The sequence below is a fragment of the Oncorhynchus mykiss genome, chromosome 21 (assembly GCF_013265735.2).
Source record: "Oncorhynchus mykiss isolate Arlee chromosome 21, USDA_OmykA_1.1, whole genome shotgun sequence".
NCBI classification, from domain to species: domain Eukaryota; kingdom Metazoa; phylum Chordata; class Actinopteri; order Salmoniformes; family Salmonidae; genus Oncorhynchus; species Oncorhynchus mykiss.
The window spans coordinates 19,503,327-19,575,415 of record NC_048585.1 but is presented as its reverse complement, the minus strand read 5'-3'; the positions used below and the strand labels follow the sequence as shown (position 1 = coordinate 19,575,415).

Genomic DNA, 72,089 nt, shown 5'->3' with positions numbered 1-72,089 from the left:
CATCTGACAACGTTTTTATTGATCAAGTCACTGGTGCTTCCTGCTTTAATTTTAGCTTGTACGCAGGAATCAGGAGGATAGAATTATGGTCAGATTTGCCAAAAGGAGGGCGAGGGAGGGTTTTGCATGCGTCTCTGTATGCGGAGTAAAGATGGTCCAGAGATCTTTTTCCCCTTGTTGCACATTTAACAGGAGAGGTCTAGATACTACAATGTTAACAGATTAACAGGAGAGGTCTAGATACTACAATGTTAACAGATTAACAGGAGAGGTCTAGATACTACAATGTTAACAGGTTAACAGGAGAGGTCTAGATAGTACGTTACCAGATTAACAGGAGATGTCTAGATACTACAATGTTAACAGGTTAACAGGAGAGGTCTACATACTACAATGTTAACAGAAGAGGTCTAGATACTACAATGTTAACAGGTTAACAGGAGAGGACTAGATACTACAATGTTAACAGATTAACAGGAGAAGTCTACATACTACAATGTTAAAAGGTTAACAGATGAGGTCTAGATACTACAATGTTAACAGGTTAACAGGAGAGGTCTACATACTACAATGTTAACAGAAGAGGTCTAGATACTACAATGTTAACAGGTTAACAGATGAGGTCTAGATACTACAATGTTAACAGGTTAACAGATGAGGTCTAGATACTACAATGTTAACAGATTAACAGGAGAGGTCTAGATACTACAATATTAACAGGAGAGGTCTAGATACTACAATGTTAACAGATTAACAGGAGAGGTCTAGATACTACAATGTTAACAGGTTAACAGGAGAGGTCTAGATAGTACGTTACCAGATTAACAGGAGATGTCTAGATACTACAATGTTAACAGGTTAACAGGAGAGGTCTACATACTACAATGTTAACAGAAGAGGTCTAGATACTACAATGTTAACAGGTTAACAAGAGAGGACTAGATACTACAATGTTAACAGATTAACAGGAGAAGTCTACATACTACAATGTTAAAAGGTTAACAGATGAGGTCTAGATACTACAATGTTAACAGGTTAACAGATGAGGTCTAGATACTACAATGTTAACAGATTAACAGGAGAGGTCTAGATACTACAATATTAACAGGAGAGGTCTAGATACTACAATGTTAACAGATTAACAGGAGAGGTCTACATACTACAATATTAACAGATTAACAGGAGAGGTCTAGATACTACAATGTTAACAGATTTACAGGAGAGGTCTAGATACTACAATGTTAACAGATTAACAGGAGAGGTCTAGATACTACAATGTTAACAGATTGACTGGAGAGGTCTATAGATACTACAATGTTAACATGTTAACAGATTAACAGGAGAGGTCTAGATACTACAATGTTAACAGATTGACAGGAGAGGTCTATAGATACTACAATGTTAACAGATTAACAGGAGAGGTCTAGATACTACAATGTTAACAGATTAACAGGAGAGGTCTAGATACTACAATGTTAACAGATTAACAGGAGAGGTCTAGATAATACAATGTTAACAGATTAACAGGAGAGGTCTAGATACTACAATGTTAACAGGTTGACAGATGAGGTCTAGATACTACAATGTTAACAGATTAACAGGAGAGGTCTAGATACTACAATGTTAACAGATTAACAGGAGAGGTCTAGATAATACAATGTTAACAGATTAACAGGAGAGGTCTAGATACTACAATGTTAACAGGTTGACAGATGAGGTCTAGATACTACAATGTTAACAGATTAACAGGAGAGGTCTAGATACTACAATGTTAACAGATTAACAGGAGAGGTCTAGATACTACAATGTTAACAGATTAACAGGAGAGGTCTAGATACTACAATGTTAACAGATTAACAGGAGAGGTCTAGATACTACAATGTTAACAGATTAACAGGAGAGGTCTAGATACTACAATGTTAACAGATTAACAGGAGAGGTCTAGATACTACAATGTTAACAGATTAACAGGAGAGGTCTAGATACTACTGTTACGGTGCGTGAATGAGGACCCAAAAGCGAATCAACTTAAACAGAGCTTCTTTAATTACCAAACATAGGTAGGCTCAGATGGACCGGCAGATTCCGACAGGACAGGACAAGGTTACAGCAAACATGACGGCAGTCTGGTTCAGGCATGAATGACACAAACAAACAAGAATCCGACAAGGACAGGAGCAGAAACAGAGAGAGATATAGGGACCTAATCAGAGGGAAAAAGGGAACAGGTGGGGAACGGGGTGAATGGGTAGTTAGAGGAGACAAGGGACAGCTGGGGGAAAGCGGGGGAGAAAAGGTAACCTAACACGACCAGCAGAGGGAGACAGGGTGAAGGGAAAGGACAGAGACAAGACAACATGACAGTACATGACAGTACCCCCCCACTCACCGAGCGCCTCCTGGCGCACTCGAGGAGGAAACCTGGCGGCAACGGAGGAAATCATCAATCAGCGCACGGTCCAGCACGTCCCGAGAGGGAACCCAACTCCTCTCCTCAGGACCGTACCCCTCCCAGTCAACTAGGTACTGATGACCACGGCCCCGAGGACGCATGTCCAAGATTTTACGGACCCTGTAGATAGGTGCGCCCTCGACAAGGATGGGGGGGGGGGGGGGGGGGGGGGAAGACGAGCGGGGGCGCGAAGAACGGGCTTAACACAGGAGACATGGAAGACCGGGTGGACGCGACGAAGATATCGCGGAAGAAGAAGTCGCACTGCGACAGGATTAATGACCTGAGAGATACGGAATGGACCAATGAACCGCGGGGTCAACTTGCGAGAAGCCGTCTTAAGGGGAAGGTTCTGAGTGGAGAGCCAAACTCTCTGACCGCGACAATATCTAGGGCTCTTCGTTCTACGCTTATTAGCAGCTCTCACAGTCTGCGCCCTATAACGGCAAAGTGCAGACCTGATCCTCTTCCAGGTGCGCTCGCAACGTTGGACAAAAGCCTGAGCGGAGGGGACGCTGGACTCGGCGAACTGAGATGAGAACAACGGAGGCTGGTACCCGAGGCTACTCTGAAAAGGAGATAGCCCGGTCGCAGACGAAGGAAGCGAGTTGTGGGCGTATTCTGCCCAGGGGAGCTGTTCTGACCAAGACGCAGGGTTGCGAAAAGAAAGACTGCGTAAGATGCGACCAATAGTCTGATTGGCCCGTTCTGCTTGACCGTTAGACTGGGGGTGAAAGCCGGAAGAGAGACTGACGGAAGCCCCAATCAAACGGCAAAACTCCCTCCAAAATTGAGACGTGAATTGCGGACCTCTGTCCGAAACGACGTCTGACGGAAGGCCATGAATTCTGAAAACATTCTCGATGATGATTTGTGCCGTCTCTTTAGCAGAAGGAAGCTTAGCAAGGGGAATGAAATGAGCCGCCTTAGAGAACCTATCGACAACCGTAAGAATAACAGTCTTCCCCGCTGACGAAGGCAGTCCGGTGACAAAATCTAAGGCGATGTGAGACCACGGTCGAGAGGGAATAGGAAGCGGCCTGAGACGGCCGGCAGGAGGAGAGTTACCGGACTTAGTCTGCGCGCAGACCGAACAAGCAGCCACGAAACGACGCGTGTCATGCTCCCGGGTGGGCCACCAGAAACGCTGGCGAATGGAAGCAAGCGTACCCCGAACGCCAGGGTGGCCGGCTAACTTGGCAGAGTGAGCCCACTGAAGAACGGCCAGACGAGTAGGAACGGGAACGAAAAGAAGGTTCCTAGGACAAGCGCGCGGCGACGGAGTTTGAGTGAGTGCTTGCTTTACCTGCCTCTCAATTCCCCAGACAGTCAACCCGACAACACGCCCCTCAGGGAGAATCCCCTCGGGGTCAGTGGAGGCTACTGAAGAACTGAAGAGACGAGACAAAGCATCAGGCTTGGTGTTCTTAGAGCCCGGACGATAAGAAATCACGAACTCGAAACGAGCGAAAAACAGCGCCCAACGCGCCTGACGCGCATTAAGTCGTTTGGCAGAACGGATGTACTCAAGGTTCCTATGGTCAGTCCAAACGACAAAAGGAACGGTCGCCCCCTCCAACCACTGTCGCCATTCGCCTAGGGCTAACCGGATGGCGAGCAGTTCGCGGTTACCCACATCATAGTTACGTTCCGACGGCGACAGGCGATGAGAAAAATACGCGCATGGGTGGACCTTGTCGTCAGAGAGGGAGCGCTGAGAAAGGATGGCTCCCACTCCCACCTCTGACGCGTCAACCTCGACAACGAACTGTCTAGAGACGTCAGGTGTAACAAGGATAGGAGCGGATGTAAAACGATTCTTGAGGAGATCAAAAGCTCCCTGGGCGGAAACGGACCACTTAAAGCACGTCTTGACAGAAGTAAGGGCTGTGAGAGGAGCTGCCACCTGACCGAAATTACGGATGAAACGACGATAGAAGTTCGCGAAGCCGAGAAAGCGCTGCAGCTCGACGCGTGACTTAGGGACGGGCCAATCAATGACAGCTTGGACCTTAGCGGGATCCATCTTAATGCCTTCAGCGGAAATAACAGAACCGAGAAATGTGACGGAGGAGGCATGAAAAGTGCACTTCTCAGCCTTCACAAAAAGACAATTCTCTAAAAGGCGCTGGAGGACACGTCGAACGTGCTGAACATGAATCTGGAGTGACGGTGAAAAAATCAGGATATCGTCAAGGTAAACGAAAACAAAGATGTTCAGCATGTCTCTCAGGACATCATTGACTAATGCCTGAAAGACAGCTGGAGCGTTAGCGAGGCCGAAAGGAAGAACCCGGTATTCAAAGTGCCCTAACGGAGTGTTAAACGCCGTCTTCCACTCGTCCCCCTCCCTGATGCGCACGAGATGGTAAGCGTTACGAAGGTCCAACTTAGTGAAAAACCTGGCTCCCTGCAGGATCTCGAAGGCTGAAGACATAAGAGGAAGCGGATAACGATTCTTCACTGTTATGTCATTCAGCCCTCGATAATCTATGCAGGGGCGCAGAGACCCGTCCTTCTTCTTGACAAAAAAAAACCCCGCTCCGGCGGGAGAGGAGGAGGGGACTATGGTACCGGCGTCAAGAGCTACAGACAAATAATCTTCGAGAGCCTTACGTTCGGGAGCCGACAGAGAGTATAGTCTACCCCGGGGGGGGGTGGTTCCCGGAAGGAGATCAATACTACAATCATACGACCGGTGTGGAGGAAGAGAGGTGGCCCTGGACCGACTGAACACCGTGCGCAGATCGTGATATTCCTCCGGCACCCCTGTCAAATCACCAGGCTCCTCCTGTGAAGAAGAGACAGAGGAAACAGGAGGGATAGCAGACATTAAACATTTCACATGACAAGAGACGTTCCAGGAGAGGATAGAATTACTAGACCAATTAATGGAAGGATTATGACAAACTAGCCAGGGATGGCCCAAAACAACAGGTGTAAAAGGTGAACGAAAAATTAAAAAAGAAATGGTTTCACTATGATTACCAGAAACAGTGAGGGTTAAAGGTAGCGTCTCACGCTGCATCCTGGGGAGAGGACTACCATCCAGGGCGAACAAGGCCGTGGGCTCCTTTAACTGTCTGAGAGGAATGTCATGTTCCCGAGCCCAGGTCTCGTCCATAAAACAGCCCTCCGCCCCAGAGTCTATTAAGGCACTGCAGGAAGCTGACGAACCGGTCCAGCGTAGATGGACCGACAAGGTAGTGCAGGATCTTGAAGGAGAGACAGGAGTAGTAGCGCTCACCAGTAGCCCTCCGCTTACTGACGAGCTCTGGCCTTTTACTGGACATGAAGTGACAAAATGACCAGCGGAACCGCAATAGAGACAGAGGCGGTTGGTGATTCTCCGTTCCCTCTCCTTAGTCGAGATGCGGATACCTCCCAGCTGCATGGGCTCAGCACCCGAGCCGGCAGAGGAAGATGGTAGTGATGCGGAGAGGGAGGCGACGGAGAGCGCGAGCTCCTTTCCACGAGCTCGGTGACGAAGATCAACCCGTCGCTCAATGCGAATAGCGAGTTCAATCAAGGAATCCACGCTGGAAGGAACCTCCCGGGAGAGAATCTCATCCTTTACCTCTGCGCGGAAACCCTCCAGAAGACGAGCGAGCAAGGCCGGCTCGTTCCAGCCACTGGAGACAGCAAGAGTGCGAAACTCAATAGAGTAGTCTGTTATGGATCGATTGCCTTGACATAGGGAAGACAGGGCCCTGGAAGCCTCCTCCCCAAAAACAGATCGATCAAAAACCCGTATCATCTCCTCCTTAAAGTCTTGATACTGGTTAGTACACTCAGCCCTTGCCTCCCAGACTGCCGTGCCCCACTCACGAGCCCGTCCAGTAAGGAGAGATATGACGTAGGCGACACGAGCAGTGCTCCTGGAGTAAGTGTTGGGCTGGAGAGAAAACACAATATCACACTGGGTGAGGAACGAGCGGCATTCAGTGGGCTCCCCAGAGTAACACGGCGGGTTATTGATTCTGGGCTCCGGAGATTCGAAAGCCCTGGAAGTGGCCGGTGGATCGAGGCGGAGATGGTGAACCTGTTCTGTGAGGTTGGAGACTTGGGTGGCCAGGGTCTCAACGGCATGTCGAGCAGCAGACAATTCCTGCTTGTGTCTGCCTAGCATCGCTCCCTGGATCTCGACGGCTGAGTGGAGAGGATCCGAAGTCGCTGGGTCCATTCTTGGTCGGATTCTTCTGTTACGGTGCGTGAATGAGGACCCAAAAGCGAATCAACTTAAACAGAGCTTCTTTAATTACCAAACATAGGTAGGCTCAGATGGACCGGCAGATTCCGACAGGACAGGACAAGGTTACAGCAAACATGACGGCAGTCTGGTTCAGGCATGAATGACACAAACAAACAAGAATCCGACAAGGACAGGAGCAGAAACAGAGAGAGATATAGGGACCTAATCAGAGGGAAAAAGGGAACAGGTGGGGAACGGGGTGAATGGGTAGTTAGAGGAGACAAGGGACAGCTGGGGGAAAGCGGGGGAGAAAAGGTAACCTAACACGACCAGCAGAGGGAGACAGGGTGAAGGGAAAGGACAGAGACAAGACAACATGACAGTACATGACAACTACAATGTTAACAGGTTGACAGATGAGGTCTAGATACTACAATGTTAACAGATTAACAGGAGAGGTCTAGATACTACAATGTTAACAGATTAACAGGAGAGGTCTAGACACACGCAGTAGATGGTACTCCTTATTAATTTTTCTTGGACTGTTTTTTACCTGCTTGATTTATAGACTCATAAAGACAGTAAACTAATGTTATTGAACATTTGATCAATATCTTGGACTCTCAACAATGTGATCACACCTACATTAAGCTAAATTTGTTTTACAAGATCCACATAATATAACCAGTATCACAGCTTCACGATAGTCATAGTCTTCTCTATCTCCAACCCTCTGGGGACAGTGTGAACATCTGGTAACAGTGCTGCTCTATTCTGGGACAAGCATAACCACCCAGCCCATGTAAATATCAGTTTCACTCCCACAGCTACCAGTCTAGTAGTTAGACTGGGACAGATATGAGTGACTGGTTTTAACCTCTATGGTGGATTCAGGTTAGTTACAATTACAGATATTATGACAGATCAAATGTATATTATTCAAACATATTTCATGTTTGATCCCAGCATCATGTCTCATTCACAGATGTAACAGACCTGCTCATCAAGATAGTTCATATATTGCTCGATGATCACATCACATGTTTGGTTGTGAGGTTCATATGGGGATTTGATTTATGGGGCTGATGCTGATGTAACATCACCATTGTTCATTTTTTACATCTTTGGATCTGACTCTGATTATGAACAGGTAATGTGTGTTTTAAAACTTCATATAACTTTTATAAGTGAACTTCACGACCATGACAATAAACATTCACAAGTGTGATGAGGATGATGGGGAACTTGTGATCTGAATGATGCTTTGTAAACATACTCAAAGTTGACCTCCTCTACTGATCAGTGTTCCATGTCACTGACTCATCCTCCTCAGCACCTGCAGTAGGTCCCAGCAGTATCAGTACAGTCACTGTGCAGTCTGACTGAGGGAGGTTTTAGTACGACTCTGTATCACTGTGTGAACCACCGAGTGCTACCTGGATAGTGGAAACTCTGACAGTAGTAATCTCCTGCATCTTCAGCCTGGACTCCACTGATGGTCAGAGTGAAGTCACTCCCAGATCCACTGCCACTGAATCTAGATGGAGTCCCAGACTGAAGTCTTGTAGCATAGTAAATAAGGAGTTTAGGAGCTCCTCCAGGTTTCTGTTGGTACCAGGCTAGATAGTTATTAGAATACACATTACTGCTGATTATACAGTTCATAGAGAATGTCTGTTCTGGGACAACAGCTTTCACTACCGGAGTCTGTGTCACAACGTACTGTCCTCTGGATTCTGAAAAATATAGTAAAAACATTTATATTAATTAAATATTACATATAATAATTAATAGTTCTGAATAGAAATATTAACATTGATATAATGTACATGTAAACACTGTAGATTTAATTAATGTTCAACAATACATTTCAAAAACTGTAACCTTGAAAGCAGAAAACAAGTGTCCAGATGAATATGGTGATAAAAGTCATGGTTGTTGTGGGTTCTGTTGTCATGAAGAACAGCTCTCAGTCATGAAGTGTTAAACTCACAGGGCTATAAACACTCTCAGAGCACTGAAGCATGTGCTGTCAATGCAAAGTGTTCTCTCTATGCAAACAGACTATTGGTCCCTCAGGGAAACTGTAGTTGAAGAGCTCTTCTTCTTTGGGATTGGGTTAGAGGATCCCATCTAATTTAAAGGTGTACACACCACCCCCTACTGTACTAAATTGTAAGGCCAGTCACTGCCTACCATATCAACATTAAATTATCTTTATTATTCCTGTTCCTAAAAGGACAAACTTGCCCCACCAACTAACCCTACATACCACTATTTCATACAAATAAAATCACCCCATTAACTGTTCTAGTGTATCACCTCATACACCAGGTACTTCTCTTCAGCTACCACCTACCCATTAAAACCCACTACCCCATTTCCACTACTTTGACCCTATCGACTCCTGCACCATGCCAACGACCTGGCAGGACGGGACACCACCACTCAACACACCCTGCAACTCTTCTTAAGTGAAATCTCATATACCCAAATACTTCTCTGCAGCTGCCACCACAACAGCTATTTCCAAAAATGTACATTCCATTTCTATGGTACAGTTGATAATGAATGCTATGAACGCTAAGACAACCTTACTGAAGCATAATTCACTCACTGCCCTATCCCCCTGTGCTGGCACAAATCTACTACTCACTGGGATCCCTCACCCTTCACCCATGCTCTTCCACTTCCTTCATTGCCTCAGCATACGACATCCTCTGCACTACTCTGACTCTGGTCATGTCAACCTGCCTCTCTCGCACCTGACACTTACGATCTCCAACAACATCAGCACCCCTACTGTTGACACAACTTTATCCAGCAAAACTACACAATCCTCTGTCCCATGCCCTCCTGCACACTTCCCACATCTTGGAATCTCCCTCCTACACACTGCTGCAACATGACCATGAACGTTGCACCTGAAACAGTACAGTGGATTCTGCACAAAAGCTCTAACATGATAACTAATATAGACTCAAAACTCAAAAGGACTGACAATGACTCCTCTGTTTCACCACCGGATCTACGACGCACCAAACGGTGGGCATCACAAACACCAGGTATTTAAACTTCAATTGCTCCACCTCCACACTTATCACTAGCCCAGAATTCACCCCTTTCAATGGTGCCCTGTGTCATGTAAAAATCTTCCCAGTGTGAAATAGTCCAACCGTTCTGATTGTTTTCTGATTGTACATCATGCTGTAAACTCTCTCCCAGTGTGAAAATGTTCAATACAATAATTGCATGCGCATCTCTTTATGTAACCTGTGTCCCCTGACCTCGACAAACGGTTCTGTGGGCACGCACATTTGCTTCACACATCTGCCAATCAATGGTGGCCAGGGTTATTGACTCTGACCAATCAGAAGCTTGTTGAGGTGTGAGGTCAGCATATAAACACCCGGACTTGCTCGTCAAAGTGCTGAGGGTTGATGTGAGGAGAGAATTAACAGCGATGGCAAAGACTTGGATGCTACATTTTCGATTGACAGTGCATATATTTGAAACATCTGTAGGAGCTCAGCCATCCACAGACACGCGTGCAACTGACTAGGAACATTTTCACACTGAAACGTTTTACATGACTTCACAATCACAACAATTAAGAACTACTTCACACTGGGAAGATTTTTACATTACATCCTGTTGCTAAAAGCAAAGCAAGGAACAGATCATGACCCAAGTTGAGTGACACAGAGAACCCGCTCCCTCTAATCAGAAGAAACACAAAACATCACAAGTCCACTACAGGTTACCTTCACTGATTCAACTGCACCCAACTCCTTTCTGCCCCAACCTGAAATCAGAAATGGATCAGCCAAAAGGCAAGGGTCCTCATCATCAGAAATGTCACTCCTATTGGTCCAGATTTTTCTTTATCATGTCTGACACCATTCTTCCTCAACACACATCTTCCCAATTCCCACATCTTCTCCTTCTTCCTCGCTGTCCACAATCACATCTATCTGTTCACCAAGCTCTTGCCACTCCATCAGCTACATTGCTTACAGAGCACTGATGGTGTTTCTCCAAGACCCAACTTCTGTTCCTGACCTCTCCATGCTTCCTTCACCTTCCCACAACCTCCATTCATTGGAGAGATCTGTGTGAGCAGCAGCATTTTAAAGGTTTGGATTGTTCAGACAATTAGGGTCTTAAGTGGTTAACAAGCCTCAGATCGGCTCAATTAAAGGCCTGGGAACGTGCTGAAAGGATCTAGCAAGGTGTGACAGGAGAGGCGTTTTGCCTTGACATAACCACAGGACGTTTTAGGGGGTTATAATAATGTTAGATAATCTCAATAAATATTGTTGAATCTTTGCTTGAAATTCACTACCTGACTGAGGTACTTCAGGGAGGGAGACACAACAGATATGCCTCCATGTAATTAATGATAGATAATACTGTATGTCTGTTTGAGCCCAGCAGCTTGTTTCATTCACAGATCCAGCATCATTTCTCAATCACAGATGTAACAGCCTGCTGTAACCTGCTCATTAAAATAGTTAATATAATGCTAGATGATCACATCACATGTTTGGTTGTGAGGTTCATATGGGGATTTGATTTAGGGGGCTGATGCTGATGTAACACCACCTTCTTTTTATTTACGTCTCTACATCTTGTTTTGCATATTGGACTGGTATTGTGGGTATTTCAGAACTTCAAATAACTTTTGAAGGTGCACTACATTGATGATGATGATGATGATGATGATGGGTAACATGTGATTAGAATGATGCTTTCTAAACATATTCAAAGTTGACTTCACTAACCAGTGTTCCATGTCACTGTCTCTTGTATGACAGAACCTCAGGTTGTTATTATGGGTCATAATCATGTTATATGATCTCAGTAAATATAGTTCAATCTTAACTTGAAATGCACTACCCAATACAGGGGCCTAACAGAGACTGGGATACTTATTCTGAAATTATGTGAGACATTATTACTTCACATAGATGGAGTCTATTCAATTTATTGTCTGAAATGTTAATAAAAGGTTTGTTAGCCACAGCAAAAGGGAAGGCATATTTATGTAGTCTGGACATATGGCTGTTGTCAGTTCAGGAATGATTTAACATGAAGGTGGATAAGTTGACATTATAGTCAGCATCACTGATATATTTATCTCAGTGTATTTTAGTTCAGTCAGAGTTCCATGTCACTGTCTCTTCCACCTCAGCACCTGCAGTCACACTCAACTAGTGCAGTTACTGTGAGATCTGAGAGAGGTTTTTGTACGGCTCTATATCACTGTGTGAACACCCAGACACTGTTGGAGTAGTGTGCACTCTGACAGTAGTAATCTCCTGCATCTTCAGCCTGGACTCCACTGATGGTCAGAGTGAAGTCACTCCCAGATCCACTGCCACTGAATCTAGATGGAGTCCCAGACTGAAGTGTTGTAGCAAGGTAAATAAGGAGTTGAGGAGCTCCTCCAGGTTTCTGTTGGTACCAGGCTAGACAGTTATTAGAATACACATTACTGCTGGTTTTACAGTTCAGAGAGACTGTCTGTTCTGGGAGAACAGCTTTCACTGCCGGAGTCTGTGTCACAACGTACTGTCCTCTGGATTCTGAAAAATATAGTAAAAACATTTATATGAATTAAATATTACATATAATAATGAATAGTTCTGAATATAAATATTAACATTGATATACCGTACATGTAAAAACTGTAGATTTAATTAAAATTGTAACCTTGGAAGCAGAAAGCAAGTGTCCAGATGAATATGGTGATAAAAGTCATGGTTGTTGTGGGTTCTGTTGTCATGAAGGACAGATCTCAGTCATGAAGTTTCTCTTAAACTCACAGGGCTATAAACACTCCCAGACCACTGAAGCATGTGCTGCCAATGCAAAGTGTCCTCTCTATGCAAACTTACTTTCTTTGGTGCTACTAGGAAATTGTAGTTATTTTTATTATTATTTAGTTTTTTTTTTTTTGACTACAACCCCCCCCCCCCCCCCCCCCCCCCAAAAAAAGGTGTATTACTGCACTCAATTTATGTCGAAAAAAGGGAAAGGGGAGAAAAATGTTCCTAAAATAAAATCAACTAATATTTATGTACTCCATAGGTCAAAGTCACCTATCTAATCAGGTCCCTACACAGTCTCAGGGGGCTGGCAGGGAGAAACATCTTCAGACAGTAGTCCCTGCAATGCTTCGGCTGTTAATTCCTGAAGACCCAAAAACCTTTCAGCTGCAGATACAATTATGTCCAGTTTCTTGGATTTCTTGTTCGTTTGGGCAGTACAATGTATCACCTGCACAATAAATGCCTCAAAATCCACCTTCTCAGGATCAGTGTATCAGGATCCTTCAAGGACATTCTCAGGCTCTGGGGCATCCACTGCCATAGGTTCCCCAGCTCAACTCCTACAACTATTTCCACCTCCTCCGTGTAAGAGACCTGTTGAAGAGGTTTGTGTGAGCAGCAGCATTTTAAAGGTTGGGCTGATTGTCCAGGCAATCATGGCCCTGATTGGTAAACTAGGTTTAACTGGGCTAAATTAGAGTCTGTCAAGGTGCTGGAAGGTTCTAGCAGGAGAGTGGTCTTGCTCTTGACCGAACCTCACGTTGTTTTAGGGGCTTATAACTTTGTTATACCATCTCAATAAACATGGTTGAATCTTTGCTTGAAATTCACTTCCTGACAGAGGGATCTTACAGAGACTGGGGTTTTTGTTCTGAAATTATGTGAGACACTTGTTGCACAGAGTCCATTCAACGTATTATGTGACATGTAAAGGCAATGTTTACATATGAACTACAGCAACATAAGAGGAATACTAATGCAATCTGGACATATGGGTGTTATCACTTAAGGAATTATTTAAAATGAAGGTGGATGAGTTGACATTATTGTCAGCATCACTGATATATTTATCTCAGTGTATTTTAGTTCAGTCAGAGTTCCATGTCACTGTCTCTTCCCCCTCAGCACCTCCAGTCACACTCAACTAGTGCAGTTACTGTGAAATCTGAGAGAGGTTTTTGTACGGCTCTATATCACTGTGTGAACACATTCCCACAGTGGTAACTGACAGTAGTAATCTCCTGCATCTTCAGCCTGGATCCACTGCCACTGAATCTAGATGGAGTCCCAGAAATAAGAGTACTTCCTCGATAAATAAGGAGACCATCTGTCCTGGGAGAACAGTTTCCACTGAAGGAGTCTGAGTCACAGTGATCTGTCCTCTGGATTCTGAATAGAATAAAAACATTTCTATCCAATAAATATTACATATACTAATCAATAGTTATGAAAACAAATATTAACATGAATATACTGTATGTTATACCTTCATGTAGATTCAAATATTTTTCAACAATACATTCTGATAATGTTAACTTTGAAAGCAAAAGGCAAGTGTCCAGATGAAGATGGTGATAAAAGTCATGGTTGTTGTGGGTTCTGTTGTCATGAAGAACAGCTCTCAGTCATCAAGTGTTAAACTCACAGGAATATAAATACTATTAGAGCACTGAAGCATGTGCTGCTGTATTTGAAGAGCTCTTCTTCTTTCTGGATTGGGTTGGAGGATTGCATTCAATTTAAGGGTGTATAAACTGCCACCTTCTGTACTAAATTGTGAGGCCATCTTCATTAGATTACCTTTATTATTCCTATCCCTAAAAGGAAAAACTTACACACCAACTAACCCTACACCTACATACCACTATTTCATAAAAACACTGTCCCATGAACTCTTCTGCAGTAATATCTCGTACACTCAGGTACTTCCCTTCAGCTACCACCTACATATTAAAACCCACTACCATTTTCCACTACTTTGACCCTATCTGCTCCTGCACCATGCCAATGGCCTGGCATGACGGGACACCACCCCTCAACACACTCTGTAACTCTTCTGAAGTGGGCATCCTGAGTGGCACAGCGGTCTAAGACACTGCATCACAGGTTTCTGAGGCACTGCATCGCAGCTGTCTACGGCACTGCATCACAGTGCTTGAGGTGTCACTTCAGACCTGGGTTTGATCCCAGGCTGTGTCACAGCTGGCCGTGACTGTGAGACCCATGAGGCGGCGCACAATTGGACCACTGTCGTCCGGGTTAGGGGAGGGTTTGGCCAGCCGGGATTTCCTTGATTTAGAATGTATTTATATAGAATGTATTTATTTAGAATGTATTTATATAGAATGTATTTATATAGAATGTATTTATTTAGAATGTATTTATATAGAATGTATTTATTTAGAATGTATTTATTTAGAATGTATTTATATAGAATGTATTTATTTAGAATGTATTTATATAGAATGTATTTATTTAGAATGTATTTATATAGAATGTTTATATAGAATGTATTTATTTATAATGTATTTATTTAGAATGTATTTATATAGAATGTATTTATTTATAATGTATTTATATAGAATGTTTATATAGAATGTATTTATTTAGAATGTATTTATTTAGAATGTATTTATTTAGAATGTATTTATATAGAATGTATTTATATAGAATGTATTTATTTAGAATGTATTTATATAGAATGTATTTATTTAGAATGTATTTATATAGAATGTATTTATATAGAATGTATTTATATAGAATGTATTTATATAGAATGTATTTATATAGAATGTATTTATTTAGAATGTATTTATATAGAATGTATTTATTTAGAATGTATTTATATAGAATGTTTATATAGAATGTCTTTATTTATAATGTATTTATTTAGAATGTATTTATATAGAATGTATTTATTTATAATGTATTTATATAGAATGTTTATATAGAATGTATTTATTTAGAATGTATTTATTTAGAATGTATTTATTTAGAATGTATTTATATAGAATGTATTTATATAGAATGTATTTATTTAGAATGTATTTATATAGAATGTATTTATTTAGAATGTATTTATATAGAATGTATTTATATAGAATGTATTTATATAGAATGTATTTATATAGAATGTATTTATATAGAATGTATTTATTTAGAATGTATTTATATAGAATGTATTTATATAGAATGTATTTATATAGAATGTATTTATATAGAATGTATTTATTTAGAATGTATTTATTTAGAAGTCCTTTAATATTTATTTAGTCCTATCGTGTGCTGTGTTTTGCTTTCTTTCTTATTTACTTATTTGATTGACTTCCTTTGAATTGGTTAATGCCTTTTGAGTGCTCTTCTCCTTGAGTGAATGAGGGAAGTAGTGTGTTAGTTAGGGACCTGAACCACAACCCCCACACCTGAGGAGTATTGTGGTTAATGAGCTGCCCTGCACAAAGGCAGCTCAGACAATGTTCAGGACATTCAAGCCAGCAACGGGAGAGGATAGGTGCCCCAGACTGTGGCTACATCACTGCTGTGTCTGGAGAGAATAAACCAGATGAGTGTGACACTGCTCGGGAAGAGCCGAACAGAACGTGATGACACATTGGTGTGGCTAGCTTCAGGGTTAAGCGAACAGTGTGTCAAGAAGTGGTGTGGCTTCGCAGGGTTGTGTTTTGGAGGACGCATGGCTCTCAACCTTTGACTGTCCCGAGTCCATAGGGGAGTTGCAGCGATCGGACAAGACTGTAACTACCAATTGGATATCACAAAATTAGGGACAACAAATATAATAGTAACTCTTCTGAAGTTTACTCTCGTATACCCAAGTACTTCTCTGCAGCTGCCACCACAAAATCTTTTCTCTGTGGTTTACGTTCCATTTCTGCGGTATAGTTGACAACCATTGCTATGAACGCTAAGAAGACAACCTTACTAAAGCATAACTCACATGTTTCCTTATCCCTCTGTGCTGGCACACATCCTCTATTCTCAGGATACCTCACCTGTTGTATTATACTAGTAATGCAGTACTATGAGTCCCTACTGCATTATACTAGTAATTCAGTACTATGATTCCCTTCTGCATTACACTAGTAGTTCAGTTCTATCAGTCCCTGTGGGTGTGGTCATCTATGAACATTTGAACATCTTGGCCATGTTCTGTTATAATCTCCACCCGGCACAGCTAGAAGAGGTCTGGCCACCCCTCATAGCCTGGTTCCTCTTTAGGTTTCTTCCTAGGTTCTGGCCTTTCTAGGGAGTTTGTCCTAGCCACCGTGCTTCTACACATGCATTGCTTGCTGTTTGGGGTTTTAGGCTGGGTTTCTGTACAGCACTTTGAGATATCAGCTGATGTAAGAAGGGCTTTATTAATACATTTGATTTGATTTGTTACCTAATAAATGTTTGACTCTCCGTACCTGCTTCTCCTGTCCGGCGTCAGTCCTTACAGTTTGCAACTGTTGGACGAATGATTACACGCTAGGTCAGCAAGATGCAGGCAAGAGTGTGCAAGGCGGTATTGAATGTGTCACTGTCTGTCCATGTGTCACTGTCACCTCAAATCTTTCTCTCGAGCTGTGTGCACCTATATTGAATTCATAGGCTAGGTGGTTGGGAACCTCATGATGGGTATAGGGAAAATGCAAGTAATATTTAGTAGCCTAAACCAATCTATGTTAAACTGGGTGAATGGAATATCAATGACAGTCATCCAATATGCTGTAATAGAAATAAGGCCATGCTCATAATAAAACATAATCATCCTCCCTCATCTTAAATGGCACCGAACGCCACTGTTTAGTTCAGTCAGTGGTCCATGTCACTGTCTCTTCCCCCTGGCTGAACATCTGTTGACAGTGCTGGTCTATTCTGGGACAAGCAGAACCACCCAGCCCTGTCTATGTAAATCTCAGTTTCACTCCTACAGCTCCCAGTCTACCAGTTGACCAGTTTCACTCCCTGATATACCCTGGACTTGGACTGATGTGAGGGAGGTGACTGATTTGATCCTCTATGGCGGATTCAGGGAGGGACACATAACAGATAAGGCACCAAGTAATTAATGACAGATAAAAAATAATTATACTTCACGATGATAGTGTGTAGTGTATGTCTCTATGTAAATGTGTCTCATGTTTGAGCCCAGCATCCTGTCTCATTCACAGATCTAACAGCTCATGAAAAGGGTTAATACATGCTAGTTGATCACATCAATAGCTGCTTGTGAAGTGCATGTAGGGATTTGGTTTGAGGGGCTGATGATGATTTAACATCACTTTTCTTTTACTTCTGTAGATCTTACTCTGCATATGGACTGGTAATGTGTTTCAAAACGTCTAATAACTTTCATACACACTTTCAGTCCATTACCAATATAACAAGATACAACCATGATGATGATATTAATGATGATGATGATGAGGACGATATTGAGGACGTTGGAGAATGTGTGATTTGTATCATGCGTTCTAACCATTTTCAAAGTTGACCTGATCAGTGTTCCATGTCACTGTCTCTTCCCCCTCAGCACCTGCAGTAGGTCCCAGCTGTATCAGTACAGTCACTGTGCAGTCTGACTGAGGGAGGTTTTAGTACGTCTCTGTATCACTGTGTGAACCACCGAGTGCTATCAGGCCAGTGTAAACTCTGACAGTAGTAATCTCCTGCATCTTCAGCCTGGACTCCACTGATGGTCAGAGTGAAGTCACTCCCAGATCCACTGCCACTGAATCTAGATGGAGTCCCAGACTGAAGTGTTGTAGCAAGGTAAATAAGGAGTTTAGGAGCTCCTCCAGGTTTCTGTTGGTACCAGGCTAGACGATCATTACCAAAAACATTACTGCTGGTTTTACAGTTCAGAGAGACTGTCTGTTCTGGGAGAACAGCTTTCACTACCGGAGTCTGTGTCACAACATACTGTCCTCTGGATTCTGAAAAATAAAATGAAAACATGTATATGAAATAAATATTACATATAGTAATGAGCAGTTCTGAATAGAAATATTAACATTGATATACAATTCAATGGAGTTGATTTAATTAATTTTCAACAATAAATTCAGAAAATGTGATTTCTTATTTTTACCTTGAAAGCAGAAAGCAAGTGTCCAGATGAAGATGGTGATAAAAGTCATGGTTGTTGTGGGTTCTGTTGTCATGAAGAACAGGTCTCAGTCATGAAGTGTTAAACTCACAGGGATATAAATGCTCTTAGAGCAGCAGGACAGATGCACTATGCAAATTAATGTTTCAAATCTATTTCAGTTTCCAAGTAGGTTCCCATCATTAGAATATATTTTGTCCTGCATGAGCTTGCTTTTATAATAATAGTAAATTAGGTGGGTGCTTATATTTGTCCTTAAATTTGTCATAGAAAGTACAGGTAACCCCCAAAATGATTTAAGTAGTACTTTAAAGTTTTTTTACTTACAGTGTATTCGAAAAGTATTCAGACCCCTTGACTTTTTCCACAGTTAGCTACGTTACAGCCTTATTCTAAAAATGTACTTCATTGATTTTCCCATTAATCTACACACAATATCCCATAATGACAAAGCAAAAACAGTTTTTGCAATTTTTGCAAATGCAAAATCCAAATACAAAAAACGTATTCAGACCCTTTACTGAGTACTTTGTTGAAGCACCTTCGGCAGCGATTACAGCATCAAGCCTTCTTCGGTATGACGCTACAAGCTTAGCACACCTGTATTTGGGGAGTTTCTCCCATTCTTCTCTGCAGATCCTCTAAAACTCTGTCAGGTTGGATGGGGAGCATCGCTGCACAACTATTTTCAGGTCTCTCCAGAGATGTTCAATTTGAATCAAGTCCGGGGTCTGACTGGCCACTCAAGGACATTCAGAGACTTGTCCCGAAGCCACTCCTGTGTTGTCTTGTCTGTGTGTTTAGGGTCGTTGTCCTGTAGGAAGTGGAAACTTGGCCCCAGTCTGAGGTCCTGAGCAATCTGGAGCAGGATTTCATCAATGGTCTCTGTACTTTGCTCTGTTCATCTTTCCCTCGATCCTGACTAGTCTCCCAATCCCTGCCGCTGAAAAACATCCCCTCAGCATGATGCTGCCACCACCATGCTTCTCCAGACGTGACGTTTGGCATTCAGGCCAAAGAGTTCAATCTTGGTTTCATCAGACCAGAGAATATTGTTTCTCATGGTCTGAGAGTCTTTAAGTGCATTTGGGCAAACTCCAAGCGGGCTTTCATGTACCTTTTACTGAGGAGTGGATTCCGTCTGGCTACTCTACCATAAAGGCGTGATTGGTGGAGTGCTGCAGAGATGGATGTCCTTCTGAAAGGTTCCCCCATCATGGCAGAGAACTCCGGAGCTCTGTCAGAGTGACCATGGGGTTCTTGGTCACCTCCCTGACCAAGGCCTTTTTCCCCCGATGCTCAGTTTGGCCGGGTCGCCAGCTCTAGGAAGAGTTTTAGTGGTTCCAAACTTCTTCTATTTATGAATGATGGAGGCCACTGTCTTCTTGGGGACATTCAATGCTGCAGAAATGTTTTGGTACCCTTCTCCAGATCTGTGCCTCAACACAATCCTGTGTCAGAGCTCTACGGACAATTCCTTCGACCTCGTGGCTTGGTTTTTACTCAGAAATGCACGGTCAACTGTGGGACCTTATATAGACAGGTATGTGCCTTTCCAAATCATGTCCAATCAATTGAATTTATGACAGGTAGACTCCAATCAAGTTGTAGAAACATCTCACGGATGATCAATGGAAACACAATGCACCGGAGCTCAATTTCGAGTCACAAAGAAAAGGGTCTGACTACTTACGTAAATAAGGAATTTCATTGTTTTTTAATATATATATATATATATAAATATGCCAACATTTCTAAAAAAATGTTTCGCTTTGTCATTATGGGGTGTAGATTTTTTTTTTATCAATTTGAGAATAAGGCTGTAATGTAACAAAATGTGGAAATAGTCAATGGGTCTGAATACTTTCCGAATGCAACAAGGGCTTCCCCTCAGACAGGATCATGAGCTGGAAAGTGGATGGGACCAGCAAGAAGCAGGAGGCCAGTCCCATAAATCGCAGACTCCAGTCACCAAGACCATGAGGAAGGCTGACTGACTGTTCTGGGTAGGAACCCTCAGTCACACACCCCTGCAGAGAGAGGCTGCTGGTTTCTCTGCTTTGACTCTGTTCTGAGATCAGATGTTCTCTGTCTTATTGATCACTGACATGTAGACTAACAGGGGGCTTTGCTTGAGTTCATGTGTCAGTCCTCTCTGTAGACTGAGATTGAATCGGTATTAGATTTGATGTGTTCTGTTTTATTACTATTAGATACTGTAGGAATGTTTGCTTTGATGCTTTGATGAATAAATTAAAATAAAGATTTACCTTAAGAACAAATATTTTTGTTGTCTCTTTCAATAAACCAAAGTAGACTTTAATCTTAAATGTTGTTGAATGATATAGAAATATACAGTGCCTTGCGAAAGTATTCGGCCCCCTTGAACTTTGTGACCTTTTGCCACATTTCAGGCTTCAAACATAAAGATATAAAACTGTATTTTTTTGTGAAGAATCAACAACAAGTGGGACACAATCATGAAGTGGAACGACATTTATTGGATATTTCAAACTTTTTTAACAAATCAAAAACTGAAAAATTGGGCGTGCAAAATTATTCAGCCCCCTTAAGTTAATACTTTGTAGCGCCACCTTTTGCTGCGATTACAGCTGTAAGTCGCTTGGGGTATGTCTCTCAGTTTTGCACATCGAGAGACTGACATTTTTTCCCATTCCTCCTTGCAAAACAGCTCGAGCTCAGTGAGGTTGGATGGAGAGCATTTGTGAACAGCAGTTTTCAGTTCTTTCCACAGATTCTCGATTGGATTCAGGTCTGGACTTTGACTTGGCCATTCTAACACCTGGATATGTTTATTTTTGAACCATTCCATTGTAGATTTTGCTTTATGTTTTGGATCATTGTCTTGTTGGAAGACAAATCTCCGTCCCAGTCTCAGGTCTTTTGCAGACTCCATCAGGTTTTCTTCCAGAATGGTCCTGTATTTGGCTCCATCCATCTTCCCATCAATTTTAACCATCTTCCCTGTCCCTGCTGAAGAAAAGCAGGCCCAAACCATGATGCTGCCACCACCATGTTTGACAGTGGGGATGGTGTGTTCAGCTGTGTTGCTTTTACGACAAACATAACGTTTTGCATTGTTGCCAAAAAGTTCAATTTTGGTTTCATCTGACCAGAGCACCTTCTTCCACATGTTTGGTGTGTCTCCCAGGTGGCTTGTGGCAAACTTTAAACAACACTTTTTATGGATATCTTTAAGAAATGGCTTTCTTCTTGCCACTCTTCCATAAAGGCCAGATTTGTGCAATATACGACTGATTGTTGTCCTATGGACAGAGTCTCCCACCTCAGCTGTAGATCTCTGCAGTTCATCCAGAGTGATCATGGGCCTCTTGGCTGCATCTCTGATCAGTCTTCTCCTTGTATGAGCTGAAAGTTTAGAGAGACGGCCAGGTCTTGGTAGATTTGCAGTGGTCTGATACTCCTTCCATTTCAATATTATCGCTTGCACAGTGCTCCTTGGGATGTTTAAAGCTTGGGAAATCTTTTTGTATCCAAATCCGGCTTTAAACTTCTTCACAACAGTATCTCGGACCTGCCTGGTGTGTTCCTTGTTCTTCATGATGCTCTCTGCGCTTTTAACGGACCTCTGAGACTATCACAGTGCAGGTGCATTTATACGGAGACTTGATTACATACAGGTGGATTGTATTTATCATCATTAGTCATTTAGGTCAACATTGGATCATTCAGAGATCCTCACTGAACTTCTGGAGAGAGTTTGCTGCACTGAAAGTAAAGGGGCTGAATAATTTTGCACGCCCAATTTTTCAGTTTTTGATTTGTTAAAAAAGTTTGAAATATCCAATAAATGTCGTTCCACTTCATGATTGTGTCCCACTTGTTGTTGATTCTTCACAAAAAAATACAGTTTTATATCTTTATGTTTGAATCCTGAAATGTGGCAAAAGGTCGCAAAGTTCAAGGGGGCCGAATACTTTCGCAAGGCACTGTATTTTGTCCCGCATGAGCTTTCTTTTAGAATAACTAGGCGGTGCTTATATTTGTCCTATTTCACGCATGTGTAAATGAAAAATGTTTATGTTTTTATATCCCAACTCCCCCTGAGACAGCCTCAGAGAGTGGGGTCACAGCCCAGATCTGCCATTATCAACTGCGACCCTGGAGCAATTAGGGTTAAGTGCCTTGCTAAAGGGAACATCGACAGATGTTTCACCGTGTCGGCCTGGGGATTTGAACGAGCAACCTTTCAGTTACTGGCCCAACACTCTAACCGCTAGCTACCTGCTGCCCCTTTTACAACATCAAACAGCAACTGTTTTATCTGATAACTAATGTATGGTAACTTTTATGTCACACCACCATTATATTATTATTCTGATGATGATCAGATATAATGAACTGTCTGTTCACTCATGCTCGGTCTCTCATGTAAGTTCCTCTAATCAGTTAGTGAACACTTCTCTAAACTAAAGCTGGTGGGATTCCTCTGGTAGTGTTATCTGTCCTCTGTGACTTTACCACCACTGTTAAATCTGAGATCAACATGTTTAATAAAGGAATATACAACATGGATCACTATCACTACTGCTGCTGCTGTTGTCTTTCATATGGACAATATGGAGGAATACTAGCAACACTGATCTAATGCTGGACTGTATCTACAGACTAGGAGAACCTGATACACAGAGGAAGGAAAAATACTACTATCTGGATTTAAGATACAATTCATATTTGTATTATCTAGAAACAGCTTATATGAAGTGTTTGTTCTACCTGGAAGATGTTAAAGTGTATTAGTGTTGATTATGATTCTGTATGAGTGATCTTCACTGTAACAGCTGCAGCATCACAACACAGAGAGGTTTTTGTACCAGCAGTAATAGTGATTGTATCACTGTGGAGGACTTTTGGTAGCGGTACCAGACTTGATGTTGGAAGTAAGTAAAGAACAAATTATTTATTCCAAACTATTTATTCAACTTTTGATGTCGTGTTTCAATTTCTCTATACATTTTGCCTTGATATTGAGGATTTTTCAAATTGACTTTTTTAGATGATTTAAACAAAATGCACAAGGCCTACACATACTATGGCCAATTTGAATATGAATGTTATTACATCTAATCAAATCTGACCTGCCTTTAAACTATGAAAGTGATTAGCCTACATTTGAGATTAGTTGTATGAATAAACATGCTGCACCTACAGTAGTAGGAGATGTACAAGAAAAAGTCAGGTTTGGTCCATGTTAAGGAAATCAACATGAAAAACACTTTATTTCTAATTGAGTAGAATAATTCATTTCTGAAATGTATTCATACTATAGTAGAGTTAATTATTTGAACCACAGTCTAATGAAATGAAGAGTGCCAAACATGCAGGAGGTTGTTGTACCAGCAGTAATAGGGATTGTATCACTGTGGTACACTTTTGGTAGCGGCACCAGACTAGATGTTGGAAGTAAGTAACACGCTCTTTGATATTTCTTTCTGATTCTTTTTGGGGGTATTTTACTCTGTGAAACTTCGTCTATATGAATATATTGCGATTTTTCATATTTTCCTTCCTAAAAAAATATATTTTTTGTATTACTTTTGACAAAGCCTTCTTTCAAATGAAATGTTATTTAAATAACATGTTCAAATGTAGGTGTTTAGTTAAATGTGTGGTTTGATGGATTGCAGAGGAGAGTTCCAGTATGATAACTATTTAATAATACGGAATATAGTTGTTGCATTGTGTATTACTGTTTGTGTGCCATTCTTTATTTATATTTTTATTATCTTTAACTCAAATATTTTTGGTTAAATGTAGATTTTGAATGAGCCTTCTTTCAAATAAATATTTATTGACTCAAAATGATAAATTGTAGGTTTATTTGAATGTCTGATTTGTAAAATTGCATAATATTACACCTAATTGTGGTATAAAAACGAATAGTATTGTATATAGTATTCATCATTGTTGCGTTGTATTGATGGTAGACTTCACTGTTAGTGTGAAGACAAAGACAAAGAATATAAGTAGGTTGTTCTGATCAGATCCATTCCTAAACAATATCTGTATAACATGTATAACTGACACCATATGACTAGTAACTCTAGTTATTTAACCACTTTATACTTGTTTGGTTCATAAATCTGCTTTGTATCAATTACTTTAGTGTTTTTTCCAAATCTTTTCAACAATCCAACTTCTACATTCATATTTAGATGGCATTTCCAATTACCTTTATTTGGTTGTGGACCTTAATGGAGATGATCTCTTAGTGTTGTTGTACTTGATGTAGTTACTTAGTTGATGTGTTCTGTTTGTTTACAGGTAACAGTGCCCCCACCCTCACCGTCCTGCCCCCCTCTAGTGAGGAGCTGTCCAGTACAACAACAGCCACACTGACGTGTCTGGCCAACAAGGGCTTCCCCTCAGACTGGACCTTGAGCTGGAAAGTGGACGGGACCAGCAACAACCAGAAGACCAGTCCCGGGGTCCTGGAGAAGGATGGCCTGTACAGCTGGAGCAGCACCCTGACTCTCACTGGCCTGGAGTGGACCAAGGCAGGAGAGGTGACCTGTGAAGCCCAGCAGAAATCCCAGACTCCAGTCACCAAGACCCTGAGGAAGGCTGACTGTTCTGGGTAGGACCCCTCAGTCACACACCCCTGTGGAGGGAGGCTGCTGGTTCCTCTGATTTGATTCTGTTCTGAGATCAGATATTCTATGTCTTGTTCATCACTGACATGTAGACTAACAGGGGGCTTTGCTTGAGTTAATGTGTCAATCCACTCTGTAGACTGAGGTTGTATCAGTGTTAGATGTGATGTGTTCTGTTTTATTAATATTAGATACTGTAGGAATGTTTGCTTTGATAAAAATAAAGATTTCCCTTTGGAACAAATATTGCCCTTGTCTCTTTCAATAAACCCAAATAGACTTGAATCTTAAATATTGTTGAATGATATAGCAACATATTCATAAAGCCGGATTCACAGTTTCTATGAAACTATCAGATCTAAACCTCATTGATTAGTTATTTATGTTCTAACCAAATCGTCATCAACCAGTAGTTCATACTAACACAATATACTACTATTTTCACAGGAGAGGTCTAGATACTACAATGTTAACAGGAGAGGTCTAGATAATGCAATGTTAACAGGAGAGGTCTAGATAATACAATGTTAACAGGAGAGCTCTAGATAATACAATGTTAACAATAGAGGTCTGTCTACATACTACAATGCTAACATATTAACAGGAGAGGTCTACATACTACAATGTTAACAGATTAACAGGAGAGGTCTAGATAATACAATGTTAACAGATTAACAGGAGAGGTCTAGATACTACAATGTTAACAGATTAACAGGAGAGTTCTAGATAATACAATGTTAACAGATTAACAGGAGAGTTCTAGATAATACAGTGTTAACAGATTAACAGGAGAGTTCTAGATAATACAATGTTAACAGATTAACAGGAGAGTTCTAGACAATACAATGTTAACAGATTAACAGGAGAGTTCTAGATAATACAATGTTAACAGATTAACAGGAGAGTTCTAGATACTACAATGTTAACAGATTAACAGGAGAGTTCTAGATAATACAATGTTAACAGATTAACAGGAGAGGTCTAGATAATACAATGTTAACAGATTAACAGGAGAGGTCTAGACACACGTACTAGTTGGTACTCCTTATTCATCTTTCTTGGAAAGTTTTTTAACCTGCTTGATTTATAGACTTAGTCTAATGCTATTGAACATTTGTTTGATATGTCGGACTCTCACCAATGTGATCATTCCTGTATTTTGCTTAATTGCAATACATTTAATATTATGTGGACAAATGTATCACATCTTCAAGATATAGTCTTCTCTACCTCCAACCCCCTGGGAACAGAGTGAACATCTGGTGACAGCGCTGCTCTATTCTGGAACAAGCAGAACCACCCAACCCTGTCTATGTAAATCTCAGTTTCACTCCCACAGCGACCAGTCTAGCAGATGAACAGTTTCACTGTCTGAAATACCCTGGACTGGGCCAGATATGAGGGAGTGACTGGTTTTAACCTCTATGGTGGATGCAGGAAGGGAGACATAACAGATATGAGGGAGTGACTGGTTTTAACCTCTATGGTGGATGCAGGAAGGGAGACATAACAGATATGCCACCATGTAATTAATGACAGATATAATGGGTTTTCTACTTTATGATGATAGTTTACATGTGTCTCATGTTGAATCCAGCGTCAGGTCTCATTCACAGAGCTAACAGTCCGTAACCTACTCATGAAAAAAGTTAATATGCTGCTGTTGATGATCACATCCATTGGATTTCCACAGCTGCTTGTAAGGTGTATTTGTGGATTTTTTGAGGGCTTGGGAGCCTGAAGCGATTGTAACTTTCAAGTAATATTAAATTACGTGAATAAAAAGGGCATAAATACAATGCTATTATTGGTTATTGGTTGTTTTTTAGTAAGACAAAACTATAATGAAAAATTGAGATTTTTAAAAGTCATATATCATGTAACTTCTTAACATATATCACTTTATCTGTTTATTATTGTTATGGTAATATGCTATGGTAACATATTGATATCCATGGAAACCAGTCAGTTTCCACCTTCCTGTGATCATTGGCACGGCCAGCCCGCTCATTAGGCAGGATTAGGTGGCCGCCTATGGCGTTAGATTGACGAGGGCGGCATTTTCTGAGCTAAACTGACCAGTACACACATACAGGAACACATAAAACCTTGCATAATTCTGCCCAAAAACAATGATAATTTCTCTCAGCCAGTGGCATATGGGCTTTTTAGGTGAGCGCTGATGCAGCCCTATGATAAGCAGTGCCCACTTTGACAAAGGCAGGGGCACAAAACATTTTGCTTGTCCATTCCCAGTGCGCCTCTCCAGGGTGCTGTTGGAGAGACACATCGCTGCGGCGTTCCACCAACGTTCCGTCGAAAATAATAATCTAACATAAATCATGTCGGGGATATAGGATATGGTAGAAAGAGTATGTGGATTTTCTGTCACCTACAGGACAGAGATCAAATATAAAAAGTGAAATGAGATGGACACTTACATCATGCAGGTTTCTCTGATCAATTCCTCTATTTATTTCACCTTTATTTAACCAGGTAGGCCAGTTGAGAACAAGTTCTCATTTACAACTGCGACCTGGCCAAGATGAAGCAAAGCAGTGTGACAAAAACAACAACACAGAGTTACACATAAACAAACTTACAGTCAACAACACAAAATAAAATAAAAATAGAAAAATCTATGTACAGTGTGTGCAAATGTAGAAGAGTAGGGAGGTAGGCAATAAATAGGCCATAGAGGCAAAAATAATTACAAATTAGCATTAATACTGGAGTGACAGATGTGCAGATGATGATGTGCAAGTAGAGATACTGGGGTGCAAAAGAGCAAGAGGGTAAGTAAAATATGGAGATGAGGTAGTCGGGTGTGCTATTTACAGATTGACTGTGTACAGGTACAGTGATTGGTAAGCTGCTCAGACAGCTGATGACCTGGAGCCAGTGGGTCTGGCGACGAATAAGTAGCGAGGGCCAGCCGACGAGAGCATTCAGGTCGCTGTTGTGGGTGGTATGTGGAGCTTTGGTGACAAAACGGATGGCACTGTGATAGACTGCATTCAGTTTGCTGTGTAGAGTGTTGGAGGCTATTTTGTAAATGACATTGCTGAAGACGAGGATCGGTAGGATAGTCAGTTTTACGAGAGTATGTTTGGCAGCGTGAGCGTCACGAGAATTTTCAATCCCAATGATGATAACAATCACTATTGCTTTGACCAATTCCCCCTAGGTTGTAAAGTTAGGGTTAATAAGAATTAGGCAAATCTCAGATTCTGCAAAAGGTTCGTTGTAGTTTATTCAGGAGAGATCTCAAGTCAACCAAAATTTGAACAGTCTTTAAACTCCCTCTACGCACACACACACACACGCACAAACATACACACACACACACACACACACACACACACACACACACACACACACAGACATCACTTTTCTACCAGCCTTGGCAGTTTCTCGCCGTTCTCTCCTCTCCTTCCGAGATTAGAGAGGCCTTGAAAGGGCCCTCCTGTTGTCAGCTTTTTCAGAGTTATCATGTGTAGTCTCTGTTTTCTCCACATATTTCTCCCTCTTAACTTGTCCCACACATGTATTACTGGAATATAGTCTTATACGTTTCAAGGTGGAATTCTTTAGTCATTACTTTAAACATATAAATTCCCTTATCAGTGCGTGAAGGAGGTTTTGTTGAGAAATAGGAAGCCGATTCTGGATTTAATTTTGGATTTATTTTAGTTTAATATGAGTCTGGAAGGAGAGTTTACAATCCAGCAATTTAATTTGTAGTTGTAGGTATTTGTAGTTGTCCATATATTCTAAGTCAGAACCGTCCAGAGTAGTGATGCTAGTCAGGCGGGCGGGTGCGGGCAGCGATCGGTTGAAGAGGATGCATTTAGTTATACTAGCGTTTAAGAACAGTTGTTGTCCACGGAAGGAGAGTGGTATGGCATTGAAGCTTGTTTGGAGGTTTGTTCACACAGTGTCCAAATAAGGGCCAGATGTGTACAGAATGGTGTCGTCTGCGTAGAGGTGGATCAAGGAATCACTGATATCATGATATATACAGAGAAAAAAGTCAGCCCGAGAATTGAACCCTGTGCTACCCCCATAGAGACTGCCAGAGTTCCGGACAACAGGCCCTCCGATTTGACACATTGAACTCTATCTGAGAAGTAGTTGGTGAACCAGGAGAGGCAGTGATTTGAGAAACCAAGGCTGTTGAGTCTGCCGACAAGAATACGATGATTGACAGAGTCCAAAGCCTTGGCCAGGTCGATGAAGACGGCTGCACAGTACTGTCTTTTATTGATGGCGGTTATGATATCGTTTAGTACCTTGAGCGCTGCTGAGGTGCACCCGTGACCAGCTCGGAAACCGGATTGCACAGCGGAGAAGGTACAGTTGGATTCAAAATGGCCAGTGATCTGTTTGTTAACTTGGCATTCAAAGACTTAAATGCTGCTGACTGACTTCATTTAAAAACATATATATATATATATTTTTAAATTACTACTTAGGCAAGTCAGTTAAGAACAAATAATTTATTCCGATGACAGCCTACCCCGGGACAATTGTGTGCCGCCCTATGGGACTCCTGATCACTGTTGTTTGTGATTAGCCCGGGATTGAACCAGCATCTATAGTGACGCCTCTAGCATTGAGATGCAGTGCCTTAGACTGCTGCGCCACTCGGTAGCCCAACTGATCTAAAGGGGAGATCTCCAGAGCCGGCTGCTCTCTGGAACTACCATAGTGCTGTCTGACTGAGGGAGGTTTTTGTACGGCTCTGTATCACTGTGTGAACACCCAAACACTGTTGGGGTAGTGTGCACTCTGACAGCAGTAATCTCCTGCATCTTCAGCCTGGACTCCATTGATGGTCAGAGTGAAGTCACTCCCAAATCCACTGCCACTGAATCTAGATGGAGTCCAAGACTGAATGGTTTTTGCTAAGTATACTAGGTATTTAGGAGCTTCTCTAGGTTCATGTTGATAACAGGCCATCCCCTGTCCATAGATGTCACTGTTTTCAGCACTGCTGGTCTTACAGCTGAATGTTGATGAGTGACCCACTGAAACAGTTTTCACTGTTGTAGTCTGAGTCACAACAACCTGACCTCTGTTCTCTGAAACAGAGATGCTGTAACGGCTTTCTTCGGTAGAAAGAGGGTCGGACCAAAATGCAGCATGTAGATTGCGATCCATGTTTATTTAAACTAACGTAAAACACAAATCGATACAAATCGATACAAAACACTACAAAACATGACATGACATGACATGACATGACATGACATGACATGACATGACATGACATGACATGACATGACAGAACAGCCTATCTTGTGCAAACAAACACAGTGACATGAACAAGGACACTAAGGACAATCACCCACAAAACACCCAAAGAATATGGCTGCCTAAATATGGTTCCCAATCAGAGACAACGATAAACACCTGCCTCTGATTGAGAACCACTTCAGACAGCCATAGACTTCACTAGAACACCCCACTAAGCTACAATCCCAACACACCACATACAAAAACCCATGCCACACCCTGGCCTGACCAAATAAATGAAAATAAACACAAAATACTTCGACCAGGGCGTGACAGATGGCATGTTGAATTAGCATTAAATTGTTCATTCATTTGTCCATATAGATTATTTTCTTAAACTGTAATAAGGTTATATAGCCTAATATTGCAATAGTTTGCATCCTTTAATGTCAAATATATTACCTTGGAGACACAGGGAAAATATACATATGAAGACGGTGATAAAAGTCATGGTTGTTGTAGGTTCTGTTGTCAGGAAGGACAGCTCTCAGTCATGAAGTGTTAAACTCACAGGGCTATAAACACTCCCAGAGCACTGCAGCAAAGTGTCCTATACATGGAGGCTCACAATTGACCCAGCGTCATCAGCGTTTGGCCGGGGTAGGCCGTCATTGTAAATAAGAATTTGTTCTTAACTGACAGCCTAGTTAAATAAAGGTTAAATAAATTAAAAAAATGTGTAAATAGTCTTCCTGGACAGTCAAACTGATATGATGTAGAAACCTGATAGCTATGTAATCACTGACATGGTCTCTGATATAAGTGCTGAATGGGGACTGATGCATTGATTGTAGACATCTACAAATGGAGCATATTGTTATTAATGTGTTATTAGACCAGATAGTAGCTGCTCTATGTCTCCCTCCAGTGGTCAGGCTCAGTAACTGCAGTCTGTGTGGACTGTAGTGCTGCTGACTGATTGATCTGAAAGGGAGATCTCCAGAGCTCTGACATCTCCAGTCTCATGCTTCACCTGCTGCTCTCTGGAACTACCACAGTGGTGTGAGGGAGGATGTAAAAAGCCTGGACTCCACTGATGGTCAGAGTGAAGTCACTCCCAGATCCACTGCCACTGAATCTAGATGGAGTCCCAGAAATAAGAGTACTTCCTCGATAAATAAGGAGACCATCTGTCCTGGGAGAACAGTTTCCACTGAAGGAGTCTGAGTCACAGTGATCTGTCCTCTGGATTCTGAATAGAATAAAAACATTTCTATCCAATAAATATTACATATAATAATCAATAGATATGAAAACAAATATTAACATGAATATACTGTATGTTATACCTTCATGTAGATTCAAATATTTTTCAACAATACATTCTGACAATGTTAACTTTGAAAGCAGAAGGCAAGTGTCCAGATGAAGATGGTGATAAAAGTCATGGTTGTTGTGGGTTCTGTTGTCATGAAGAACAGCTCTCAGTCATCAAGTGTTAAACTCACAGGAATATAAATACTATTAGAGCACTGAAGCATGTGCTGCTGTATTTGAAGAGCTCTTCTTCTTTCTGGATTGGGTTGGAGGATTGCATTCAATTTAAGGGTGTATAAACTGCCACCTACTGTACTAAATTGTGAGGCCATCTTCATTAGATTGCCTTTATTATTCCTATCCCTAAAAGGAAAAACTTACACACCAACTAACCCTACACCTACATACCACTATTTCATAAAAACACTGTCCCATGAACTCTTCTGCAGTAATATCTCGTACACTCAGGTACTTCCCTTCAGCTACCACCTACATATTAAAACCCACTACCATTTTCCACTACTTTGACCCTATCTGCTCCTGCACCATGCCAATGGCCTGGCATGACGGGACACCACCCCTCAACACACCCTGTAACTCTTCTGAAGTGGGCATCCTGAGTGGCACAGCGGTCTAAGACACTGCATCACAGGTTTCTGAGGCACTGCATCGCAGCTGTCTACGGCACTGCATCACAGTGCTTGAGGTGTCACTTCAGACCTGGGTTTGATCCCAGGCTGTGTCACAGCTGGCCGTGACTGTGAGACCCATGAGGCGGCGCACAATTGGACCACTGTCGTCCGGGTTAGGGGAGGGTTTGGCCAGCCGGGATTTACTTGATTTAGAATGTATTTATATAGAATGTATTTATTTAGAATGTATTTATATAGAATGTATTTATTTAGAATGTATTTATATAGAATGTATTTATTTAGAATGTTTATATAGAATGTATTTATTTATAATGTATTTATTTATAATGTATTTATTTAGAATGTATTTATATAGAATGTATTTATTTAGAATGTATTTATATAGAATGTTTATATAGAATGTATTTATTTAGAATGTATTTATATAGAATGTATTTATATAGAATGTATTTATTTAGAATGTATTTATATAGAATGTATTTATATAGAATGTATTTATATAGAATGTATTTATTTAGAATGTATTTATTTAGAATGTATTTACAGTGCCTTGCGAAAGTATTCGGCCCCCTTGAACTTTGCGACCTTTTGCCACATTTCAGGCTTCAAACATAAAGATATAAAACTGTACTTTTTTGTAAAGAATCAACAACAAGTGGGACACAATCATGAAGTGGAACGACATTTATTGGATATTTCAAACTTTTTTTAACAAATCAAAAACGGAAAAATTGGGCGTGCAAAATTATTCAGCCCCTTTACTTTCAGTGCAGCAAACTCTCTCCAGAAGTTCAGTGAGGATCTCTGAATGATCCAATGTTGACCTAAATGACTAATGATGATAAATACAATCCACCTATGTGTAATCAAGTCTCCGTATAAATGCACCTGCACTGTGATAGTCTCAGAGGTCCGTTAAAAGCGCAGAGAGCATCATGAAGAACAAGGAACACACCAGTCAGGTCCGAGATACTGTTGTGAAGAAGTTTAAAGCCGGATTTGGATACAAAAAGATTTCCCAAGCTTTAAGCATCCCAAGGAGCACTGTGCAAGCGATAATATTGAAATGGAAGGAGTATAAGACCACTGCAAATCTACCAAGACCTGGCCGTCCCTCTAAACTTTCAGCTCATACAAGGAGAAGACTGATCAGAGATGCAGCCAAGAGGCCCATGATCACTCTGGATGAACTGCAGAGATCTACAGCTGAGGTGGGAGACTCTGTCCATAGGACAACAATCAGTCGTATATTGCACAAATCTGGCCTTTATGGAAGAGTGGCAAGAAGAAAGCCATTTCTTAAAGATATCCATAAAAAGTGTAGTTTAAAGTTTGCCACAAGACACACCAAACATGTGGAAGAAGGTGCTCTGGTCAGATGAAACCAAAATTGAACTTTTTGGCAACAATGCAAAACGTTATGTTTGGCGTAAAAGCAACACCCTGAACACACCATCCCCACTGTCAAACATGGTGGTGGCAGCATCATGGTTTGGGCCTGCTTTTCTTCAGCAGGGACAGGGAAGATGGTTAAAATTGATGGGAAGATGGATGGAGCCAAATACAGGACCATTCTGGAAGAAAACCTGATGGAGTCTGCAAAAGACCTGAGACTGGGACGGAGATTTGTCTTCCAACAAGACAATGATCCAAAACATAAAGCAAAATCTACAATGGAATGGTTCAAAAATAAACATATCCAGGTGTTAGAATGGCCAAGTCAAAGTCCAGACCTGAATCCAATCGAGAATCTGTGGAAAGAACTGAAAACTGCTGTTCACAAATGCTCTCCATCCAACCTCACTGAGCTCGAGCTGTTTTGCAAGGAGGAATGGGAAAAAATGTCAGTCTCTCGATGTGCAAAACTGATAGAGACATACCCCAAGCGACTTACAGCTGTAATCGCAGCAAAAGGTGGCGCTACAAAGTATTAACTTAAGGGGGCTGAATAATTTTGCACGCCTAATTTTTCAGTTTTTGATTTGTTAAAAAAGTTTGAAATATCCAATAAATGTCGTTCCACTTGATGATTGTGTCCCACTTGTTGTTGATTCTTCACAAAAAAATACAGTTTTATATCTTTATGTTTGAAGCCTGAAATGTGGCAAAAGGTTGCAAAGTTCAAGGGGGCCGAATACTTTCGCAAGGCACTGTATATAGAATATATTTATATAGAATGTATTTATTTAGAATGTATTTATATAGAATGTATTTATATAGAATGTATTTATATAGAATGCATTTATATAGAATGTATTTATATAGAATGTATTTATTTAGAATGTATTTATTTAGAAGTCCTTTAATATTTATTTAGTCCTATCGTGTGCTGTGTTTTGCTTTCTTTCTTATTTACTTATTTGATTGACTTCCTTTGAATTGGTTAACGCCTTTTGGGTGCTCTTCTCGTTGAGTGAATGAGGGAAGGAGTGTGTTAGTTAGGGACCTGAACCACAACCCCCACACCTGAGGAGTATTGGGGTTAATGAGCTGCCCTGCACAAAGGCAGCTCAGACAATGTTCAGGACATTCAAGCCAGCAACGGGAGAGGATAGGTGCCCCAGACTGTGGCTACATCACTGCTGTGTCTGGAGAGAAGAAACCAGATGAGTGTGACACTGCTCGGGAAGAGCCGAACAGAACGTGATGACACATTGGTGTGGCTAGCTTCAGGGTTAAGCGAACAGTGTGTCAAGAAGTGGTGTGGCTTCGCAGGGTTGTGTTTTGGAGGACGCATGGCTCTCAACCTTTGACTGTCCCGAGTCCATAGGGGAGTTGCAGCGATCGGACAAGACTGTAACTACCAATTGGATATCACAAAATTAGGGACAACAAATATAATAGTAACTCTTCTGAAGTTTACTCTCGTATACCCAAGTACTTCTCTGCAGCTGCCACCACAAAATCTTTTCTCTGTGGTTAACGTTCCATTTCTGCGGTATAGTTGACAACCATTGCTATGAACGCTAAGAAGACAACCTTACTAAAGCATAACTCACATGTTTCCTTATCCCTCTGTGCTGGCACACATCCTCTATTCTCAGGATACCTCACCTATTGTATTATACTAGTAATGCAGTGCTATGAGTCCCTACTGCATTATACTAGTAATTCAGTACTATGATTCCCTTCTGCATTACACTAGTAGTTCAGTTCTATCAGTCCCTGTGGGTGTGGTCATCTATGAACATTTGAACATCTTGGCCATGTTCTGTTATAATCTCCACCCGGCAAAGCTAGAAGAGGTCTGGCCACCCCTCATAGCCTGGTTCCTCTTTAGGTTTCTTCCTAGGTTCTGGCCTTTCTAGGGAGTTTGTCCTAGCCACCGTGCTTCTACACATGCATTGCTTGCTGTTTGGGGTTTTAGGCTGGGTTTCTGTACAGCACTTTGAGATATCAGCTGATGTAAGAAGGGCTTTATAAATACATTTGATTTGATTTGTTACCTAATAAATGTCTGACTCTCCGTACCTGCTTCTCCTGTCCGGCGTCAGTCCTTACAGTTTGCAACTGTTGGATGAATGATTACACGCTAGGTCAGCAAGATGCAGGCAAGAGTGTGCAAGGCGGTATTGAATGTGTCACTGTCTGTCCATGTGTCACTGTCACCTCAAATCTTTCTCTCGAGCTGTGTGCACCTATATTGAATTCATAGGCTAGGTAGTAGGAACCTCATGATGGGTATAGGGAAAATGCAAGTAATATTTAGTAGCCTAAACCAATCTATGTTAAACTGGGTGAATGGAATATGAATGACAGTCATCCAATATGCTGTAACAGAAATAAGGCCATGCTCATAATAAAACATAATCATCCTCCCTCATCTTAAATGGCACCGACCGCCACTGTTTAGTTCAGTCAGTGGTCCATGTCACTGTCTCTTCCCCCTGGCTGAACATCTGGTGACAGTGCTGGTCTATTCTGGGACAAGCAGAACCACCCAGCCCTGTCTATGTAAATCTCAGTTTCACTCCTACAGCTCCCAGTCTACCAGTTGACCAGTTTCACTCCCTGATATACCCTGGACTTGGACTGATGTGAGGGAGGTGACTGATTTGATCCTCTATGGCGGATTCAGGGAGGGACACATAACAGATAAGGCACCAAGTAATTAATGACAGATAAAAAATAATTATACTTCACGATGATAGTGTGTAGTGTATGTCTCTATGTAAATGTGTCTCATGTTTGAGCCCAGCATCCTGTCTCATTCACAGATCTAACAGCTCATGAAAAGGGTTAATACATGCTAGTTGATCACATCAATAGCTGGTTGTGAAGTGCATGTAGGGATTTGGTTTGAGGGGCTGATGATGATTTAACATCACTTTTCTTTTACTTCTGTAGATCTTACTCTGCATATGGACTGGTAATGTGTTTCAAAACGTCTAATAACTTTCATACACACTTCCAGTTCATTACCAATATAACAAGATACAACCATGATGATGATATTAATGATGATGATGATGAGGACGATAATGAGGACGTTGGAGAACGTGTGATTTGTATCATGCGTTCTAACCATTTTCAAAGTTGACCTGCTCAGTGTTCCATGTCACTGTCTCTTCCTGCAGTAGGTCCCAGCTGTAGCAGTACTGTCACTGTGCAGTCTGACTGAGGGAGGTTTTTGTACGACTTCAGACAGTATTCCCTGCAATGCTTCTGCTGTTAATTCCTGAAGACCCAAAAACCTTTCAGCTGCAGATACAATTATGTCCAGTTACTTGGATTTCTTGTTCGTTTGGGCAGTACAATTTATCACCTGCACAATAAATGCCTCAAAATCCACCTTCTCAGGATCAGTGTATCAGGATCCTTCAAGGACATTCTCAGGCTCTGGGGCATCCACTGCCATAGGTTCCCCAGCTCAACTCCTACAACTATTTCCACCTCCTCTGTGTAAGAGACCTGTTGAAGAGGTTTGTGTGAGCAGCAGCATTTTAAAGGTTGGGGCTGATTGTCCAGGCAATCATGGCCCTGATTGGTAAACTAGATTTAACTGGGCTAAATTAGAGTCTGGCAAGGTGCTGGAAGGTTCTAGCAGGAGAGTGGTCTTGCTCTTGACCGAACCTCACGTTGTTTTACGGGCTTATAACTTTGTTATACCATCTCAATAAACATGGTTGAATCTTTGCTTGAAATTCACTTCCTGACAGAGGGATCTTACAGAGACTGGGGTTTTTGTTCTGAAATGATGTGAGACACTTGTTGCACAGAGTCCATTCAACGTATTATGTGACATGTAAAGGCAATGTTTACATATGAACTACAGCAACATAAGAGGAATACTAATGCAATCTGGACATATGGGTGTTATCACTTAAGGAATGATTTAACATGAAGGTGGATGAGTTGACATTACTGTCAGCATCACTGATATATTTATCTCAGTGTATTTCAGTTCAGTCAGAGTTCCATGTGACTGTCTCTTCATCATCAGCACCTCCAGTCACACTCAACTAGTGCAGTTACTGTGAAATCTGAGAGAGGTTTTTGTACGGCTCAATATCACTGTGTGAACACATTCCCACAGTGGTAACTGACAGTAGTAATCTCCTGCATCTTCAGCCTGGATCCACTGCCACTGAATCTAGATGGAGTCCCAGAAATAAGAGTACTTCCTCGATAAATAAGGAGACCATTTGTCCTGGGAGAACAGTTTCCACTGAAGGAGTCTGAAGGAGTCTGAGTCACAGTGATCTGTCCTCTGGATTCTGAATAGAATAAAAACATATATTACATATACTAATCAATAGATATGAAAACAAATATTAACATGAATATACTGTATGTTATACCTTCATGTAGATTCAAATATTTTTCAACAATACATTCTGATAATGTTAACTTTGAAAGCAGAAGGCAAGTGTCCAGATGAAGATGGTGATAAAAGTCATGGTTGTTGTGGGTTCTGTTGTCATGAAGAACAGCTCTCAGTCATCAAGTGTTAAACTCACAGGAATATAAATACTATTAGAGCACTGAAGCATGTGCTGCTGTATTTGAAGAGCTCTTCTTCTTTCTGGATTGGGTTGGAGGATTGCATTCAATTTAAGGGTGTATAAACTGCCACCTACTGTACTAAATTGTGAGGCCATCTTCATTAGATTACCTTTATTATTCCTGTTCCTAAAAGGAAAAACTTACACACCAACTAACCCTACACCTACATACCACTATTTTATAAAAACACTGTCCCATGAACTCTTCTGCAGTAATATCTCGTACACTCAGGTACTTCCCTTCAGCTACCACCTACATATTAAAACCCACTACCATTTTCCACTACTTTGACCCTATCTGCTCCTGCTCCTGCACCATGCCAATGGCCTGGCATGACGGGACACCACCCCTCAACACACCCTGTAACTCTTCTGAAGTGGGCATCCTGAGTGGCACAGCGGTCTAAGACACTGCATCGCAGGTTTCTGAGGCACTGCATCGCAGCTGTCTACGGCACTGCATCACAGTGCTTGAGGTGTCACTTCAGACCTGGGTTTGATCCCAGGCTGTGTCACAGCTGGCCGTGACTGTGAGACCCATGAGGCGGCGCACAATTGGACCACTGTTGTCCGGGTTAGGGGAGGGTTTGGCCAGCCGGGATTTCCTTGATTTAGAATGTATTTATATAGAATGTATTTATTTAGAATGTATTTATACAAAATGTATTTATATAGAATGTATTTATTTAGAATGTATTTATATAGAATGTATTTATATAGAATGTATGTATTTATATAGAATGTATTTATTTAGAATGTATTTATATAGAATGTTTTTATATAGAATGTATTTATTTAGAATGTATTTATATAGAATGTATCTATTTAGAAGTCCTTTAATATTTATTTAGTCCTATCGTGTGCTGTGTTTTGGTTTCTTTCTTATTTACTTATTTGATTGACTTCCTTTGAATTAGTTAACGCCTTTTGAGTGCTCTTCTCGTTGAGTGAATGAGGGAAGGAGTGTGTTAGTTAGGGACCTGAACCACAACCCCCACACCTGAGGAGTATTGGGGTTAATGAGCTGCCCTGCACAAAGGCAGCTCAGACAATGTTCAGGACATTCAAGCCAGCAACGGGAGAGGATAGGTGCCCCAGACTGTGGCTACATCACTGCTGTGTCTGGAGAGAAGAAACCAGATGAGTGTGACACTGCTCGGGAAGAGCCGAACAGAACGTGATGACACATTGGTGTGGCTAGCTTCAGGGTTAATCGAACAGTGTGTCAAGAAGTGGTGTGGCTTCGCAGGGTTGTGTTTTGGAGGACGCATGGCTCTCAACCTTTGACTCTCCCGAGTCCATAGGGGAGTTGCAGCGATCGGACAAGACTGTAACTACCAATTGGATATCACAAAATTAGGGACAACAAATATAATAGTAACTCTTCTGAAGTTTACTCTCGTATACCCAAGTACTTCTCTGCAGCTGCCACCACAAAATATTTTCTCTGTGATTTACGTTCCATTTCTGCGGTATAGTTGACAACCATTGCTATGAACGCTAAGAAGACAACCTTACTAAAGCATAACTCACATGTTGCCTTATCCCTCTGTGCTGGCACACATCCTCTATTCTCAGGATACCTCACATATTGTATTATACTAGTAATGCAGTACTATGAGTCCCTACTGCATTATACTAGTAATTCAGTACTATGATTCCCTTCTGCATTACACTAGTAGTTCAGTTCTATCAGTCCCTGTGGGTGTGGTCATCTATGAACATTTGAACATCTTGGCCATGTTCTCTTATAATCTCCACCCGGCACAGCCAGAAGAGGTCTTGCCACCCCTCATAGCCTGGTTCCTCTTTAGGTTTCTTCCTAGGTTCTGGCCTTTCTAGGGAGTTTTTCCTAGCCACCGTGCTTCTACACCTGCATTGCTTGCTGTTTGGAGTGTTAAAATGGGTTTCTGTACAGCACTTTGAGATATCAGCTGATGTAAGAAGGGCTTTATAAATACATTTGATTTGATTTGTTCCCTAATAAATGTTTGACTCTCCGTACCTGCTTCTCCTGTCCGGCGTCAGTCCTTACAGTTTGCAACTGTTGGACTAATGATTGCACGCTAGGTCAGCTAGATGCAGGCAAGAGTGTGCAAGGCGGTATTGAATGTGTCACTGTCACCTCAAATCTTTCTCTCGAGCTGTGTGCACCTATATTGAATTCATAGGCTAGGTGGTTGGGAACCTCATGATGGGTATAGGGAAAATGCAAGTAATATTTAGTAGCCTAAACCAATCTATGTTAAACTGGGTGAATGGAATATCAATGACAGTCATCCAATATGCTGTAACAGAAATAAGGCCATGCTCATAATAAAACATAATCATCCTCCCTCATCTTAAATGGCACCGACCGCCACTGTTTAGTTCAGTCAGTGGTCCATGTCACTGTCTCTTCCCCCTGGCTGAACATCTGGTGACAGTGCTGGTCTATTCTGGGACAAGCAGAACCACCCAGCCCTGTCTATGTAAATCTCAGTTTCACTCCTACAGCTCCCAGTCTACCAGTTGACCAGTTTCACTCCCTGATATACCCTGGACTTGGACTGATGTGAGGGAGGTGACTGATTTGATCCTCTATGGCGGATTCAGGGAGGGACACATAACAGATAAGGCACCAAGTAATTAATGACAGATAAAAAATAATTATACTTCACGATGATAGTGTGTAGTGTATGTCTCTATGTAAATGTGTCTCATGTTTGAGCCCAGCATCCTGTCTCATTCACAGATCTAACAGCTCATGAAAAGGGTTAATACATGCTAGTTGATCACATCAATAGCTGGTTGTGAAGTGCATGTAGGGATTTGGTTTGAGGGGCTGATGATGATTTAACATCACTTTTCTTTTACTTCTGTAGATCTTACTCTGCATATGGACTGGTAATGTGTTTCAAAACGTCTAATAACTTTCATACACACTTCCAGTTCATTACCAATATAACAAGATACAACCATGATGATGATATTAATGATGATGATGATGAGGACGATAATGAGGACGTTGGAGAACGTGTGATTTGTATCATGCGTTCTAACCATTTTCAAAGTTGACCTGCTCAGTGTTCCATGTCACTGTCTCTTCCTGCAGTAGGTCCCAGCTGTAGCAGTACTGTCACTGTGCAGTCTGACTGAGGGAGGTTTTTGTACGACTTCAGACAGTATTCCCTGCAATGCTTCGGCTGTTAATTCCTGAAGACCCAAAAACCTTTCAGCTGCAGATACAATTATGTCCAGTTACTTGGATTTCTTGTTCGTTTGGGCACAATTTACAATTTATCACCTGCACAATAAATGCCTCAAAATCCACCTTTTCAGGATCAGTGTATCAGGATCTTTCAAGGACATTCTCAGGCTCTGGGGCAGCAGGCTAGCCTAGTGGTTAGAGCTTTGGACTAGTAACCGAAAGGTTGCAAGTTCAAATCCCTGAGCTGACAAGGTACAAATCTGTTGTTCTGCCCCTGGACAGGCAGTTAACCCACTGTTCCTAGGCCGTCATTGAAAATAAGAATTTGTTCTTAACTGACTTGCCTAGTTAAATAAAGGTTTAAAAAAAAGAAAAGGAAAAAAAAATCCACTGCCATAGGTTCCTCAGCTCAACTTCTACAACTATTTCCACCTCCTCTGTGTAAGAGACCTGTTGAAGAGGTTTGTGTGAGCAGCAGCATTTTAAAGGTTGGGGCTGATTGTCCAGGCAATCATGGCCCTGATTGGTAAACTAGGTTTAACTGGGCTAAATTAGAGTCTGGCAAGGTGCTGGAAGGTTCTAGCAGGAGAGTGGTCTTGCTCTTGACTGAACCTCACGTTGTTTTTTGGGCTTATAACTTTGTTATACCATCTCAATAAACATGGTTGAATCTTTGCTTGAAATTCACTTCCTGACAGAGGGATCTTACAGAGACTGGGGCTTTTGTTCTGAAATGATGTGAGACACTTGTTGTTGCACAGAGTCCATTCAACGTATTATGTGACATGTAAAGGCAATGTTTACATATGAACTACAGCAACATAAGAGGAATACTAATGCAATCTGGACATATGGGTGTTATCACTTAAGGAATGATTTAACATGAAGGTGGATGAGTTGACATTACTGTCAGCATCACTGATATATTTATCTCAGTGTATTTCAGTTCAGTCAGAGTTCCATGTCACTGTCTCTTCCCCCTCAGCACCTCCAGTCACACTCAACTAGTGCAGTTACTGTGAAATCTGAGAGAGTTTTTGTACGGCTCTATATCACTGTGTGAACACATTCCCACAGTGGTAACTGACAGTAGTAATCTCCTGCATCTTCAGCCTGGACTCCACTGATGGTCAGAGTGAAGTCACTCCCAGATCCACTGCCACTGAATCTAGATGGAGTCCCAGAAATAAGAGTACTTCCTCGATAAATAAGGAGACCATCTGTCCTGGGAGAACATTTTCCACTGAAGGAGTCTGTGTCACAGTGTTCTGTCCTCTGGATTCTGAATAGAATAAAAACATTTCTATCCCAAAAATATTACATAATAATCTATAGTTATGAAAATAAATATTAACATGAATATACTGTTTGTCATACCTTTGTGGAGATTCAATTCTTTTTCAACAATAAATTCTGATAATGTTAACTTTGAAAGCAGAAGGCAAGTGTTGTCACGATCGTTGGAAGCATACTCGGACCAACGTGCAGCGTGATCTGGGTTCCACATCTTTTCTATTTAAAGTAAGTGAACCACACAACAAAACAATAAAGAATAAACGTGCCGATGATCGAGTGCTAACATGCAACTAAACGTAAACAATATCCCACCAACACAGATGGGAAAAATGCTACTTAAATATGATCCCCAATTAGAGACAACGATTACCAGCTGCCTCTAGTTGGGAATCATACAAATCACTAACATAGAAATACTAAACTAGAACCCCATATAGAAAATATAAACTAGAATAACCCCCAGTCACGCCCTGACCTACTATACCATAGATAATCAAAGGCTCTCTATGGTCAGGGTGTGACAAGTGTCCAGATGAAGATGGTGATAAATGTCATGGTTGTTGTGGGTTCTGTTGTCATGAAAAACAGCTCTCAGTCATGAAGTGTTAAACTCACAGGGCTATAAACACTCCCAGAGCACTGAAGCATGTGCTGCCAATGCAAATGTCCTCTCTTTGCAAACGTACTATTCCTGTTCCTAAAAGGAAAAAACTTACACACCTACTAACCCTTGTCATGTCTTATCATGTTATGTCTTGTTCCTGTTCTTTCTCTTCACTCTGTCTCCCTCTGCTGGTCGTTTTAGGTTACCTTCTCTTTCTCTCCTTCTCCAGCTGTTCCTCATCTCCTCTAACTACCTCGTTCACCCTTTTCCCACCTGTTCCCTTTTTCCCTCTGATTAGGTCTCTATTTCTCTCTCTGTTCCTGCTTCTTTCTTTGTCAGATTCTCGTTTGAGTTTCTCATGCCAGAAACAAACTATCGTCTCGTTTGCTTCACCCTTATCCTGTCCCGTCCTGTCGGAATCCGCCTGGCAAGTGCATCCTGTACTCAGCTAACTGTCTTGTCGTTTGTACTGTGTCCAGTTCATCTGAGGCTACGTGAGATCAGGTACCACTGTTCCTCTACGACCCGCGCCTACCCAGAGAGACCTGCAGCCTGTCGCCGCTAACCCAGCTATTCTCCTCTGCTGCTAAGAAGGGGGCTCTTTTGTAATTATCAGAAGGACTTTTTGTTTCATTTGTCGCCCTCTCTGCGGGTTGTCTATTTTTCCATTATCTACATCTGAAGAGGATCTATGTCTTCCCTGTGTTTACATTAAAGGACTCTGTTTTTGTTAAACCGCTTTTGGGTCCTCACTCAAGTGCACAACAACCCTACACCTACATACCACTATTTCATAACAACACTATCCCATGAACTCTTCTGCAGTAATATCTCGTACACTCAGGTACTTCCCTTTAGCTACCACCTACATATTAAAACCCACTACCATTTTCCACTACTTTGACCCTATCTGCTCCTGCACCATGCCAATGGCCTGACATGACGGGACACTACCCCTCAACACACCCTGCAACTCTGCTGAAGTGGGTCTCCTGAGTGGCGCAGCGGTCTACGACGCAGCTTTCTGAGTCACGACATCACAGCTGTCTAAGGCACTGCATCACAGTGCTTGAGGTGTCACTTCAGACCCGGGTTTGATCCCAGGCTGTGTCACTTCTCTGCAGCTGCCACCTCAACAGCTATTCTCTATAATTTACGTTCCATTTCTATGGTACAGTTGATAACCAATGCTATGAACGCTAAGACAACAACCTTACTGAAGCATAATTCACTCGCTGCCCTATCCCCCTGTGCTGGCACAAATCTACTACTCACTGGGATCCCTCACCCTTCACCCATCCTCTTCCACTTCCTTCATTGCCTCAGCATACGACACCCTCTGCACTACTCTGACTCTGGTCACGTCAACCTGCCTCTCTCGCACCTGACACTTACGATCTCCAACAACATCAGCACCCCTACTGTTGACACAAATTTATCCAGCAAAACTACACAATCCTCTGTCCCATGCCCTTCTGCACACATCTTGGAATCTCCCTCCTACACACTGCTGCAACATGACCATGAACGTTGTACCTGAAACAGTACAGTGGATTCTGCACAAAAGCTCTAACATGATAACTAATATAGACTCAAAACTCAAAAGGACTGACAATGACTCTTTCACCACTCCCCCACCGGATCAACGTCGCACCAAACGGTGGGCATCACAAACACCAGGTATTTAAACTTCAATTGCTCCACCTCCACACTTATCACTAGCCCAGAACTCAATCTTTCAATGGTGCTCTGTGTCATGTAAAAATCTTCCCAGTGTGAAAAAGTCCAACCGTTCTGATTGTTTTCTGATTGTACATCATGCTGTAAAATCTCTCCCAGTGTGAAAATGTTCAATACAATAATTGCATGCGCATCTCTTTATGTAACCTGTGTCCCCTGACCTCGACAAACAGTTCTGTGGGCACGCACATTTGCTTCACACATCTGCCAATCAATGGTGGCCAAGGGTATTGACTCTGACCAATCAGAAGCTTGTTGAGGTGTGAGGTCAGCATATAAACACCCGGACTTGCTCATCAAAGTGCTGAGGGTTGATGTGAGGAGAGAATTAACAGCGATGGCAAAGACTTGGATGCTACATTTTCGATTGACAGTGCATATATTTGAAACATCTGTAGGAGCTCAGCCATCCACAGACACGCGTGCAACTGACTAGAAACATTTTCACACTGAAACGTTTTACATGACTTCACAATCACAACAATTAAGAACTACTTCACACTGGGAAGATTTTTACATTACATCCTGTTGGTAAAAGCAAAGCAAGAAACAGATCATGACCCAAGTTGAGTGACACAGAGCACCTGCTCCCTCTAATCAGAAGAAACACAAACATCACAAGTCCACTACAGGTTACCTTCACTGATTCAACTGCACCCAACTCCTTTCTGCCCCAACCTGAAATCAGAAATGGATCTGCCAAAAGGCAAGGGATTCCTATTGATCCAGATTATTCTTTATCATGTCTGAAACCATTCTTCCTCAACACACATCTTCCCACTTCCCACATCTTCTCCTTCTTCCTCGCTGTCCACAATCACATCTATCTGTTCACCAAGCTCCTGCCTCTCCATCAGCTACATTGCCTACAGAGCACTGATGGTGTTTCTCCAAAACCCAACTTCTGTTCCTGACCTCTCCATGCTTCCTTCACCTTCCCACAACCTCCATTCATTGGAGAGATCTGTGTGAGCAGCAGCATTTTAAAGGTTGAGGCTGATTGTTCAGACAATTAGGGTCTTAAATGGTTAACAAGCCTCAGCTCGGCTCAATTAAAGGCCTGGGAACGTGCTGAAAGGATCTAGCCAGGTGTGGCAGGAGAGGCGTTTTGCCTTGACATAACCACAGGACGTTTTAGGGGGTTATAATAATGTTAGATAATCTCAAAAAATATTGTTGAATCTTTGCTTGAAATTCACTACCTGACTGAGGTACTTCACGGAGGGAGACACAACAGATATGCCTCCATGTAATTAATGATAGATAATACTGTATGTCTGTTTGAGCCCAGCAGCTTGTTTCATTCACAGATCCAGCATCATTTCTCAATCACAGATGTAACAGCCTGCTGTAACCTGCTCATTAAAATAGTTAATATAATGCTAGATGATCACATCACATGTTTGGTTGTGAGGTTCATATGGGGATTTGATTTAGGGGGCTGATGCTGATGAAACACCACCTTCTTTTTATTTACGTCTCTACATCTTGTTTTGCATATTGGACTGGTATTGTGAGTATTTCAGAACTTCAAATAACTTTTGAAGGTGCACTACATTGATGATGATGATGATGATGATGGGTAACATGTGATTAGAATGATGCTTTCTAAACATATTCAAAGTTGACTTCACTAACCAGTGTTCCATGTCACTGTCTCTTGTATGACAGAACCTCAGGTTGTTATTATGGGTCATAATCATGTTATATGATCTCAGTAAATATAGTTCAATCTTAACTTGAAATGCACTACCCAATACAGGGGCCTAACAGAGACTGGGATACTTATTCTGAAATTATGTGAGACATTATTACTTCACATAGATGGAGTCTATTCAATATATTGTCTGAAATGTTAATAAAAGGTTTGTTAGCCACAGCAAAAGGGAAGGCATATTTATGTAGTCTGGACCTATGGGTGTTGTCAGTTCAGGAATGATTTAACATGAGGGTGGATGAGTTGACATTATAGTCAGCATCACTGATATATTTATCTCAGTTTACCTCCTCTACTGATCAGTGTTCCATGTCATTGTCTTCCCCTCAGCACCTGGGATAAGTTTACATTATAGACATCATCACTGATATATTTAGCTCAGTGTAATTTAGTTCAGTCAGTGTTCCATGTCAATGTCTCTTCCCCCTCAGCACCTGCAGTAGGTCCGATCTGTATCAGTACAGTCACTGTGCAGTCTGACTGAGGGAGGTTTTAGTACGACTCTGTATCACTGTGTGAACGCATGTTTACTATTGATGTAGTGGTAACTCTGACAGTAGTAATCTCCTGCATCTTCAGCCTGGACTCCACTGATGGTCAGAGTGAAGTCACTCCCATATCCACTGCCACTGAATCTAGATGGAGTCCCAGACTGAAGTGTTGTAGCAAGGTAAATAAGGAGTTTAGGAGCTCCTCCAGGTTTCTGTTGGTACCACGCTAGGTAGTTATTAGAATACACATTTCTGCTGGTTTTACAGTTCAGAGAGACTGTCTGTTCTGGGAGAACAACTTTCACTACCGGAGTCTGTGTCACAACGTACTGTCCTCTGGATTCTGAAAAATATTGTAAAACATTTATAGGAATGGAATGTTACATATAGTAATGAATAGTTCTGAATAGAAATATTAACATTGATATACTGTACATGTAAACACTGTAGATTTAATTCATTTTCAACAATACATTCTGAAAATTGTAACCTTGTATGTAGAAGACAAGTGTCCAGATGAAGATGGTGATAAAAGTCATGGTTGTTGTGGGTTCTGTTGTCATCAAGAACAGATCTCAGTCATGAAGTGTTCAACTCACAGGGATATAAATGCTCTTAGAGCAGTGGAGCAGATGCATTATGCAAATTAATGTTTCAAATCTATTTCAGGTTTCAAGTAGTTTCCCATCAGAATACATTTTGAGATTTATTTTATAATAATTAGGTGGGTAAATAAATGTGTCTTATTTCACACAGTTTTATGCCCAAGTGTGAATTGGAATTATTTATTTTTGCATATCCCAACTCCCCCTGAGACAACCTCGGAGAGTGGGGTCAAGGCCAGGGTCTGCCGTTGCCAACGGCGACCCTGGAGCAATTAGGGTTAAGTGCTTTGCTCAAGGTCACATCAGCATATTTTTCACCTTGTCGACCCAGATATTTGAACTAGTGACCTTTCAGTTACTGGCCCAACACTCTAACCGCTAGCTACCTGCTGCCCCTTTTACAACATCAAACAGCAACTGTTTTATCTGATAACTAATGTATGGTAACTTTTATGTCACACCACCATTATATTTTGTTCTGATGATGATCAGATATAATGAACTGTCTGTTCACTCATGCTCGGTCTCTCATGTAAGTTCCTCTAATCAGTTAGTGAACACTTCTCTAAACTAAAGCTGGTAGGATTCCTCTGGTAGTGTTGTCTGTCCTCTGTGACTTTACCACCACTGTTAAATCTGAGATCAACATGTTTAATAAAGGAATATACAACATGGATCACTATCACTACTGCTGCTGCTGTTGTCTTTCATATGGACAATATGGAGGAATACTAGCAACACTGATCTAATGCTGGACTGTACCTCCAGACTAGGAGAACCTGATACACAGAGGAAGGAAAAATGACTCAGATCTGGATTTAAGATACAATTCATATTTGTATTGTCTAGAAACAGCTAATATGAAGTGTTTGTTCTACCTGGAAGATGTTAAAGTGTATCTGTGTTGATTATGATTCTGTATGAGTGATCTTCACTGTAACAGCTGCAGCATCACAACACAGAGAGGTTTTTGTACCAGCAGTAATAGTGATTGTATCACTGTGGTGTACTTTTGGTAGCGGCACCAGACTTGATGTTGGAAGTAAGTAAAGAACAAATGATTTATTACAAACTATTTATTCAACTTTTGATGTTGTGTTTCAATTTCTCTATACATTTTGACTTGATATTGAGGATTTTTCAAATTAACTTTTTTAGATGATTTAAACAAAATACACAAGGCCTACACATACTATGGCCAATTTTAATATGAATGTTATTACATCTAATCAAATCTGACCTGCCTTTAAACTATGAAGTGATTAGCCTACATTTTAGATTAGTTGTATGAATAAACATGCTGCACCTACAGTAGTAGGAGATGTACAAGAAAAAGTCAGGTTTGGTCCATGTTAAGGAAATCAACATGAAAAACACTTTATTTCTAATTGAGTAGAATAATTCATTTCTGAAATGTATTCATACTATAGTAGAGTTAATTATTTGAACCACAGTCTAATGAAATGAAGAGTGCCAAACATGCAGGAGGTTGTTGCACCAGCAGTAATAGGGATTGTATCACTGTGGTACACTTTTGGTAGCGGCACCAGACTAGATGTTGGAAGTAAGTAACACGCTCTTTGATATTTCTTTCTGATTCTTTTTGGGGTATTTTACTCTGTGAAACTTCGTCTATATGAATATATTGCGATTTTTCATATTTTCCTTCCTAAAAAATATATTTTTTGTATTACTTTTGACTAAGCCTTCTTTCAAATGAAATGTTATTTAAATAACATGTTCAAATGTAGGTGTTTATTTAAATGTGTGGTTTGATGGATTGCAGAGGAGAGTTCCAGTATGATAACTATTTAATAATATGGAATATAGTTGTTGCATTGTGTATTACTGTTTGTGTGCCATTCTTTATTTATATTTTTATTATCTTTAACTCAAATATTTTTGGTTAAATGTAGATTTTGAATGAGCCTTCTTTCAAATAAATATTTATTGACTCAAAATGATAAATTGTAGGTTTATTTGAATGTCTGATTTGTAAAATTGCATAATATTACACCTAATTGTGGTATAAAAACTAATAGTATTGTATATAGTATTCATCATTGTTGCGTTGTATTCGTGGTAGACTTCACTGTTAGTGTGAAGACAAAGACAAAGAATATGAGTAGGTTGTTCTGATCAGATCCATTCCTAAACAATATCTGTACAACATGTATAACTGACACCATATGACTAGTAACTCTAGTTATTTAACCACTTTATACTTGTTTGGTTCATAAATCTGCTTTGTATCCTATTACTTTAGTGTTTTCTCCACATCTTTTAAATAATCCAACTTCTACATTCATATTTAGAGGGCATTTCCAATTCACTTTATTTGGTTGTGGACCTTAATGGAGATAATCTCTTAGTGTTGCTGTACTTGTTGTAATTACTTAGTTGATGTATTCTGTTTGTTCCAGGTAACAGTGCCCCCACCCTCACCGTCCTGCCCCCCTCTAGTGAGGAGCTGTCCAGTACAACAACAGCCACACTGACGTGTCTGGCCAACAAGGGCTTCCCCTCAGACTGGACCATAAGATGGAAAGTGGACGGGACCAGCCAGAAGCAGGAGACCAGTTCTAGGGTCCTGGAGAAGGATGGCCTGTACAGCTGGAGCAGCACCCTGACTCTCACTGGCCTGGAGTGGACCAAGGCAGGAGAGGTGACCTGTGAAGCTCAGCAGAATTCCCAGACTCCAGTCACCAAGACCTTGAGGAGGGCTGACTGTTAGGCCCCCTAGTCACACACCCCTGTGGAGAGAGGCTGCTGGTTCCTCTGCTTTGACTCATGTGTCAGTCCTCTCTGTGGACTGAGATTGAATCGGTATTAGATTTGATGAGTTCTGTTTTGTTACTATTAGATACTGTAGGAATGTTTGCTTTGATGCTTTGATGAATAGATGAAAATAAAGATTTCCCTTTGGAACACATATTTCTGTTGTCTCTTTTAATAATTAGACTGCAGTCTTAAATGTTGTTGAATGGTATAGAATACAGTAACAAGCCTGATTCACAGTTTCCTTTAAAACTATCAGGCCTGAATGTCATTGCTTAGTTATTTATGTTCTCACTTGAAACCACATCATCTTCAACCAGCAAATCAAATCAAAACAAATGTTACTAATCACATGCGCCGAATACAACAGATGTAGACCTTACAGAGAAATGCTTACTTAGGAGAGCCCTAACCAAAAACACAGCTTTAAAAGTACGGATAAGAGATAAAAGTAACAAGTAATTAAAGAGCAGCAGTAAAATAACAATAGTTAGACTATATACAGGGGGGAACCGATACAGAGTCAATGTGCGGTGGCACCGGTTAGTTGAGGTAGTATGTACATGTAGGTAGAGTTATTAAAGTGACTATGCATAGATGACAACAGAGTAGCGGTGGTGTGAAGAGGGGGAGAGGGGGGGAATGCAAATTGTCTGGGTAGCCATTTGACTAGATGTTCAGGAGTCTTATGGCTTGGGGGTAGAAGCTGTTAAGAAGCCTCTTGGACCTAGACGTGGCACTCCGGTACTGCTTGCCATGCTGTAGCAGAGAGAACAGTCTATGACTAGGGTGGTGTTTAGTCCCATAGTCCTTAGCTTATTGATGAGCTTTGAGGGCACTATGGTGTTGAAAGCTGAGCTGTAGTCAATTAATAGAATTCTCACATAGGTGTTCCTTTTGTCCAGGTGGGAAAGGGCAGTGTGGAGAGCAATAGCGATTGTATCATCTTTGGATCTGTTGGGGCGGTATGCAAATTGGAGTGGGTTCAGGGTTGCTGGGATGATGTTGTAGATGTGAGCCATGACCAGCCTTTCAAAGCACTTCATGGCTACAGACGTGAGTGCTACGGGTTGGTAGGCAGGTTACCTTAGTGTTCTTGGGCACAGTCACTATGGTGGTCTGCTTGAAACATGTTGGTATTACAGACTCAGACAGGGAGAGGTTGAAAGTGTCAGTGAAGAGACTTGCCAGTTGGTCAGTGCATGCTCGCAGTACACGTCCTGGTAATCCGTCTGGCCCTGCAGCCTTAAAAATGTTGACCTGTTTAAAGGTCTTACTGACATCGGCTGCAGAGAGCATGATCACACAGCCTTCCATGACAGTTGGTGCTCTCATGTATGTTTCAATGTTATTTGCCTCGAAGCGAGCATAGAAGTTATTTAGCTCATCTGGTAGGCTCGTGTCACTGTGCAGCTCTCGGCTGTGCTTCCGTTTGTAGTTTGTAATGGTTTGCAAGTTATGCCACATCCGTCTAGCGTCAGAGCCAGAGTAGTACAATTCGATCTTAGTCCTGTATTGACGCTTTGCCTGTTTGATGGTTTGTCAGATGGCATAGCAGGATTTCTTATAAGCTTCCGGGTTAGAGTCCTGCTCCTTGAAAGCGGAAGCTCTAGCCTTTAGCTCATTGCGGGTGCTGCCTGCAATCCATGGCTTCTGGTAGGCGTATGTACGTACGGTCACTGTGGGGACGACGTCATAAATGCACTTATTGATGAAGCCAATGACTGATGTGGTGTACTCCTCAATGCCATCGGAGGAATCCCGGAACATGTTCCAGTCTGTGCCAGCAAACAGTCCTGTTGCTTAGAATCTGCTTCATCTGACCACGTTTTTATTGATCTAGTCACTGGTGCTTCCTGCTTTAATTTTAGCTTGTAAGCAGGATTCAGGAGGATAGAATTATGGTCAGATTTGCCAAATGGAGGGCGAGGGAGGGTTTTGCATGCGTTTTGCATGAGTTTTGCATGAGATGTATGTGGAGTAAAGATGGTCCAGAGGTCTTTTTCCCCTTGTTGCACATTTAACATACTACCATGTTAACAGATTAACAGGAGAGGTCTTGATACTACAATGTTAACAGGTTAACAGGAGATGTCTAGATACTACCATGTTAACAGATTAACAGGAGAGGTCTAGATACTACCATGGTAACAGATTAACAGGAGAGGTCTACATACTACAATGTTAACAGATTAACAGGAGAGGTCTGGATACTACCATGGTAACAGATTAACAGGAGAGGTCTAGATACTACAATGTTAACAGATTAACAGGAGAGGTCTAGATACTACCATGGTAACAGATTAACAGGAGAGGTCTACATACTACAATGTTAACAGATTAACAGGAGAGGTCTAGATACTACCATGGTAACAGATTAACAGGAGAGGTCTAGACACTACAATGTTAACAGATTAACAGGAGAGGTCTAGATATTACAATGTTAACAGATTAACAGGAGAGGTCTAGATACTACAATGTTAACAGATTAACAGGAGAGGTCTAGATACTACAATGTTAACAGGTTGACAGATGAGGTCTAGATACTACAATGTTAACAGATTAACAGGAGAGGTCTAGATACTACAATGTTAACAGATTAACAGGAGAGGTCTAGATACTACAATGTTAACAGATTAACAGGAGAGGTATAGATACTACAATGTTAACAGATTAACAGGAGAGGTCTAGATACTACAATGTTAACAGATTAACAGATGAGGTCTAGATACTACCATGGTAACAGATTAACAGGAGAGGTCTAGATACTACAATGTTAACAGATTAACAGGAGAGGTCTAGATACTACAATGTTAACAGATTAACAGGAGAGGTCTAGATACTACAATGTTAACAGATTAACAGGAGAGGTCTAGATACTACAATGTTAACAGATTAACAGATGAGGTCTAGATACTACCATGGTAACAGATTAACAGGAGAGGTCTAGATACTACAATGTTAACAGATTAACAGGAGAGGTCTAGATACTACAATGTTAACAGATTAACAGGAGAGGTCTAGATACTACAATGTTAACAGATTAACAGATGAGGTCTAGATACTACAATGTTAACAGATTAACAGGAGAGGTCTAGATACTACAATGTTAACAGATTAACAGGAGAGGTCTAGATACTACAATGTTAACAGATTAACAGGAGAGGTCTAGATACTACAATGTTAACAGATTAACAGGAGAGGTCTAGATACTACAATGTTAACAGATTAACAGATGAGGTCTAGATACTACAATGTTAACAGATTAACAGGAGAGGTCTAGATACTACAATGTTAACAGATTAACAGGAGAGGTCTACATACTACAATGTTAACAGATTAACAGGAGAGGTCTAGATACTACAATGTTAACAGATTAACAGGAGAGGTCTACATACTACAATGTTAACAGATTAACAGATGAGGTCTAGATACTACAATGTTAACAGATTAACAGGAGAGGTCTAGATACTACAATGTTAACAGATTAACAGGAGAGGTCTAGATACTACAATGTTAACAGATTAACAGGAGAGGTCTAGATACTACAATGTTAACAGATTAACAGGAGAGGTCTAGATACTACAATGTTAACAGATTAACAGATGAGGTCTAGATACTACCATGGTAACAGATTAACAGGAGAGGTCTAGATACTACAATGTTAACAGATTAACAGGAGAGGTCTAGATACTACAATGTTAACAGATTAACAGGAGAGGTCTAGATACTACAATGTTAACAGATTAACAGGAGAGGTCTAGATACTACAATGTTAACAGATTAACAGGAGAGGTCTAGATACTACAATGTTAACAGATTAACAGGAGAGGTCTAGATACTACAATGTTAACAGATTAACAGGAGAGGTCTAGATACTACAATGTTAACAGATTAACAGGAGAGGTCTACATACTACAATGTTAACAGATTAACAGGAGATGTCTAGATACTACAATGTTAACAGATTAACAGGAGAGGTCTAGACACTACCATGTTAACAGATTAACAGGAGAGGTCTAGACACTACAATGTTAACAGATTAATAGGAGATGTCTAGATACTACAATGTTAACAGATTAACAGGAGAGGTCTAGATACTACAATGTTAACAGATTAACAGGAGAGGTCTAGATACTACAATGTTAACAGATTAACAGGAGAGGTCTAGATACTACAATGTTAACAGATTAACAGGAGAGGTCTAGATACTACAATGTTAACAGATTAACAGGAGATGTCTAGATACTACAATGTTAACAGATTAACAGGAGAGGTCTAGATACTACAATGTTAACAGATTAACAGGAGAGGTCTAGACACTACAATGTTAACAGATTAACAGGAGAGGTCTAGATACTACAATGTTAACAGATTAACAGGAGAGGTCTAGACACACACAGTAGATGGTACTCCTTATTCATTTTTCTTGGACTGTTTTTTACCTGCTTGATTTATAGACTCATAAAGACAGTAAACTAATGTTATTGAACATTTGATCAATATCTTGGACTCTCAACAATGTGATCACACCTACATTAAGCTAAATTTGTTTTACAAGATCCACATAATATAACCAGTATCACAGCTTCACGATAGTCATAGTCTTCTCTATCTCCAACCCTCTGGGGACAGTGTGAACATCTGGTAACAGTGCTGCTCTATTCTGGGACAAGCAGAACCACCCAGCCCATGTAAATCTCAGTTTCACTCCCACAGCTACCAGTCTAGTAGTTAGACTGTGACAGATATGAGTGACTGGTTTTACCCTCGATGGTGGATTCAGGTTAGTTACAATTACAGATATTATGACAGATCAAATGTATATTATTCAAACATATTTCATGTTTGAGCCCAGCATCATGTCTCATTCACAGATGTAACAGACCTGCTCATCAAGATAGTTCATATATTACTCGATGATCACATCACATGTTTGGTTGTGAGGTTCATATGGGGATTCGATTTATGGGGCTGATGCTGATGTAACATCACCATTGTTCATTTTTTACATCTGTGGATCTGACTCTGATTATGAACAGGTAATGTGTGTTTTAAAACTTCATATAACTTTTATAAGTGAACTTCACGACCATGACAATAAATATTGTGTGATGAGGTTGATGGGGAAATTGTGATCTGAATGATGCTTTGTAAAAATACTCAAAGTTGACCTCTTCTACTGATCAGTGTTCCATGTCACTGTCTTCCCCTCAGCACCTGGGATAAGTTTACATTATAGACATCATCACTGATATATTTAGCTCAGTGTAATTTAGTTCAGTCAGTGTTCCATGTCAATGTCTCTTCCCCCTAAGCACCTGCAGTAGGTCCCAGCTGTATCAGTACAGTCACTGTGCAGTCTGACTGAGGGAGGTTTTAGTACGACTCTGTATCACTGTGTGAACCACTGAGTGCTACCAGGCCAGTGTAAACTCTGACAGTAGTAATCTCCTGCATCTTCAGCCTGGACTCCACTGATGGTCAGAGTGAAGTCACTCCCAGATCCACTGCCACTGAATCTAGATGGAGTCCCAGACTGAAGTGTTGTAGCATAGTAAATAAGGAGTTTAGGAGCTCCTCCAGGTTTCTGTTGGTACCAGGCTAGGCGATTATTAGAATACACATTACTGCTGGTTTTACAGTTCAGAGAGACTGTCTGTCCTGGGAGAATAGCTTTCACTACCGGAGTCTGTGTCACAACGTACTGTCCTCTGGATTCTGAAAAAGACAAAAATAAACATTTATATAAATTAAATATTACATGTTGTAATGAATAGTTCTGAATATAAATATTAACATTGATATAATGTACATGTAAACACTATAGATTAAATTAATCTCAAACAATGAATTCTGAAAACTGTAACCTTGAAAGCAGAAAACAAGTGTCCAGATGAATATGGTGATAAAAGTCATGGTTGTTGTGGGTTCTGTTGTCATGAAGAACAGCTCTCAGTCATGAAGTGTTCAACTCACAGGGATATAAACACTCTTAGAGCAGTGGAGCAGATGCATTATGCAAATTCATGTTTCAAATCTATTTCAGTTTCCAAGTAGGTTCCAGTTATTGGAGTATTTTATCCTTCATGTCACAGCTTTTCTAACATCAAACAGCAACTGTTTACTCAGATAACTAATGTATGGTAACTTTTATGTCACACCACCATTATATTATTATTCTGATGATGATCAGATATAATCAAATGTTATTGGTGACATGCACATGGTTAGCAGATGTTAATGCGAGTGTAGCGAAATGCTTGTGCTTCTAGTTCCGACAATGCAGTAATAACCAACAAGTAATCTAGCTAACAATTCCAAAACTACTACCTTACAAGTGTAAGGGGATGAAGAAGAATATGTACATATAAATACATGGATGAGCGATGGCCGTGCGGCGCAGGCAAGATACAGTAGATGGTATCGAATACAGTATTTGCATAAGAGATGAGTAATGTAGGACATTTAAACATTATTAAAGGGGCGTTATTTAAAGTGACTAGTGATACATTTATTAAAGTGGCCAGAGATTGAGTCTGTATGTTGGCAGCAGCCTCTCTATGTTAGTGATGGCTGTTTAACGGTCTGATGGCCTTGAGATAGAAGCTGTTTTTCAGTCTCTCGGTCTCAGATTTGATGCACCTGTACTGACCTCGTCTTCTGGATGATAGCAGGGTGAACAGGCAGTGGCTCGGGTGGTTGTTGTCCTTGATGATCTTTTTGGCCTTCCTGTGACATATGGTGCTGTAGGTGTCCTGGAGGGCAGGTAGCTTGCCCCTGGTGATACGTTGTGCAGACCGTACTACCCTCTGGGGTTGCCATACCAGGCGGTGATACATCCCAACAGAATGCTCTTGATTGTGCATCTGTAAAAGTTTGTGAGTGTTTCTGGTGACAAGTCAAATTTCTTCAGCCTCCTGAAGGCGCTGTTGCGCTTTCTTCACCACGCTGTCTGTGTGGGTGGACCATTTCAGTTTGTCTGTGATGTGTATGCCGAGAAACTTAAAACTTTTCACCTTCTCCACTTCGGTCCCGTCGATGTGGATGGGGGGGTGATCCCTCTGCTGTTTCCTGAAGTCCACGATCATCTCCTTTGTTTTGTTGACGTTGAGTGAGAGGTTATTTCCTGACACCACACTCCGAGGCCCCTCACCTCCTCCCTGTAGGCTGTCTCGTCGTTGTTGGTAATCAAGCCTACCACTGTAGTGTCATCTCCAAACTTGATGATTGAGTTGCAGGCGTACATGGCCAAGCAGTCATGGGTGAACAGGGAGTACAGAAGAGGGCTGAGAACACACCCCTGTGGGGCCCCAGTGTTGAGGATCAGCGGAGTGGAGATATTGTTTCCTACCTTCACCACCTGGTGGGCGGCCCGTCAGAAAGTCCAGGACCCAGTTGCACAGGGCGGGGTCGAGACCCAGGGTCTCAAGCTTAATAATGAGTTTGGAGGGTACTATGGTGTTGAATGCTGAGCTGTGGTCAATGAGCAGCATTCTTACATAGGTATTCCTCTTGTCCAGACGGTGTGATGGCATCGTCTGTGGACCTATTGGGGCGGTAGGCAAATTGGAGTGGGTCTAGGGTGTCAGGTAGGGTGGAGGTGATATGATCCTTGACTAGTCTCTCAAAGCTCTACATGATGTCAGAAGTGAGTGCTATGGGGTGATAGTCATTTAGTTCAGTTACCTTAGCTTTCTTAGAAACAGGAATAATGGTGGCCATTTTCAAGCATGTGGGGACAACAGACTGGGAAAGGGATTGATTGAATATGTCTGTAAACACACTAGACAGTTGGTCTGCGCATGCTCTGAGGACGCACCTAGGGATGCAGTCTGGGCCGGCAGCTTTGCGAGGGTTAACACGTGTAAATGTTTTACTCACATTGGCCACAGAGAAATAACAAAACTGAAACAGTTCCATGTGGAACAAACACTGACACGGAAAATAATCACCCACAACTCAAAAGTGAAATCAGGCTACCTAAGTATGGTTCTCAATCAGGGACAACGATTGACAGCTCCCTCTGATTGAGAACCATACCAGGCCAAACACAGAAATCACAAATTATAGAAAAAGGAACATAGACTGCCCACCCCAACTCACGCCCTGACCATACTAAAACAAAGACAAAACAATGGAACTAAGATCAGAACGTGACAATGTTTTTATACAACCTGTTGGATTATCTTAATATACTGGAGATGTTAAGAGTATTCTGATCAGAGGCGTCCTGGGTGGCGCAGTGGTTAAGGGCGCTGTACTGCAGCGCCAGCTGTGCCATCAGAGACTCTGGGTTCACGCACAGGCTCTGTCGCAACCGGCCGCGACCGGGAGGTCTGTGGGGCGAAGCACAATTGGCCTAGCGTCGTCCGTGTTAGGGAGGGATTGTCTCACCGTGCACCAGAGACTCCTGTGGCGGGCTGGGCGCAGTGCACGCTAACCAAGGTTGCCAGGTGCACAGTGTTTCCCCTGACACATTGGTGCGGCTGGCTTCCGGGTTGGATGCGCGCTGTGTTAAGAAGTGCGGCTTGGTTGGGTTGTGTATCCGAGGACGCATGACTTTCAACCTTCGTCTCTCCTGAGCCCGTACGGTTGTTGGAGTGATGAGACAAGATAGTAGCTACTAAAAACAATTGGATACCACGAAAAGGGAGTAAAATTTATTCTGATCAGAAACAATCCTAAGATATCTGACATACTAGTAATGCTAAAGTTAACCACTTGTCTCATATTGTTCATAAATCTGCATTGTATATCTATCATTTTGTGTTTTCTTCAAATCTTTTATAAAAATAAAAAAATAGTATTCTGATCAGAAACAATCCTAAGATATCTGACATACTGCTAAAGTTAACCACTTACACTTGTCTCATATTGTTCATAAATCTGCATTGTATATCTATCATATTATGGTTTGTGTTTTCTTCAAATCTTTTATCAATCTAACTACATTATATTTAGAAGGCATTTCCAAATCAATATATTTGTATATCTATTGCTTTTATAAATCTTTTGGACATAGTTGATGCAGTTGATGTGTTCTGTTTGTTCCAGGTAACAGTGCCCCCACCCTCACTGTCCTGCCCCCCGCTAGAGAGGAACTGTCCAGTACAACAACAGCCACACTGACGTGTCTGGCCAACAAGGGCTTCCCCTCAGACTGGACCTTGAGCTGGAAAGTGGACGGGACCAGCAACAACCAGAAGACCAGTTCTAGGGTCCTGGAGAAGGATGGCCTGTACAGCTGGAGCAGCACCCTGACTCTCACTGGCCTGGAGTGGACCAAGGCAGGAGAGGTGACCTGTGAAGCCCAGCAGAAATCCCAGACTCCAGTCACCAAGACCCCGAGGAAGGCTGACTGTTCTGGGTAGGACCCCTCAGTCACACAACCCTGTGGAGAGAGGCTGCTGGTTCCTCTGCTTTGACTCTGTTCTGAGATCAGATGTTCTGTATTTTGATCACTGACATGTCGAGCTTTGCTTGAGTTCATGTGTCAATCTTCTCTGTAGACTGAGGTTGTATCAGTGCTAAATTTGATGAGTTCTGTTTTATTTCTATCAGATACTGTAGGAATGTTTGCTTTGAAGATTTTATGAAAATAAAGTTTTCCCTTTGGAACAAATATTTTAGTTGTCTCTTTCAATATTTCAACTTTAGTTGTACATGTTGAATGGTATAGACATATATTAATAAAGCCTGATTCACAGTTTCTTTTAAAACTATCAGACCTAAATGTCATTGCTTAATTATTTATGTTCTAACTGCGTTGTCATCAACCAGTAGTTCATTGTAAGGGACGGATCGAAATGTACAGAATGGGTACCTGGAGGAAAATGGGTTCATGCTTTTTAAATTTATCTCAAGGGGAGGGTTTAGTATTCTTTTTTTCTCAATTTAGTCCAGGGGAGGATCATGTAATTAGCATTTTATAAAATGTGTGTATTTCTCAGTGTTTTAGAATTAGTTGCTTATTAGGCTTTACAATATATCGTTGTGTGTCCGATGCCACCCCTCATAATCAAGTGCGTCTATAGGCTATTTAGTGTGGTCTCAATGAAATGATCCCTAGCCTAGAGGCTATAGGCTACAAAGTGTATGCTCAGAGAAGCACAGCACAAAGTTATGTTTCTAAGATAGCTGTTGGGATGGTGTAAAATAAACTAGGCTGCATTACACATCGCAATGGATATTTCAAACCTGAGCCCCGGCCTTCTCTATGCTTGCTGATCAAAAACGTGTTGTGTGCTGGCTAACCAATGGCTGTGCTGTGTAGGCCTATGGTTACAGTTCAGGAGGAGAGTCAAAGGCTTCTTCTGAAAGCAACTTTTGATTAGGCCTAGTCAGTGGTATAAAGTACTTAAGTAAAAATACTTTAAAGTACTACTTAAAGGCCATGACAAAAACTATAAGTCCATAATGATCCATAACCATGATGATGATGAGGATGGTCATGTGGTCTGAATGATTGCTTTCTATTATTGTCACATGTCACAGTTCATCTCCTCTAGTGACCATTGTTCCATGTCACTGTCTCGTCCCCCTCAGCACCTGCAGTAGGTCCCAGCTGTATCAGTACTGTCACTGTGCAGTCTGACTGAGGGAGGTTTTAATATGTCTCTGTATCACTGTGTGAACCACCGAGTGCTATCAGGCCAGTGTAAACTCTGACAGTAGTAATCTCCTGCATCTTCAGCCTGGACTCCACTGATGGTCAGAGTGAAGTCAATCCCAGATCCACTGCCACTGAATCTAGATGGAGTCCCAGACTGAAGTGTTGTAGCTGAGTGAATAAGGAGTTTAGGAGCTCCTCCAGGTTTATGTTGGTACCAGGCTAGATAGTTATTCTTGTAAACATCACTGCTGGTTTTACAGTTCAGAGAGACTGTCTGTTCTGGGAGAACAGCTTTCACTACCGGAGTCTGTGTCACAACGTACTGTCCTCTGGATTCTGAAAAATATTGTAAAACATTTATAGGAATGGAATGTTACATATACTAATGCATAGTTCTGAATAGAAACATTAACATTGATATACTGTACATGTAAACACTGTAGATTTAATTCATTTTCAACAATACATTCTGAAAATTGTAACCTTGTATGTAGAAAACAAGTGTCCAGATGAAGATGGTGATAAAAGTCATGAAGAACAGCTCTCAGTCATGAAGTGCTCAACTCACAGGGATATAAACACTCTTAGAGCAGCGGAGCAGATGCATTATGCAAATTAATGTTTCAAATCTATTTCAGGTTCCAAGTAGGCTCCCATCAGAATACATTTTGAGATTTATTTTATAATAATTAGGTGGGTACTTAAATGTGTCTTATTTCACACAGTTTAATGTCCAAGTGTGAATTGGCGACCCTGGAGCAATTAGGGTTAAGTGCCTTGCTCAAGGTCACATCAGCATATTTTTCACCTTATCAACCCAGATATTTGAACTAGTGACCTTTCAGTTACTGGCCCAACGCTCTAACCGCTAGCTACCTGCTGCCCCTTTTACAACATCAAACAGCAACTGTTTTATCTGATAACTAATGTATGGTAACTTTTATGTCACACCACCATTATATTATTATTCTGGTGATGATCAGATATAATGAACTGTCTGTTCACTCATGCTCGGTCTCTCATGTAAGTTCCTCTAATCAGTTAGTGAACACTTCTCTAAACTAAAGCTGGTAGGATTCCTCTGGTAGTGTTGTCTGTCCTCTGTGACTTTACCACCACTGTTAAATGTGAGATCAACATGTTTAATAAAGGAATATACAACATGGATCACTATCACTACTGCTGCTGCTGTTGTCTTTCATATGGACAATATGGAGGAATACTAGCAACACTGATCTAATGCTGGACTGTATCTACAGACTAGGAGAACCTGATACACAGAGGAAGGAAAAATTACTCATATCTGGATTTAAGATACAATTCATATTTGTATTATCTAGAAACAGCTAATATGAAGTGTTTGTTCTACCTGGAAGATGTTAAAGTGTATTAGTGTTGATTATGATTCTGTATGAGTGATCTTCACTGTAACAGCTGCAGCATCACAACACAGAGGTTTTTGTACCAGCAGTAATAGTGATTGTATCACTGTGGTGGACTTTTGGTAGCGGCACCAGACTTGATGTTGGAAGTAAGTAAAGTCCAAATGATTTATTACAAACTATTTATTCAACTTTTGATGTTGTGTTTCAATTTCTCTATACATTTTGACTTGATATTGAGGATTTTTCAAATGAACTTTTTTAGATGATTTATACAAAATACACAAGGCCTACACATACTATGGCCACTTTTAATATGAATGTTATTACATCTAATCAAATCTGACCTGCCTTTAAACTATGAAACTGATTAGCCTACATTTTAGATTAGTTGTATGAATAAACATGCTGCACCTACAGTAGTAGGAGATGTACAAGAAAAAGTCAGGTTTGGTCCATGTTAAGGAAATCAACATGAAAAACACTTTATTTCTAATTGAGTAGAATAATTCATTTCTGAAATGTATTCATACTATAGTAGAGTTAATTATTTGAACCACAGTCTAATGAAATGAAGAGTGCCAAACATGCAGGAGGTTGTTGTACCAGCAGTAATAGGGATTGTATCACTGTGGTACACTTTTGGTAGCGGCACCAGACTAGATGTTGGAAGTAAGTAACACGCTCTTTGATATTTCTTTCTGATTCTTTTTGGGGGTATTTTACTCTGTGAAACTTCGTCTATATGAATATATTGCGATTTTTCATATTTTCCTTCCTAAAAAAATATATTTTTTGTATTACTTTTGACAAAGCCTTCTTTCAAATGAAATGTTATTTAAATAACATGTTCAAATGTAGGTGTTTATTTAAATGTGTGGTTTGATGGATTGCAGAGGAGAGTTCCAGTATGATAACTATTTAATAATATGGAATATAGTTGTTGCATTGTGTATTACTGTTTGTGTGCGATTCATTATTTATATTTTTATTATCTTTAACTCAAATATTTTTGGTTAAATGTAGATTTTGAATGAGCCTTCTTTCAAATAAATATTTATTGACTCAAAATGATAAATTGTAGGTTTATTTGAATGTCTGATTTGTAAAATTGCATAATATTACACCTAATTGTGGTATAAAAACGAATAGTATTGTATATAGTATTCATCATTGTTGCGTTGTATTCATGGTAGACTTCACTGTTAGTGTGAAGACAAAGACAAAGAATATGAGTAGGTTGTTCTGATCAGATCCATTCCTAAACAATATCTGTATAACATGTATAACTGACACCATATGACTAGTAACTCTAGTTATTTAACCACTTTATACTTGTTTGGTTCATAAATCTGCTTTGTATCAATTATTTTAGTGTTTTCTCCACATCTTTTAAATAATCCAACTTCTACATTCATATTTAGAGGGCATTTCCAATTCACTTTATTTGGTTGTGGACCTTAATGGAGATAATCTCTTAGTGTTGCTGAACTTGTTGTAATTACTTAGTTGATGTATTCTGTTTGTTCCAGGTAACAGTGCCCCCACCCTCACCATCCTGCCCCCCTCTAGTGAGGAGCTGTCCAGTACAACAACAGCCACACTGACGTGTCTGGCAAACAAGGGCTTCCCCTCAGACTGGACCATAAGATGGAAAGTGGACGGGACCAGCCAGAAGCAGGAGACCAGTCCCGGGGTCCTGGAGAAGGATGGCCTGTACAGCTGGAGCAGCACCCTGACTCTCACTGGCCTGGAGTGGACCAAGGCAGGAGAGGTGACCTGTGAAGCTCAGCAGAATTCCCAGACTCCAGTCACCAAGACCTTGAGGAGGGCTGACTGTTAGGCCCCCTAGTCACACACCCCTGTGGAGAGAGGCTGCTGGTTCCTCTGCTTTGACTCTGTTCTGAGATCAGATGTTCTCTGTCTTTTGATCACTGACATGTCGAGTAACAGGGGGCTTTGCTTGAGTTCATGCGTCAGTCCTCTCTGTAGACTGAGATTGAATCGGTATTAGATTTGATGAGTTCTGTTTTGTTACTATTAGATACTGTAGGAATGTTTGCTTTGATGCTTTGATGAATAGATGAAAATAAAGATTTCCCTTTGGAACACATATTTCTGTCTCTTTTAATAATTTGACTGCAGTCTTAAATGTTGTTGAATGGTATAGACATACAGTAATCAAGCCTGATTCACAGTTTCCTTGAAAACTATCAGGCCTGAATGTCATTGCTTAGTTATTTATGTTCTCACTTGAAACCACATCATCTTCAACCAGCAAATCAAATCAAAACAAATGTTACTAATCACATGCGCCGAATACAACAGACCTTACAGAGAAATGCTTACTTACGAGAGCCCTAACCAACAACACAGCTTTAAAAGTACGGATAAGAGATAAAAGTAACAAGTAATTAAAGAGCAGCAGTAAAATAACAATAGTTAGACTATATACAGGGGGGAACCGATACAGAGTCAATGTGCGGTGGCACCGGTTAGTTGAGGTAGTATGTACATGTAGGTAGAGTTATTAAAGTGACTATGCATAGATGACAACAGAGTAGCGGTGGTGTGAAGAGGGGGAGAGGGGGGGAATGCAAATTGTCTGGGTAGCCATTTGACTAGATGTTCAGGAGTCTTATGGCTTGGGGGTAGAAGCTGTTAAGAAGCCTCTTGGACCTAGACGTGGCGCTCCGGTACTGCTTGCCATGCTGTAGCAGAGAGAACAGTCTATGACTAGGGTGGTGTTTAGTCCCATAGTCCTTAGCTTATTGATGAGCTTTGAGGGCACTATGGTGTTGAAAGCTGAGCTGTAGTCAATTAATAGAATTCTCACATAGGTGTTCCTTTTGTCCAGGTGGGAAAGGGCAGTGTGGAGAGCAATAGCGATTGTATCATCTGTGGATCTGTTGGGGCGGTATGCAAATTGGAGTGGGTTTAGGGTTGCTGGGATGATGTTGTAGATGTGAGCCATGACCAGCCTTTCAAAGCACTTCATGGCTACAGACGTGAGTGCTACCGGTTGGTAGGCAGGTTACCTTAGTGATCTTGGGCACAGTCACTATGGTGGTCTGCTTGAAACATGTTGGTATTACAGACTCAGACAGGGAGAGGTTGAAAGTGTCAGTGAAGAGACTTGCCAGTTGGTCAGTGCATGCTCGCAGTACACGTCCTGGTAATCCGTCTGGCCCTGCGGCCTTAAAAATGTTGACCTGTTTAAAGGTCTTACTGACATCGGCTGCAGAGAGCATGATCACACAGCCTTCCATGACAGTTGGTGCTCTCATGCATGTTTCAATGTTATTTGCCTCGAAGCGAGCATAGAAGTAGTTTAGCTCATCTGGTAGGCTTGTGTCACTGTGCAGCTCTCGGCTGTGCTTCCGTTTGTAGTCTGTAATGGTTTGCAAGTCCTGCCACATCCGTCTAGTGTCAGAGCCAGTGTAGTACGATTCGATCTTAGTCCTGTATTGACGCTTTGCCTGTTTGATGGTTTGTCGGATGGCATAGCGGGATTTCTTTTAAGCTTCCGGGTTAGAGTCCCGCTCCTTGAAAGTGACAGCTCAAGCCATTAGCTCAGTGCAGATGCTGCCTGTAATCCATGGCTTCTGGTAGGGATATGTTTATTTTTTTCACCTTTATTTAACCAGGTAGGCTAGCTGAGAACATGTTCTCATGTTCAACTGCGACCTGGCCAAGATAAAGGATAGCAATTCGACACATACAACAACACAGAGTTACACATGGAATAAACAAAACATAGTCAATAATACAGTAGAACAAAAGAAAACTAAAAGTATATATACAGTGAGTGCAAATGAGGTAAGATAAGGGAGTTAAGGCAATAAATAGGCCATGGTGGTGAAGTAATTACAATATAGCAATTAAAACACTGGAATGGTAGATGTGCAGAAGATGAATGTGCAAGTAGGGATACTGGTGTGCAAAGGACCAAGATAAATAAATAAATATTGTATGGGGATGAGGTGGGTTAGATAGAAAAGCTCTTTATAGATGGGCTATGTACAGGTGCAGTGATCTGTGAGCTGCTCTGACAGCTGGTGCTTAAAGCTAGTGAGGGAGATATGAGTCTCCAGCTTCAGAGATTTTTGCAGTTCGTTCCAGTCATTGGCAGCAGAGAACTGGAAGGAAAGACGACCAAAGGAGGAATTGGCTTTGGGGGTGACCAGTGAGATATACCTGCTGGAGCGCTTGCTACGAGTGGGTGCTGCTATGGTGACCAGTGAGCTGAGATAAGGTGGGGCTTTACCTAGCAAAGACTTGTAGATAACCTGTAGCTAGTGGGTTTGGTGACGAGTATGGAGCGAGGGCCAACCAACGAGAGCGTACAGGTCGCAATGGTGGGTAGTGTATGGGGCTTTGGTGACAAAACGGATGGCACTGTAATAGACTGCATCCAGTTTGTTGAGTAGAGTGTTGGAGGCAATTTTATAGATGACATCACCGAAGTCGAGGATCGGTAGGATGGTCAGTTTTACGAGGGTATGTTTGGCAGCATGAGTGAAGGATGCTTTGTTGTGATATAGGAAGCCAATTCTAGATTTAATTTTGGATTGGAGATGCTTAATGTGAGTCTGGAAGGAAAGTTTACAGTCTAACCAGACACCAGTATGTACGTATGGTCACTGTGGGGATGACGTCATCGATGCACTTATTGATGAAGCCAATGACTGATGCGGTGTACTCCTCAATGCCATTGATGGAATCCCGGAACATATTCCAGTCTGTGCCAGCAAACAGTCCTGTAGCTTAGAATCTGACCACTTTTTATTGATCAAGTCACTGGTGCTTCCTGCTTTAATTTGAGCTCGTAAGCAGGAATCAGGAGGATTTAATTATGGTCAGATTTGCAAAATGGAGGGCAAGGGAGAGCTTTGTATGCGTCTCTGTGTGTAGTATACAGTGGGGCAAAAAGTATTTAGTCTGCCATCAATTGTGCAAGTTCTCCCACTTAAAAATATTAGAGAGGCCTGTAATTTTCATCATAGGTACACTTCAGCTATGACACACAAAATGAGGGAAAAAAATCCAGAAAATCACATTGTAGGATTTTTAATCAATTTATTGTCATGCGTAGATGTAATAGGTGGCAGGGAAGTCAGGCGCAGGAGAGACAAATTGAGTGTAAAATGGAGTCTTTTAATAAAGTCCACGGAGTATGCTCCATAACACTAAATGTACATAAACATGGGTACAAGGACCCGACGCACACCTATACAACAATCACACTACACTGACAATAAAACAATCTCTGACAAAGACATGAGGGGAAACAGAGGGTTAAATACACAACAGGTAATGAATGGGATTGAAAACAGGTGTATGGGAAGACAAGACAAAACCAATGGAAAATGAAAAAAGGATCAATGATGGCTAGAAGACCGGTGACGTCGAACGCCGAGCACCGCCCGAACAAGGAGAGGCAACGACTTTGGCAGCAGTCGTGACAGTACCCCCCCCCTGACGCGCGGCTCCAGCTGCGCGTCGACACCGGCCTCGGGGACGACCCGGAAGGCGAGGTGCAGGGCGATCCGGATGGAGACGGTGGAATTCTGATAACATGGAAGGATCTAACACGTCCTCCACCGGAACCCAGCATCTCTCCTCCGGCCCGTACCCCTCCCAGTCCACGAGGTACTGAAGGCCCCTCGCCCGACGTCTCGAATCCAAAATGGATCGAACAGAGTACGCCGGAACCCCCTCGATGTCTAGAGGAGGCGGAGGAACATTACGCACTTCAGCCTCCTGGAGCGGGCCAGCCACCATCGGCCTGAGGAGAGACACATGGAACGAGGGGTTAATACGGTAATGAGTGGGTAGTTGTAACCTATAACATACCTCGTTCACTCTCCTCAGGACTTTAAACGGCCCCACAAACCGCGGACCCAGCTTCCGGCAGAGAAGGCGAAGGGGCAGGTTTCGGGTCGAGAGCCAGACCCTGTCCCCTGGTGCGAACACTGGGGCCTCACTGCGGCGACGGTCTGCGCCAATTTTCTGGCGCCTTATGGCACGCTGAAGGTGGACGTGGGCTGCCTCCCAGGTCTCCTCAGCGTGCCGAAACCAATTGTCCACCGCAGGGGCCTCGGTCTGGCTCTGATGCCAAGGAGCCAGAACCGGCTGATACCCTAATACACATTGAAAGGGAGTAAGGTTAGTGGAGGAGTGACGTAGCGAGTTCTGAGCCATCTCTGCCCAGGGCACGAACTTCGCCCACTCCCCCGGCCGATCCTGGCAATAAGACCGCAGAAACCTACCCACATCCTGGTTAACTCTCTCCACCTGCCCATTACTCTCGGGGTGAAAACCTGAGGTAAGACTAACCGAGATCCCCAGACGCTCCATGAACGCCTTCCAGACCCTTGATGTGAACTGGGGACCCCGATCAGACACTATATCCTCAGGCACCCCATAGTGCCGGAAAACGTGTGTAAACAGGGCCTCTGCAGTTTGTAAGGCCGTAGGGAGACCGGGCAAAGGGAGGAGACGACAGGACTTAGAAAACCGATCCACAACGACCAGGATCGTGGTGTAACCCTGTGAAGGTGGAAGATCGGTCAAAAAATCCACCGACAGGTGTGACCACGGCCGTTGAGGAACGGGTAGAGGTTGTAGCTTACCTCTGGGCAGGTGTCTAGGAGCCTTGCACTGGGCGCACACCGAGCAGGAAGAAACATAAATCCTCACGTCCTTAGCTAAAGTGGGCCACCAGTATCTCCCGTCAAGACAGCGCATCGTCCGACCTATCCCAGGATGACCAGAGGAGGGTGACGTGTGAGCCCAATATATCAATCGGTCACGTACAGCAGACGGAACGTACAGACGACCAGCTGGACACTCAGGGGGAGAAGGCTCTGCACGTGACGCCCGCTCAATGTCCGCGTCCAGCTCCCACACTACTGGCGCCACCAAACACGAAGCTGGGAGTATGGGAGTGGGATCCATGGACCGCTCCTCTGTGTCATACAGCCGAGACAATGCGTCTGCCTTAACGTTCTGGGAGCCTGGTCTGTAAGAAAGAGTAAACACAAAACGAGTGAAAAACATGGCCCACCTTGCCTGGCGAGGATTCAATCTCTTTGCCTGCCGGATATACTCCAGATTGCGGTGGTCAGTCCAGATGAGAAAAGGGTGTTTAGCCCCCTCAAGCCAATGCCTCCACACCTTCAAAGCTTCTACGACAGCTAACAGCTCCCGGTTCCCCACATCATAGTTTCGCTCCGCCGGGCTGAGCTTCTTAGAAAAGAAAGCACAGGGGCGAAGCTTCAGTGGCGTACCCGAACGCTGAGAGAGCACTGCTCCTATCCCAGCTTCGGATGCGTCCACCTCCACTATGAATGGCAAAGAGGGATCCGGATGAGCCAGCACAGGCGCAGAAGTAAACAGAGTCTTCAGGTGCTCAAAAGCCCTGTTCGCCTCAGCCGACCACTGCAAGCTCACCGGGCCCCCCTTTAGCAGTGAGGTAATGGGAGCTGCCACCTGACCAAAACCCCGGATAAACCTCCGGTAGTAATTGGAAAACCCCAAAAAACGCTGCAACTCCTTTACCGTGGTTGGAGTCGGCCAATTACGCACGGCTGTAATGCGGTCGCTCTCCATCTCCACTCCTGAAGTGGAAATCCGATGCCCTAGGAAGGAGATGGATTGTTGGAAAAACAAGCATTTCTCAGACTTGACATATAGATCATGCTCCAACAGGCGACCAAGCACCCTGCGCACCAGGGACACATGCTCAGCGCGTGTAGCAGAGTATATCAAAATATCATCGATATACACCACTACACCCTGCCCGTGCAGGTCCCTGAAGATCTCATCTACAAATGATTGGAAAACTGATGGAGCATTCATCAACCCATATGGCATGACCAGGTACTCATAATGACCTGAGGTGGTGCTAAATGCCGTCTTCCACTCATCACCCTTCTTAATACGCACCAGATTGTACGCACTCCTGAGATCCAATTTTGTGAAAAAACGTGCCCCGTGCATTAACTCAATAATCGTATTGATCAGAGGTAGCGGGTAACTATATTTCACTGTGATTTTATTAAGACCTCGATAATCAACGCACGGGCGTAAACCGCCATCCTTTTTTTTCACAAAAAAGAAACTCGAAGAGACGGGTGAAATGGATGGCTGAATGAACCCCTGATGCAGGGATTCAGAGATATATGTCTCCATAGCCTCCGTCTCCGCTTGCGACAGGGGATACACGTGACTCTTGGGATATGCAGCGTCTACCAGGAGATCTATCGCACAATCCCCCAGTCGATGGGGTGGTAATTGAGTCGCCTTCTTTTTACAGAAGGCGAGAGCCAAATCGGCATATTCGGGGGGAATGCGCACGGTGGAGACCTGGTCTGGACTTTCCACCGTAGTAGCACCAACGGAAACCCCTAAACACCTACCTGAGCATTCTCGCGACCACCCTGTGAGAGCCCTCTGTGGCCAAGAAACAGTGGGGTTATGACAAACTAACCAGGGTAGGCCTAGCACCACAGAATACGCAGGAGAATCAATAAGGAAAAGACTAATCTTCTCCTTGTGACCCTCCTGCGTTATCATACACAAAGGTGCGGTTACCTCCCTGATAAACCCTGACCCTAATGGTCGACTATCTAAGGCATGAATAGGGAAAGGCATATCCACAGGAACAATAGGGATCCCTAAACTATGAGCTAGACTTTTATTAATGAAATTCCCAGCCGCACCCGAATCTACTAGCGCCTTATACTGGGAATGCAGTGAAAAGTCAGGAAAAGAGACAGAGACAAACATTAGTGCAGCAGAGGGCTCTGGATGAGAATGGTGCCTACTCACCTGGGGTGACGCCAGAATGCCCTGCCTGCCCTCTCTATTCCCAGAGGAACCAACCCGGCACCGACCAGCAGTGTGCTCTCTGCGACCTTGAATGGTGCTCGAGCGGGAACCCCCTCCGGTCTCCCTGCGCACCATCCCTCCCAATTCCATAGGTTCGGGAGAGAGGGTGCGGGAGGATGGAACAACCAGACCCCGATCTAGACGTCCACGAGTAGCCAGCATGTTGTCCAGCCTGATGGACATGTCCACCAGCTGGTCGAAGGTGAGGGTGGTGTCTCTACAGGCCAGCTCCCGACGGACGTCCTCGCGTAGACTACAACGGTAATGGTCGATCAGGGCCCTGTCGCTCCATCCAGCGCCGGCAGCCAAGGTCCTAAACTCCAAAGCAAAATCCTGTG

General features: G+C 41.9%; 3 gene segments (V, D, J or C); all 3 read left to right on the top strand.

The window, feature by feature from the left end:
• Nucleotides 1-23,615: 23,615 nt before the first annotated feature.
• Nucleotides 23,616-25,469, top strand: LOC110499924. The segment is given in 2 exon segments: nucleotides 23,616-24,035; nucleotides 24,897-25,469. Coding segments are annotated over 2 exon segments (402 nt in total).
• Nucleotides 25,470-49,204: 23,735 nt separating this feature from the next.
• LOC110499927 lies at nucleotides 49,205-51,015 on the top strand. The segment is given in 2 exon segments: nucleotides 49,205-49,645; nucleotides 50,505-51,015. Coding segments are annotated over 2 exon segments (396 nt in total).
• A 12,200-nt stretch (nucleotides 51,016-63,215) lies between these two features.
• On the top strand, nucleotides 63,216-64,969 carry LOC118942903. The segment is given in 2 exon segments: nucleotides 63,216-63,528; nucleotides 64,389-64,969. Coding segments are annotated over 2 exon segments (396 nt in total).
• Nucleotides 64,970-72,089: the final 7,120 nt, after the last annotated feature.